This window comes from Oncorhynchus masou, chromosome 28 (genome assembly GCF_036934945.1).
Source record: "Oncorhynchus masou masou isolate Uvic2021 chromosome 28, UVic_Omas_1.1, whole genome shotgun sequence".
Classification (NCBI taxonomy): Eukaryota; Metazoa; Chordata; class Actinopteri; order Salmoniformes; family Salmonidae; genus Oncorhynchus; species Oncorhynchus masou.
Window position 1 is genome coordinate 8235755 of NC_088239.1, and position 69169 is coordinate 8304923.

Genomic DNA, 69169 nt, shown 5'->3' on the forward strand with positions numbered 1-69169 from the left:
GCTAACCCATGGTTAGCTCATTTCTACACAGATGGACACTTTATGCTAACCCATGGTGAGCTCATTTTACACAGAGGGACACTTTATACTAACCCATGGTTAGCTCATTTTACATAGAGGAATACTTTATGCTAACCCATGGTTAGCTCATTTCTACAAAGATGGACACTTTATGCTAACCCCTGGTGAGCTCATTTTACACAGAGGGGCACTTTATGCTAACCCATGGTTAGCTCATTTTACACAGAGGGACACTTTATACTAACCCATGGTTAGCTCATTTTACATAGCGGGACACTCTATGCTAACCCATGGTTAGCTAATTTTACAAAGAGGGGCACTTTATGCTAACCCATGGATAGCTCATTTTACACAGAGGGACACATTATACTAACCCATGGTTAGCTCATTTCTACACAGAGGGACACTTTATAATAACCCATGGTTAGCTCATTTTACACAGAGGAATACTTTATGCTAACCCATGGTTAGCTCATTTCTACACAGATGGACACTTTATGCTAACCCATGGTGAGCTCATTTTACACAGAGGGGCACTTTATGCTAACCCATGGTGAGCTCATTTTACACAGAGGGGCACTTTATGCTAACCCATGGTTAGCTCATTTTACATAGAGGAATACTTTATGCTAACCCATGGTTAGCTAATTTCTACACAGATGGACACTTTATGCTAACCCATGGTGAGCTCATTTTACACAGAGGGGCACTTTATGCTAACCCATGGTGAGCTCATTTTACACACAGGGGCACTTTATGCTAACCCATGGTTAGCTCATTTTACACAGCGGGATACTTTATACTAACCCATGGTTAGCTCATTTTACATAGAGGAATACTTTATGCTAACCCATGGTTAGCTCATTTCTACAGAGATGGACACTTTATGCTAACCCATGGTGAGCTCATTTTACACAGAGGGGCACTTTATGCTAACCCATGGTTAGCTCATTTTACACAGAGGGACACTTTATACTAACCCATGGTTAGCTCATTTTACTTAGAGGGACGCTTTATGCTAATCAATGGTTAGCTCATTTTACAAAGAGGGGCACTTTATGCTAACCCATGGATAGCTCATTTTACACAGAGGAATACTTTTTGCTAACCCATGGTTAGCTCATTTTACACAGAGGGGCACTTTATGCTAACCCATGGTTAGCTCATTTTACATAGAGGAATACTTTATGCTAACCCATGGTTAGCTCATTTCTACACAGATTGACACTTTATTCTAACCCATGGTGAGCTCATTTTACACAGAGGGGCACTTTATGCTAACCCATGGTGAGCTCATTTTACACACAGGGGCACTTTATGCTAATCCATGGTTAGCTCATTTTACACAGAGGGACACTTTATACTAACCCATGGTTAGCTCATTTTACAAAGAGGGGCACTTTATGCTAACCCATGGATTGCTCATTTTACACAGAGGGACACTTTATGCTTACCCATGGTTAGCTCATTTTATATAGAGGGGCACTTTATGCTAACCCATGGTGAGCTCATTTTACACAGAGGGACACTTTATACTAACCCATGGTTAGCTCATTTTACATAGAGGAATACTTTATGCTAACCCATGGTTAGCTCATTTCTACACAGATGGACACTTTATGCTCATTTTACACAGAGGGGCACATTATACTAACCCATGGTTAGCTCATTTCTACACAGAGGGACACTTTATGCTAACCCATGGTTAGCTCATTTTACAAAGAGGAATACTTTATGCTAACCCATGGTGAGCTCATTTCTACACAGATGAATACTTTATGCTAACCCATGGTTAGCTCATTTCTACACAGATGGACACTTTATGCTAACCCATGGTTATCTCATTTTACACAGAGGAATACTTTATGCTAACCCATGGTTAGCTCATTTCTACACAGATGGACACTTTATGCTAACCCATGGTGAGCTCATTTTACACAGAGGGACACTTTATACTAACCCATGGTTAGCTCATTTCACGTAGAGGAATACTTTATGCTAACCCATGGTTAGATCATTTCTACAAATATGGACACTTTATGCTAACCCATGGTGAGCTCATTTTACACAGAGGGGCACTTTATGCTAACCCATGGTTAGCTCATTTTACATAGAGGAATACTTTATGCTAACCCATGGTTAGCTCATTTCTACACAGATGTACACTTTATGCTAACCCCTGGTGAGCTCATTTTACACAGAGGGGCACTTTATGCTAACCCATGGTTAGCTCATTTCTACACAGATGGACAGTTTATGCTAACCCATGGTTAGCTCATTTTACACAGAGGAATACTTTATGCTAACCCATGGTTAGCTCATTTCTACACAGATGGACACTTTATGCTAACCCATGGTGAGCTCATTTTACACAGAGGGGCACTTTATGCTGACCCATGGTGAGCTCATTTTACACAGAGGGGCACTTTATGCTAACCCCTGGTGAGCTCATTTTACACAGAGGGGCACTTTATGCTAACCCATGGTTAGCTCATTTCTACACAGATGGACACTTTATGCTAACCCATGGTGAGCTCATTTCTACACAGATTGACACTTTATGCTAACCCATGGTTAGCTCATTTCTACACAGATGGACACTTTATGCTAACCCATGGTTAGCTCATTTCTACACAGATGGACAGTTTATGCTAACCCATGGTTAGCTCATTTTACACAGAGGAATACTTTATGCTAACCCATGGTTAGCTCATTTCTACACAGATGGACACTTTATGCTAACCCATGGTTATCTCATTTTACACAGAGGAATACTTTATGCTAACCCATGGTTAGCTCATTTCTACACAGATGGACACTTTATGCTAACCCATGGTGAGCTCATTTTACACAGAGGGACACTTTATACTAACCCATGGTTAGCTCATTTTACGTAGAGGAATACTTTATGCTAACCCATGGTTAGATCATTTCTACACAGATGGACACTTTATGCTAACCCATGGTGAGCTCATTTTACACAGAGGGGCACTTTATGCTAACACATGGTTAGTTCATTTTACATAGAGGAATACTTTATGCTAACCCATGGTTAGCTCATTTCTACACAGATGTACACTTTATGCTAACCCCTGGTGAGCTCATTTTACACAGAGGGGCACTTTATGCTAACCCATGGTTAGCTCATTTCTACACAGATGGACACTTTATGCTAACCCATGGTTAGCTCATTTCTACACAGATGGACAGTTTATGCTAACCCATGGTTAGCTCATTTTACACAGAGGAATACTTTATGCTAACCCATGGTTAGCTCATTTCTACACAGATGGACACTTTATGCTAACCCATGGTGAGCTCATTTTACACAGAGGGGCACTTTATGCAAACCCATGGTGAGCTCATTTTACACAGAGGGGCACTTTATGCTAACCCCTGGTGAGCTCATTTTACACAGAGGGGCACTTTATGCTAACCCATGGTGAGCTCATTTTACACAGAGGGGCACTTTATGCTAACCCATGGTTAGCTCATTTCTACACAGATGGACACTTTATGCTAACCCATGGTTAGCTCATTTCTACACAGATGGACAGTTTATGCTAACCCATGGTTAGCTCATTTTACACAGAGGAATACTTTATGCTAACCCATGGTTAGCTCATTTCTACACAGATGGACACTTTATGCTAACCCATGGTTATCTCATTTTACACAGAGGAATACTTTATGCTAACCCATGGTTAGCCCATTTCTACACAGATGGACACTTTATGCTAACCCATGGTGAGCTCATTTTACACTGAGGGACACTTTATACTAACCCATGGTTAGCTCATTTTACGTAGAGGAATACTTTATGCTAACCCATGGTTAGATCATTTCTACACAGATGGACACTTTATGCTAACCCATGGTGAGCTCATTTTACACAGAGGGGCACTTTATGCTAACACATGGTTAGTTCATTTTACATAGAGGAATACTTTATGCTAACCCATGGTTAGCTCATTTCTACACAGATGTACACTTTATGCTAACCCCTGGTGAGCTCATTTTACACAGAGGGGCACTTTATGCTAACCCATGGTTAGCTCATTTCTACACAGATGGACACTTTATGCTAACCCATGGTTAGCTCATTTCTACACAGATGGACAGTTTATGCTAACCCATGGTTAGCTCATTTTACACAGAGGAATACTTTATGCTAACCCATGGTTAGCTCATTTCTACACAGATGGACACTTTATGCTAACCCATGGTGAGCTCATTTTACACAGAGGGGCACTTTATGCAAACCCATGGTGAGCTCATTTTACACAGAGGGGCACTTTATGCTAACCCCTGGTGAGCTCATTTTACACAGAGGGGCACTTTATGCTAACCCATGGTGAGCTCATTTTACACAGAGGGGCACTTTATGCTAACCCATGGTTAGCTCATTTTACATTTAGGAATACTTTATGCTAACCCATGGTTAGCTCATTTCTACACAAAAGGGCACTTTATGCTAACCCATGGTGAGCTCATTTTACACACAGGGGCACTTTATGCTAACCCATGGTTAGCTCATTTTACACAGAGGTACACTTTTTACTAACCCATGGTTAGCTCATTTTACACAGAGGGACACGTTATGCTTACCCATGGTTAGCTCATTTCTACACAGATGGACACTTTATGCTAACCCATGGTGAGCTCATTTTACACTGAGGGACAATTTATGCTAACCCATGGTTAGCTCATTTTACATAGAGGGACACTTTATGCAAAGCCATGGTTAGCTCATTTTACACAGATGGACACTTTGTGCTAACCCATGGTTAGCTAATTTTCCACAGAGGGACACATTATAATAACCCATGGTTAGCTCATTTTACACAGAGGGACACTTTATTCTAACCCATGGTTAGCTCATTTTACATAGAGGGACGCTTTATGCTAACCAATGCTTAGCTCATTTTACAAAGAGGGGCACTTTATGCTAACCCATGGATAGCTCATTTTACACAGAGGAATACTTTATGCTAACCCATGGCTAGCTCATTTTACACAGAGGGACACATTATACTAACCCATGGTTAGCTCATTTCTACACAGAGGAATACTTTGTGTTTTGCAGTGGCTTCTTGTAATCTGTTTACTAGTAAGTTACCAAGATCTATTTATTTTGTTTGGAGCACCACTTTCTGCGTGTAGTATGTAGTAGGTTACTTCATGTAGCTGTCCTCCCAGTGGGGTAAAGATAGAAACCTTCATGTAGCTGTCCTCCCAGTGGGGTAAAGGTAGAAACCTTCATGTCGCTGTCCTCCCAGTGGGGTAAAGATAGAAACCTTCATGTAGCTGTCCTCCCAGTGGGGGAGAAGATAGGAACCTTAATGTAGCTGTCCTCATGGTAGGATGGAAGATAGGTACCTTCATGTAGCTGTCCTCCCAGTGCGGGAGAAGATAGGAACTTTCATGTAGCTGTCCTCACAGTGGGAGAGAAGATAGGAACCTTCATGTAGCTGTCCTCCCAGTGGGGTAAAGCTAGAAACCTTCATGTAGCTGTCCTCCCATTGGGGGAGAAGATAGAAACCTTCATGTAGCTGTCCTCCCAGTGGGGGAGAATATAGGAACCTTCATGTAGCTGTCCTCCCGGTGGGGTAAAGATAGAAACCTTCATGTAGCTGTCCTCCCGGTGGGGTAGAGATAGAAACATTCATGTAGCTGTCCTCCCGGTTGGGGAGAAGATAGAAACCTTCATGTAGTTGTCCTCCCAGTGTGGGAGAAGATAGAAACCTTCATGTAGCTGTCCTCCCGGTGGGGTAAAGATAGAAACATTCATGTAGCTGTCCTCCCGGTGGGGGAGAAGATAGAAACCTTCATGTAGCTGTCCTCCCAGTGGGGGAGAAGATAGAAACGTTCATGTAGCTGTCCTCCCAGTGGGGTAAAGCTAGAAAACTTCATGTAGCTGTCCTCCCAGTGGGGGAGAAGTTTGAAACGTTCATGTAGCTGTCCTCCCATTGGGGGAGAAGATTGGAACCTTCATGTAGCTGTCCTCCCAGTGGGAGAGAAGATAGGAACCTTCATGTAGCTGTCCTCCCAGTGGGAGAGAAGATAGGAACCTTCATGTAGCTGTCCTCATGGTGGGGTAGAAGATAGGAACCTTCATGTAGCTGTCCTCCCAGTGGGAGAGAAGATAGGAACCTTCATGTAGCTGTCCTCATGGTGGGGGAGAAGATAGGAACCTTCATTTAGCTGTCCTCCCAGTGGGAGAGAAGATAGGAACCTTCATGTAGCTGTCCTCATGGTGGGGGAGAAGATAGGAACCTTCATTTAGCTGTCCTCCCAGTGGGAGAGAAGATAGGAACCTTCATGTAGCTGTCCTCCCAGTGGGAGAGAAGATAGGAACCTTCATGTAGCTGTCCTCCCAGTGGGGGATAAGATAGGAACCTTCATTTAGCTGTCCTCCCAGTGGGAGAGAAGATAGGAACCTTCATGTAGCTGTCCTCATGGTGGGGGAGAAGATAGGAACCTTAATGTCGATGTCCTCCCAGTGGGAGAGAAGATAGGAACCTTCATGTAGCTGTCCTCATGGTGGGGGAGAAGATAGGAACCTTCATGTAGCTGTCCTCATGGTGGGGGAGAAGATAGGAAACTTCATGTAGCTGTCCTCCCAGTGGGAGAGAAGATAGGAAACTTCATGTAGCTGTCCTCCCAGTGGTAGAGAAGATAGGAACCTTCATTTAGCTGTCCTCAAGGTGGGGGAGACGATAGGAACCTTCATGTAGCTGTCTTCGAGGTGGGGGAGAAGATAGGAACCTTCATGTAGCTGTCTTCGAGGTGGGGGAGACGATAGGAACCTTCATGTAGCTGTCCTCAAGGTGGGGGAGACGATAGGAACCTTCATGTAGCTGTCCTCAAGGTGGGGGAGACGATAGGAACCTTCATGTAGCTGTCTTCGAGGTGGGGGAGAAGATAGGAACCTTCATGTAGCTGTCCTCATGGTGGGGGAGAAGATAGGAACCTTCATGTAGCTGTCCTCCCAGTGGGGGAGAAGATAGGAACCTTCATGTAGCTGTCTTCGAGGTGGGGGAGAAGATAGGAACCTTCATGTAGCTGTCCTCAAGGTGGGGGAGACGATAGGAACCTTCATGTAGCTGTCCTCCCAGTGGTAGAGAAGATAGAAACCTTCATGTAGCTGTCCTCAAGGTGGGGGAGACGATAGGAACCTTCATGTAGCTGTCTTCGAGGTGGGGGAGAAGATAGGAACCTTCATGTAGCTGTCTTCGAGGTGGGGGAGAAGATAGGAACCTTCATGTAGCTGTCCTCAAGGTGGGGGAGACGATAGGAACCTTCATGTAGCTGTCTTCGAGGTGGGGGAGACGATAGGAACCTTCATGTAGCTGTCTTCGAGGTGGGGGAGAAGATAGGAACCTTCATGTAGCTGTCTTCGAGGTGGGGGAGAAGATAGGAACCTTCATGTAGCTGTCTTCGAGGTGGGGGAGAAGATAGGAACCTTCATGTAGCTGTCTTCGAGGTGGGGGAGAAGATAGGAACCTTCATGTAGCTGTCTTCGAGGTGGGGGAGAAGATAGGAAACTTCATGTAGCTGTCCTCCCAGTGGGAGAGAAGATAGGAAACTTCATGTAGCTGTCCTCCCAGTGGTAGAGAAGATAGGAACCTTCATTTAGCTGTCCTCAAGGTGGGGGAGACGATAGGAACCTTCATGTAGCTGTCTTCGAGGTGGGGGAGAAGATAGGAACCTTCATGTAGCTGTCTTCGAGGTGGGGGAGACGATAGGAACCTTCATGTAGCTGTCTTCGAGGTGGGGGAGAAGATAGGAACCTTCATGTAGCTGTCTTCGAGGTGGGGGAGAAGATAGGAACCTTCATGTAGCTGTCCTCAAGGTGGGGGAGACGATAGGAACCTTCATGTAGCTGTCTTCGAGGTGGGGAGACGATAGGAACCTTCATGTAGCTGTCTTCGAGGTGGGGGAGAAGATAGGAACCTTCATGTAGCTGTCTTCGAGGTGGGGGAGAAGATAGGAACCTTCATGTAGCTGTCTTCGAGGTGGGGGAGAAGATAGGAACCTTCATGTAGCTGTCTTCGAGGTGGGGGAGAAGATAGGAACCTTCATGTAGCTGTCTTCGAGGTGGGGAGAAGATAGGAAACTTCATGTAGCTGTCCTCCCAGTGGGAGAGAAGATAGGAAACTTCATGTAGCTGTCCTCCCAGTGGTAGAGAAGATAGGAACCTTCATTTAGCTGTCCTCAAGGTGGGGGAGACGATAGGAACCTTCATGTAGCTGTCTTCGAGGTGGGGGAGAAGATAGGAACCTTCATGTAGCTGTCTTCGAGGTGGGGGAGACGATAGGAACCTTCATGTAGCTGTCTTCGAGGTGGGGGAGACGATAGGAACCTTCATGTAGCTGTCCTCAAGGTGGGGGAGAAGATAGGAACCTTCATGTAGCTGTCTTCGAGGTGGGGGAGACGATAGGAACCTTCATGTAGCTGTCTTCGAGGTGGGGGAGAAGATAGGAACCTTCATGTAGCTGTCTTCGAGGTGGGGGAGACGATAGGAACCTTCATGTAGCTGTCTTCGAGGTGGGGGAGACGATAGGAACCTTCATGTAGCTGTCTTCGAGGTGGGGGAGACGATAGGAACCTTCATGTAGCTGTCCTCATGGTGGGGAAGAAAAATATTTCTAGTTTTGGGAACAATAAGGAATCAGGCCCCATGTTTTTAGTCTAGATCATCCATTAGCCTACTGTACAACAACACAGCAAACATCATCTGAAGGCTCAGACAAAGAACACATTTGTTATGGTGTTGTTTGGTGTGTAAAGGCTCACTTTCCTCCTTCCGTCTGACTGACTCCATGTGGAGGTGTCTGTGGACCTGTTGTACCTGCTGCCCACTGCTGTGAAGCTACAGTACACACAGAGACACAGAGAGACAGAGGCACAGAGACACAGACACACAGACACACATAGACACAGAGACACAGAGAGAAAGAGACATAGAGAGTCACAGAGAGATGTAGACACACAGACGACTCAGAGACAACTCCTAGACGTTTCTGAAGACCTAAACTCATAGACACAGAGAGACACATAGAGACAGAGACACATAGAGACAGAGACACAGAGAGACATAGACACAGACAGACAGAGACACAGAGAGACACAGAGAGACACAGAGAGACACAGAGAGACACAGAGAGACAGAGAGAGACAGAGAGAGACAGAGAGAGACAGAGAGAGACAGAGAGACAGAGACACAGAGACTCATACATACTCATACATATAGAGACACAGAGAGACAGAGAGACACAGAGATGACTCAGAGACACAGATTGGCAGTGAGAGACAGAGACACAGATTGGCAGTGAGAGACAGAGACACAGATTGACAGTGAGAGACAGAGATACACAGAGAGGCAGAGACAGACAGACAGACAGACAGACAGACAGACAGACAGACAGACAGACAGACAGACAGACAGACAGACAGACAGACAGACAGAGAGAGAGAGACAGACAGACAGACAGACAGACAGACAGACAGACAGACAGACAGAGAGAGAGAGACAGACATACTCATACATATAGAGACACAGAGATGACTCAGAGACACAGAGAGACAGCGAGACAGAGACACAGAGACGACTCAGAGACCCAGAGACTCAGAGAGACAGAGACACAGATTGACAGGGAAAGACAGAGAGAAACAGAGACACAGAGAAACAGAGAGACACAGAGACGACTCAGAGACACAGAGACAGACAGACAGACACGCCCTGGTCGAAATATATTATGTTTGTCTTCATTTATTTGGTTATTCCAGGGTGTGACATGGGTTTTTTGTGATGCGTTTTGTCTTGGGGGTGTATAGCATAGTCTATGGCTGCCTGAGGCGGTTCTCAATCAGAGTCAGGTGATTATCGTTGTCTCTGATTGGGAACCATATTTAGGCAGCCATATTCTTTGAGTATTTCGTGGGTGATTGTTCCTGTCTCTGTGTTTGTTGTCACCAGATAGGCTGTATAAGTTTTCACGTTCCGTTTGTTGTTTTGTATGTTTAAGTTATTTCATGTCTCGTTCGTTTTCATTAAAGAACATGAGTAACCACCACGCTGCATTTTGGTCCGCTTCTCCTTCAACAGACGAACGCCGTTACACAGACAGAGAGACATAGACACAGCGAGACTGTTACGTTCCCCAGTTTATGTGTTGTAGTTTGTGTATTTGCATGTGTTTATTTCAGGAAATGGCTTCCTGAAATCCCTCAAGCAGCTGATTGGTCGACTCCATGGCAAATTGGAGAGCTGACCCCGCCCCCTCGTCAAGACACAGCTGTCTCCAGTTACACATTCATTCTGAAGCTATATAAAAGCCAGTGTTCTGTTCAGGAGGTTTATTGCTGGGAGGTCATTGCAGAGAGATTGAATGTGATAGAGAATCATTACTGAGAGAGGAGGTTGATGGCTGTGGATAATTTACTATGTTAGTTGTTGGTAGCAGTTGGTATGTTCTGTGAGTTTGTTGCTCAGATAGAGCTTATTTGATGTCCTTTGTTTCTTAGTTTGTTTGAGAAATTATTTCTTCTCCTTTTTCATTTGTTCCCAGGGGGAAGGGGAAGGCATATAGGGAGTGCTTAGGCAAGAGGCCCGCGGGCATACATATACCCGTAGTATATTCACTGTCTAGGCACACTAGGTAAGACCTGGGTGGACCACCCCTGTATTTTGGATAGGGCACCAGGTGGTGCTAAATTAGGTAAGTATTGGTTAGGCAGGTAAGATGGGAGAGGGTAGATTAGGTAAGTATTGGGTAGGCAGGTAAGGTATGAGAGGGTAGGTTAGGTAAGGTAGGAGAGGGTGGGTTAGGTAAGTAGTGGTTAGGCAGGTAAGATAGGAGAGGGTAGGTTAGGTAAGTATTTGTTAGGCAGGTAAGGTATGAGAGGGTAGGTTAGGTAAGGTAGGAGAGGGTGGGTTAGGTAAGTAGTGGTTAGGCAGGTAAGATAGGAGAGGGTAGGTTAGGTAAGTATTTGTTAGGCAGGTAAGATAGGAGAGGGTAGGTAGGTAAGTATTGGTTCGGCAGGTAAGATAGGAGAGGGTAGGTTAGGTAAGTATTGGGTAGGCAGGTAAGATAGGAGAGGGTGGGTTAGGTAAGTAGTGGTTAGGCAGGTAAGATAGGAGAGGGTAGGTTAGGTAAGTAGTGGTTAGGCAGGTAAGGTAGGAGAGGGTAGGTTAGGTAAGTAGTGGTTAGACAGGTAAGGTAGGAGAGGGTAGGTTAGGTAAGTATTGGGTAGGCAGGTAAGATAGGAGAGGGTAGGTTAGGTAAGTAGTGGTTAGGCAGGTAAGATAGGAGAGGGTAGGTTAGGTAAGGTAGGAGAGGGTGGGTTAGGTAAGTAGTGGTTAGGCAGGTAAGATCGGAGAGGGTAGGTTAGGTAAGTAGTGGTTAGGCAGGTAAGATAGGAGAGGGTAGGTTAGGTAAGTAGTGGTTAGGCAGGTAAGATCGGAGAGGGTAGGTTAGGTAAGTAGTGGTTAGGCAGGTAAGGTAGGAGAGGGTGGGTTAGGTAAGTAGTGGTTAGGCAGGTAAGATAGGAGAGGGTAGGTTAGGTAAGGTAGGAGAGGGTAGGTTAGGTAAGTAGTGGTTAGGCAGGTAAGATAGAAGAGGGTAGGTTAGGTAAGTAGTGGTTAGGCAGGTAAGGTGGAGAGGGTAGGTTAGGTAAGTAGTGGTTAGGCAGGTAAGATGGGAGAGGGTAGGTTAGGTAAGGTAGGAGAGGGTGGGTTAGGTAAGTATTGGTTAGGCAGGTAAGATAGAAGAGGGTAGGTTAGGTAAGTATTGGTTAGGCAGGTAAGGTGGAGAGGGTAGGGTAGGTAAGTAGTGGTTAGGCAGGTAAGATGGGAGAGGGTAGGTTAGGTAAGTATTGGTTAGGCAGGTAAGGTGGAGAGGGTAGGTTAGGTAAGTAGTGGGAAGGCAGGTAAGATAGGAGAGGGTAGGTTAGGTAAGTAGTGGGTAGGCAGGTAAGATAGGAGAGGGTAGGTTAGGTAAGTAGTGGGTAGGTAGGTAAGATAGAAGAGGGTAGGTTAGGTAAGTAGTGGGAAGGCAGGTAAGATAGGAGAGGGTAGGTTAGGTAAGTAGTGGGAAGGCAGGTAAGATGGGAGAGGGTAGGTTAGGTAAGTATTGGTTAGGCAGGTAAGATGGGAGAGGGTAGGTTAGGTAAGTAGTGGGTAGGTAGGTTAGGTAAGTATTGGTTAGGCAGGTAAGATAGAAGAGGGTAGGTTAGGTAAGTAGTGGGTAGGCAGGTAAGATAGGAGAGGGTAGGTTAGGTAAGTAGTGGGTAGGCAGGTAAGATAGGAGAGGGTAGGTTAGGTAAGTAGTGGTTAGACAGGTAAGATAGGAGAGGGTAGGTTAGGTAAGTAGTGGTTAGGCAGGTAAGGTGGAGAGGGTAGGTTAGGTAAGTATTGGTTAGGCAGGTAAGATAGGAGAGGGTAGGTTAGGTAAGTATTGGTTAGGCAGGTAAGATGGGAGAGGGTAGGTTAGGTAAGTATTGGTTAGGCAGGTAAGATGGGAGAGGGTAGGTTAGGTAAGTATTGGTTAGGCAGGTAAGATGGGAGAGGGTAGGTTAGGTAAGTAGTGGGTAGGTAGGTAAGATAGAAGAGGGTAGGTTAGGTAAGTAGTGGTTAGGCAGGTAAGGTAGGAGAGGGGGCTTTGAGATTGACTTTCTTTGCTTTGGTTCCGTCCAGACCCTTTTCCCCATATTACCGTGTAAATGAATAAAGTCCTTGTAAACGGTACCACATTCTGCCAGTTGTCATCCTTACTCATGCCTACAGTCCATACCTTTTTCACTTCACGGAGAGTTGAGGTGTAGCAGGGTGTTGCGTTCCCTCCTCATAGAGGCGTGCGTAACAAGACAGAGACAAAGATTGACAGGGAGAGACAGAGAGAACTCCTAGACGTTACTGTAGACAGAGCAGGGCTTGTTTGGGCGCTACCTTCTGTTCCATCAAAGTACAGATCTATTGGCAGAAGCCATGCTTCGGTACAAAACAGGGAGGTTGTAGTAGAATTCCCATTCTACCGTTAAATGAGCTCTACTGAGCAGCGTGGTTCTGAGCAGTGTGTTCCAGTACCTTTAGCAGCGTGGTTCTGAGCAGTGTGTTCCAGTACCTTTAGCAGCGTGGTTCTGAGCAGTGTGTTCCAGTACCTTTAGCAGCATGGTTCTGAGCAGTGTGTTCCAGTACCTTTAGCAGCGTGGTTCTGAGCAGTGTGTTCTAGTACCTTTAGCAGCGTGGTTCTGAGCAGTGTGTTCCAGTACCTTTAGCAGCGTGGTTCTGACCAGTGTGTTCCAGTACCTTTAGCAGCGTGGTTCTGAGCAGTGTGTTCCAGTACCTTTAGCAGCATGGTTCTGAGCAGTGTGTTCCAGTACCTTTAGCAGCGTGGTTCTGAGCAGTGTGTTCCAGTACCTTTAGCAGCATGGTTCTGAGCAGTGTGTTCCAGTACCTTTAGCAGCATGGTTCTGACCAGTGTGTTCCAGTACCTTTAGCAGCATGGTTCTGAGCAGTGTGTTCCAGTACCTTTAGTAGCGTGGTTCTGACCAGTGTGTTCCAGTACCTTTAGCAGCGTGGTTCTGAGCAGTGTGTTCCAGTACCTTTAGCAGCGTGGTTCTGAGCAGTGTGTTCCAGTACCTTTAGCAGCGTGGTTCTGAGCAGTATGTTCCAGTACCTTTAGCAGCGTGGTTCTGAGCAGTGTGTTCCGGGACCTTTAGCAGCGTTGTTCTGAGCAGTGTGTTCCAGTACCTTTAGCAGCGTGGTTCTGAGCAGTGTGTTCCAGTACCTTTAGCAGCATGGTTCTGAGCAGTGTGGTCCAGTACCTTTAGCAGCATGGTTCTGAGCAGTGTGTTCCAGTACCTTTAGCAGCGTGGTTCTGAGCAGTGTGTTCCAGTACCTTTAGCAGCGTGGTTCTGAGCAGTGTGTTCCAGTACCTTTAGCAGCATGGTTCTGAGCAGTGTGTTCCAGTACCTTTAGCAGCGTTGTTCTGAGCAGTGTGTTCCAGTACCTTTAGCAGCGTGGTTCTGAGCAGTGTGTTCCAGTACCTTTAGCAGCGTGGTTCTGAGCAGTGTGTTCCAGTACCTTTAGCAGCATGGTTCTGAGCAGTGTGTTCCAGTACCTTTAGCAGCGTTGTTCTGAGCAGTGTGTTCCAGTACCTTTAGCAGCGTGGTTCTGAGCAGTGTGTTCCAGTACCTTTAGCAGCATGGATCTGACCAGTGTGTTCCAGTACCTTTAGCAGCATGGTTCTGAGCAGTGTGTTCCAGTACCTTTAGTAGCGTGGTTCTGACCAGTGTGTTCCAGTACCTTTAGCAGCGTGGTTCTGACCAGTGTGTTCCAGTACCTTTAGCAGCGTGGTTCTGACCAGTGTGTTCCAGTACCTTTAGCAGCATGGTTCTGACCAGTGTGTTCCAGTACCTTTAGTAGCGTGGTTCTGACCAGTGTGTTCTAGTACCTTTAGCAGCATGGTTCTGACCAGTGTGTTCCAGTACCTTTAGCAGCATGGTTCTGACCAGTGTGTTCCAGTACCTTTAGCAGCATGGTTCTGAGCAGTGTGTTCCAGTACCTTTAGTAGCGTGGTTCTGAGCAGTGTGTTCCAGTACCTTTAGCAGCGTGGTTCTGAGCAGTGTTCCAGAACCTTTAGCAGTGTGGTTCTGAGCAGTGTGTTCCAGTACCTTTAGCAGCGTGGTTCTGACCAGTGTGTTCCAGTACCTTTAGTAGCGTGGTTCTGAGCAGTGTGTTCCAGTACCTTTAGCAGCGTGGTTCTGAGCAGTGTGTTCCAGTACCTTTAGCAGCGTGGTTCTGAGCAGTGTGTTCCAGTACCTTTAGCAGCATGGTTCTGACCAGTGTGTTCCAGTACCTTTAGTAGCGTGGTTCTGAGCAGTGTGTTCCAGTACCTTTAGCAGCGTGGTTCTGAGCAGTGTGTTCCAGTACCTTTGGCAGCGTGGTTCTGACCAGTGTGTTCCAGTACCTTTAGCAGCGTGGTTCTGAGCAGTGTGTTCCAGTACCTTTAGCAGCATGGTTCTGAGCAGTGTGTTCCAGTACCTTTAGCAGCATGGTTCTGACCAGTGTGTTCCAGTACCTTTAGTAGCGTGGTTCTGAGCAGTGTGTTCCAGTACCTTTGGCAGTGTGGTTCTGAGCAGTGTGTTCCAGTACCTTTGGCAGCATGGTTCTGACCAGTGTGTTCCAGTACCTTTAGTAGCGTGGTTCTGAGCAGTGTGTTCCAGTACCTTTAGCAGCGTGGTTCTGAGCAGTGTGTTCCAGTACCTTTAGAAGCGTGGTTCTGAGCAGTGTGTTCCAGTACCATTAGCAGCGTGGTTCTGAGCAGTGTGTTCCATTACCTTTAGCAGCGTGGTTCTGAGCAGTGTGTTCCAGTACCTTTAGCAGCGTGGTTCTGACCAGTGTGTTCCAGTACCTTTAGCAGCGTGGTTCTGAGCAGTGTGTTCCAGTACCTTTAGCAGCATGGTTCTGAGCAGTGTGTTCCAGTACCTTTAGCAGCATGGTTCTGAGCAGTGTGTTCCAGTACCTTTGGCAGCATGGTTCTGACCAGTGTGTTCCAGTACCTTTAGTAGCGTGGTTCTGGGCAGTGTGTTCCAGTACCTTTAGCAGCGTGGTTCTGAGCAGTGTGTTCCAGTACCTTTAGCAGCGTGGTTCTGAGCAGTGTGTTCCAGTACCTTTAGCAGCGTGGTTCTGAGCAGTGTGTTCCAGTACCTTTAGCAGCGTGGTTCTGAGCAGTGTGTTCCAGTACCTTTAGCAGCGTGGTTCTGAGCAGTGTGTTCCAGTACCTTTAGCAGCGTTGTTCTGAGCAGTGTGTTCCAGTACCTTTAGCAGCGTTGTTCTGAGCAGTGTGTTCCAGTACCTTTAGCAGCGTGGTTCTGAGCAGTGTGTTCCAGAACCTTTAGCAGCGTGGTTCTGACCAGTGTGTTCCAGTACCTTTAGCAACGTGGTTCTGACCAGTGTGTTCCAGTACCTTTAGCAACATGGTTCTGACCAGTGTGTTCCAGTACCTTTAGCAGCATGGTTCTGACCAGTGTGTTCCAGTACCTTTAGCAGCGTGTTTCTGAGCAGTGTGTTCCAGTACCTTTAGCAGCGTGGTTCTGAGCAGTGTGTTCCAGTACCTTTAGCAGCGTGGTTCTGAGCAGTGTGTTCCAGTACCTTTAGCAGCGTGGTTCTGAGCAGTGTGTTCCAGTACCTTTAGCAGCGTGGTTCTAACCAGTGTGTTCCAGTACCTTTAGCAGCGTGGTTCTGAGCAGTGTGTTCCAGAACCTTCAGCAGCGTGGTTCTGAGCAGTGTGTTCCAGAACCTTCAGCAGCGTGGTTCTGAGCAGTGAGTTCCAGAACCTTCAGCAGCGTGGTTCTGAGCAGTGTGTTCCAGAACCTTTAGCAGCGTGGTTCTGAGCAGTGTGTTCCAGAACCTTCAGCAGCGTGGTTTTGAGCAGTGTGTTCCAGAACCTTCAGCAGTGTGGTTCTGAGCAGTGTGTTCCAGAACCTTCAGCAGCGTGGTTCTGAGCAGTGTGTTCCAGAACCTTCAGCAGCGTGGTTCTGAGCAGTGTGTTCCAGAACCTTCAGCAGCGTAGTTCTGAGCAGTGTGTTCCAGAACCTTCAGCAGCGTGGTTCTGAGCAGTGTGTTCCAGAACCTTCAGCAGCGTGGTTCTGAGCAGTGTGTTCCAGAACCTTCAGCAGCGTGGTTCTGAGCAGTGTGTTCCAGAACCTTCAGCAGCGTGGTTCTGAGCAGTGTGTTCCAGAACCTTCAGCAGCGTGGTTCTGAGCAGTGTGTTCCAGAACCTTCAGCAGCGTGGTTCTGAGCAGTGTGTTCCAGAACCTTCAGCAGCGTGGTTCTGAGCAGTGTGTTCCAGAACCTTCAGCAGCGTGGTTCTGAGCATTGTGTTCCAGAACCTTCAGCAGCGTAGTTCTGAGCAGTGTGTTCCAGAACCTTCAGCAGCGTGGTTCTGAGCAGTGTGTTCCAGAACCTTCAGCAGCGTGGTTCTGAGCAGTGTGTTCCAGAACCTTCAGCAGCATGATTCTGAACAGTCGACTGTGTGCTAGTTTAAAATGATGTGCTTTAGCTGTCTACTTCTTCATGGGGTCCTGTGTGATAGAAAGATTACACATTTACCTGATTTGTTTCATATTAATAGTTAGCAATTAATACTTAACAAATAGGAAGATATTTCTGTCCTGTAAGTGTCTGTGTTTTTATGGTCTCCACTCTAGTTCCCTGCAGCTAATCTGGGCATATGCTCACTAGAGATGGCTTGAGCTGACAAATGAGTTAAAGACTGCATTACATAGACAAGATGTGGTGGGTGGAACCGAGATAGAGAGAGACAGGAGGAGTTTAGAACAATTCCTCATTGTCTGTAAATCATCCTGGCGTCTGGGAAACTAAGCCAGGGTGGGGTTAAGAAAACTACCCACATGCAGATAACGACAGGATCAACCCAGAGTGGCTTATGATGATTGTAGAAAAGGCCCATGGAGTTGGTGGAATAATCCTTTAATTCATTGCCATTTACTCAGCTGGGCCAGGGGTGCATTAATTAGGTCAGGTGGAAATGTCCGACCGATCTCAACTCCATAAAAGGAGGAAATGGCCATCGTCTGATCTCGCTGCTTTCTCTTCCTTAACTCCGTCTGATCCAGAAGTTCTGTGCGTCCATGAATCCACACTACTCAGTAAATATACCACTTTATGGTTAAAGGAATGGAATTCCTGCCTCAGTCTCATCCATTCCTCTGTCACCTGACACGTGACCACCTGTTCACCTTCACTGTCAGTCATCCTACCTGTCCAGCTACCCACACAGATTCCACTAATCTTTCAATGATCCTTGGACTGCATGGGGGGGGGGGTTTGAACCAACCATGACTGACTATTGTTAGTGTCAGCATTGCTGTTGTGTAAAGGTTATAGGTTACTCAGCCCAACACTCAAGGGGGGGTCAACCAGCCTCTTTATTGCGATAATGAATCAATATTAAATAAAGATGATTGGTTGAAGAAATGACCAAATCTCTCTCTGTACTGAACTTCCACGACACCTGAAAGACACGCTTCTCCAAACACATAGACAATGCAACAGGTGCTGCAGAACGTGACATCTACTTTCATTGAGTATTCACAGCATTTTCCCCCATCCAATATCCCAGAGCCCTAGACCAATCAAAGTGTGTTTAGAGCCATGTTACCTGCAGCAGTAGTTTACAGAGCTGTTGACTGGAAGTGCTGTTCAGGGCCTTGGACAGAGGGGTCAACTGGGGGTCAGGGTTCAGGGTGGTGACCTCTATGGTTCGTCTCTTGGCCTCAGTCAGGATGACACACGGAAACCGTAGCGCCGCAGTGTGGAGGGGAGGATCACTGTATGTCTGGTCCACACCCACTGACAACGTGGCTGGAGGTAGACACAGATAGACACATAGATTAACAAACGCATTGGATGAGTACACCTACGCACACACACACACACACACACACACACACACACACACACACACACACACACACACACACACACACACACACACACACACACACACACACACACACACTGGTGTAAAGTACTTAAGTAAAAATACTTTACATTCATTTTTTACTCAATACATTTTCCTTGACACCCAAAAGTACTCGTTTGTTTTTTTGAATGCTTAGCAGGACAGGAAAATAGTCAAATTCACACACTTCTCAAGAGAACATCCCGGGTCATCTCTACTGTTTCTGATCTGGTGGGCTCACTGAACTCACATGCTTTCCTGTGGCTTTCTGTAAATTATCTCTGAATGTTGGAGTGTGCCTGTGGCTTTCTGTAAATTATGTCTGAATGTTGGAGTGTGCCTGTGGCTTTCTGTAAATTATCTCTGAATGTTGGAGTGTGCCTGTGGCTTTCTGTAAATTATCTCTGAATGTTGGAGTGTGCAACCACGCGCACACGGACACACACACGAAGCAGGATAACAGGAGGGAAAGAGTGAATGATTCGTGGATGTTTACATTTAAATGAATGAATCAACATTGTGCAGTCCTGTAAAACCAAATCCTTAAATCCCTTAAAGCAGAATGCTTGAGACTTGTTCACACCCCAGGCACTTCTGTCTACAAAACACACACTGTCATCAATCACACACAGCTCAGCATTAATCTTTCACAGGGCTCATCAGATTTCCCTGCAGCCCCATTAGACAAAGAGAGGATTACGAGGAGGTGGAGAAGGAAGGAGGATGAAGAAAGGAGGAGGATGTAGACAGGACAAGGAAGAGGGATGAGGAGGAAGAAGAGAGGAGGAGAAGGAGGAGGGGGCAGGAAGAGAAGGAGGAGGGGACAGGAGAAGGAGGAGGGGGCAGGAGGAGAAGGAAGAGGGGGCAGGAAGAGAAGGAGGAGGGGACAGGAGGAGAAGGAGGAGGGGGCAGGAGGAGAAGGAGGAGGGGCAGGAAGAGAAGGAGGAGGGGGCAGGAGGAGAAGGAGGAGGGGGCAGGAGGAGAAGGAGGAGGGGGCAGGAGGAGAAGGCGGAAAGAGGAGGAAGAGGGAAAAGGAGAAAGAGGGAGGAGGATGAGCAGGAGGAGGGAGGGACGTACAAACTGCATGCTCCCTGAGTTCCTAGAACAATTTCAAGGCACACCTGTGAATGTTTTGCAGCAGACAGATGGGTAGGTTACAGAGACAGATGGGTAGGTTACAGAGACAGATGGGTAGGTTACAGAGACAGATGGGTAGGTTACAGAGGCAGATGGGTAGGTTACATAGACATATGGGTAGGTTACAGATGGGTAGGTTACAGAGGCAGATGGGTAGGTTACAGAGGCAGATGGGTAGGTTACAGTGACAGATGGGTAGGTTACAGAGACAGATGGGTAGGTTACAGATACAGATAGATGGGTAGGTTACAGATACAGACAGATGGGTAGGTTACAGAGACAGATGGGTAGGTTACAGTGACAGATGGGTAGGTTACAGATACAGACAGATGGGTAGGTTACAGATACAGACAGATGGGTAGGTTCCAGAGACAGATGGGTAGGTTACAGAGACAGATGGGTAGGTTACAGAGACAGATGGGTAGGTTCCAGATACAGATAGATGGGTAGGTTCCAGAGACAGATAGATGGGTAGGTTACAGAGACAGATAGATGGGTAGGTTACAGAGACAGATGGGTAGGTTCCAGAGACAGATGGGTAGGTTCCAGAGACAGATGGGTAGGTTCCAGAGACAGATGGGTAGGTTACAGAGACAGATGGGTAGGTTACAGAGGCAGATGGGTAGGTTACAGATACAGGTGGGTAGGTTACAGATACAGATGGGTAGATTACAGAGACAGATGGGTAGGTTACAGAGACAGATGGGTAGGTTACAGAGACAGATGGGTAGGTTACAGAGACAGATGGGTAGGTTACAGAGACAAATGGGTAGGTTACAGAGACAGATGGGCAGGTTACAGAGACAGATGGGTAGGTTACAGAGACAAATGGGTAGGTTACAGAGACAGATGGGTAGGTTACAGAGACAGATGGGTAGGTTACAGAGACAGATGGGTAGGTTACAGAGACAGATGGGTAGGTTACAGATACAGATGGGTAGGTTACAGAGACAGATGGGTAGGTTACAGAGACAGATGGGTAGGTTACAGAGACAGATGGGTAGGTTACAGAGACATCCTTCCTCACTACAGTAGCCAGCAACATCAACATCTGTCCAGCACACACACACACACACACACACACACACACACACACACACACACACACACACACACTAAAGTGTAAATCTACGTACAAGCTGAGGAGCATAAATAAGACATAGACAGGCCCTGGTGTGAATATCTTTAATGAGCTTAAATTCGGGATCTGAACACGCTTTTAATGATGTCTTCAGATGAGGACAGAACATGGAACAGCATTTCACTTTATATAAAAATAAATATTTTACATTTTTATTTTACCCCTTTTTCTCCCCAATTCTATGGTTTCCAAATGGTAGTTACAGTCTTGTCTCATCGCTGCAACTCCTGTACGGACTCAGGAGAGGCGAAGGTCGAGAGCCGCGCGTCCTCCAAAAACACAACCCAACCAAACCGCACTGCTTCTTGACACAACGCCCACTTAACCCGGAAGCCAGCCGCACCAACGTGTCAGAGGAAACACTGTGCACCTGGCCCACCACAGGAGTCACTAGTGCGCAATGGGACAAGGATATCCCTGCCAGCCATACCCTCCCCATATCCCAGATGATGCTGGGCCAATTGTGAGCCTCCACATGGGTCTCCCAGTCGCGGCCGACTGCGACAGAGCCTGGACTCGAACCCAGAATCTCTAGTGGCACAGCTAGCACTGTGATGCAGAGCTGAAAAGCTGCCTGACTTTTAAATGCCATACAATGGCTGCTCTTAATAATGATACAATCCTGTTGTTACCGATGACCACCTGTCCATGGAGACGTTATGTTGTCTATGGTTAGGTCTGTTGAGAGTCCTATAGGCATAAAATGACCCAAGTCTTTGGTATCACGGTTGAAGACAGAACTGGAACAGTCAGGACTTAGGGGATGACACACACAGGTATAGCTACACACAGGTATAGCTACACACAGACATAGCTACACACAGACATAGCTACACACAGGTATAGCTACACACAGACATAGCTACATACAGGCATAGCTACACACAGGCATAGCTAAACACAGACATAGCTACACACAGGCATAGCTACACACAGGCATAGCTACACACAGGCATAGCTACACACAGGCATAGCTACACACAGGCATAGCTACACACAGACATAGCTACACACAGACATAGCTACACACAGGCATAGCTACACACAGACATAGCTACACACAGGCATAGCTACACACAGACATAGCTACACACAGACATAGCTACACACAGACATAGCTACACACAGACATAGCTACACACAGACATAGCTACACACAGGTATAGCTACACACAGACATAGCTACACACAGACATAGCTACACACAGACATAGCTACACACAGACATAGCTACACACAGGTATAGCTACACACAGGCATAGCTACACACAGGCATAGCTACACACAGGCATAGCTACACACAGGCATAGCTACACACAGACATAGCTACACACAGACATAGCTACACACAGACATAGCTACACACAGGTATAGCTACACACAGGCATAGCTACATACAGGCATAGCTACATACAGGCATAGCTACATACAGGCATAGCTACATACAGGCATAGCTACACACAGGTATAGCTACACACAGGCATAGCTACACACAGGCATAGCTACACACAGGTATAGCTACACACAGGCATAGCTACATACAGGCATAGCTACACACAGGTATAGCTACACACAGGTATAGCTACACACAGACATAGCTACACACAGGCATAGCTACACACAGGTATAGCTACACACAGGCATAGCTACACACAGGCATAGCTACACACAGGCATAGCTACACACAGGTATAGCTACACACAGGTATAGCTACACACAGACATAGCTACACACAGGCATAGCTACACACAGGCATAGCTACACACAGGTATAGCTACACACAGGTATAGCTACACACAGACATAGCTACACACAGGCATAGCTACACACAGGTATAGCTACACACAGACATAGCTACACACAGGGTTAAAGTCCACCACTTCAAACAGGAAACAGGGTTAAAGTCCACCACTTCAAACAGGAAAAAGGGCTAAAGTCCACCACTTCAAACAGGAAACAGGGTTAAAGTCCACCACTTCAAACAGGAAACAGGGTTAAAGTCCACCACTTCAGACAGGAAACAGAAACTGGAATCAATAAAAAAATAACAAAATGAACGAACGAAACTAAACAGTCCTGTCTGGTGACATACACACGTAACACAAAGACAGAAAATAAACACCCACAAAACCCAGGTGGAAAAAGGCTACGTAAGTATGATTCTCAATCAGAGACAACTAACGACACCTGCCTCTGATTGAGAACAATACCAGGCCAAACACAGAAACCAAACATAGAAAAACAAACAGGAAACAGGGTTAAAGTCCACCACTTCAAACAGGAAACCGAAACAGGGTTAAAGTCCACCACTTCAGAGAGGAAACAGGGTTAAAGTCCACCACTTCAGAAAGGAAACAGGGTTAAAGTCCACCACTTTAGACAGGAAACAGGGTTAAAGTCCACCACTTCAGACAGGAAACAGAAACAGGGTTAAAGTCCACCACTTCAAACAGGAAACAGGGTTAAAGTCCACCACTTCAAACAGGAAACAGGGTTAAAGTCCACCACTTCAGACAGGAAACAGAAACAAAGTTAAAGTCCACCACTTCAAACAGGAAACAGGGTTAAAGTCCACCACTTCAAACAGGAAACAGAAACAGGGTTAAAGTCCACCACTTCAGACAGGAAACAGGGTTAAAGTACACCACTTCAGACAGGAAACAGGGTTAAAGTCCACCACTTCAAACAGGAAACAGAAACAGGGTTAAAGTCCACCACTTCAAACAGGAAACAGGGTTAAAGTCCACCACTTCAGACAGGAAACAGAAACAGGGTTAAAGTCCACCACTTCAGACAGGAAACAGAAACAGGGTTAAAGTCCACCACTTCAGACAGGAAACTGAAACAGGGTTAAAGTCCACCACTTCAGACAGGAAACAGGGTTAAAGTCCACCACCTCAGACAGGAAACAGAAACAGGGCTAAAGTCCACCACTTCAGACAGGAAACAGAGAGAGAGAGAGAGAGAAAACAAAAATATGGTAATGTTCTGTCACAATTAGAGAGAGATGGAAAACGAACCTGTAATTAACCTAAGTCAATATCTAACTAACACAACATACCGTGACAAAACATAAGTGAAAATGCCAGTCTATGACCTGGTCTGCAAAGGCTGGCTTTGGAAACACAGAGTATGACAAGAAAATCAACAACAGTGCCATCTAGCAGTGCTTAGCTATTACTGCATGGACATGACTTTAAATACCCAGTGAAGTCAAAAACCTGATTTGCCTATACCTTTCCACACTATGAGGATGGAATTATACTATGAAACTGTGAAAATTATGATATTGCCCTTTTAGTGTAAGAGTTGTGTTTTAGGTCGACACCACCAGGCGGTAAATGAGTTAATAGACCAATAAGAAAGAGAGTTCCAAACCTCTCTGCCAATAACAGCTCGTTCTCAGTTTTCCCCTCCCCACTCAGACGAATCCCAGACAGTCCGAGCTAAATTCTTGCTTGAGAAATTGCTCTTTGCTTAAGAAGCTATTATTTCATTTTTACCATTTTAATTGAAAACAATCACAGTAAGGTACCCAGAAATAATTTAATATTGAGATTTAAAACAGCTGCATGGGACCTTTTGTTCCAGTCATGATGGAGTACAGTTTTCCTACAATGTTTTTCAAGTTAATTAGCTGTAAATTCTATGGACTGTGATTGGTCAATATGCCCCTCTGGAGGTAGTGCACGACATTCACCCGTCAGACGCCCTGGAAAAACTCCAGGAAAAACTCCTGGCCCTGGGGAGGATGAAAACATTAAACCTTTACACAGACGAAGGAACAACGACTGTGATTGGACAGAAACTGACACTGGCTGAGCTGGCTGTCTGCAAGGTTGCATATTACACTTTGCATCTGTCATTAAAAATATACTCGTACATTATGAAACCAAACGTTATTTGTCAAATGTGCCAAAAACAACAGGTGTAAGTAGACCTTACAGTGAAATGCTTTCATACAGGCCCTTAACCAACTATACAGTTTTAAGAAAATCCCTAAAAAAATTAAGAGATAATAATAACAAATAATTAAAGAGCAACAGTAAATAACAATAGTGAGACTATATACAGGGGGTACTGGTATAGAGTCAATGTGCGGGGGCACCGGAGTCAAGGTAATTGAGGTAATTATGTACATGTAGGTAGAGCTATTAAAGTGGCTATGCATAGATAATAACAAAGAGCAGTAGCAGCATGGGGGGAGGGGGGGGGGTTCAATGCGAATAGCCTGGGTAGCCATTTAATTAGCTGTTCAGGAGGCTTATGGCTTAGGGGTAGAAGCTGTCTAGAAGCCTCTTGGACCTAGACTTGGCACTCCGGTACCGCTTGCCGTGCGGTAGAAGAGAGAAAAGTCTGACTTGGGTGGCTGGAGTCTTTGACAATTTTTAAGGCTTTCCTCTGTCACCGCCTGGTATAGAGGTCCTGGACGACAGGAAGCTTGACCCTGGTGATGTACTGGGCCGTTCGCACTAACCTCTGTAGTGCCTTGCGGTCGAAGGCCCGAGCAGTTGCCATACCAGGCAGTGATGCAACCAGTCAGGATGCTCTCGATGTTGCAGCTGTAGAACCTTTTGAGGATCTCAGGACCCATGCCAAATTGTTTTAGTCTCCTGAGGGGGAATAGGTTTTGTCGTGTCCTCCTCACAAATGTCTTGGTGTTCTTGGACCATGTTAGTTTGTTGGTGATGTGGACGCCAAGGAACTTGAACCTTCTCCACTACAGCCCCGTCGATGAGAATGGGGGCGTGCTCGGTTCTCCTTTTCCTGTAGTCCACAATCATCTCCTTTGATCACGTTGAGGGAGAGGTTGTTGTCCTGGCACGACACGGTCAGGTCTCTGACCTCCTCCCTATAGGCTGTCTCAGAGTTGTCAGTGTCGTGTCTTTACTATCATTAAATTAAAGACTTCGTTGTTATCAAAGATTCTCTGTAATTAGTATTATGCGATTAGACTGATTGATCATGTGACTGTAATTAACTAGGAAGTCGGGGCACCAAGGAAAATATTCAGATTATAATTTCCCAATATAACCTTTCAGATATTTTATATCTGATCAATTAGTCTTCGAATTAATGAATTATTTACTTTACCTCACGTTAGTCTCATTCCAAACGTCGTAAATTGTTGGTTATCTGCACAAACCCAGTCTTCACTATGAGTCATCCATACATCTATTGTCTTAAATCATTTATTTATTAACTAACCATACAATCACAGAAAGGCATAAACAAACAGTAGATATTTTCAAGGAAATGATAAGAGTTCCCCTAGTGGGATAAACCGGTATCGCGGCTTGGTGGACACAAAGGGAAGTGGGGGTCAACTGAGATGAGACACTACAAAGTTGATCATTATAACAATTGAAATGCTAATCCTTTGAACATGAACTCTCACTCATTCGGGAACAATTGCAATCAATATATATATTTACGCTCAGTGTGTTGTCTTGATCGCTGTTGAAAAGTTGTTTATTTTGTAGAATTGTCCGTCTCTCTCTCTCTCTCTCTCTCTCTCTCTCTCTCTCTCTCTCTCTCTCTCTCTCGCTCTCTCTCTCTCGCTCTCTCTCTCTCGCTCTCTCTCTCTCGCTCTCTCTCAGTTAGAGGGGATAGTTCAGAGCGACATTCATTCATGTTGCTGTAGAATGGATGTTACGGCAGTTGTCGTTCTTCGCGTTCAATGATACTGAATTCCTAGCAACAGACTAGTAATTAATATCAAAGACTTATTCTTATTCTGTCGGTATCGATAGTCTAAGAGTTTAACCACGTGGTATGGTTAAAAGATTCAGCAATGGTCTGCAACCTTCGTCCACTCATAACAGAGAAAACATGGTCTACTTGAGGAATTCTCAAGATTTTTTTTTTTTCCCGGAATTGCAGAAAAGGGGCTGTCCCAGGATGCCTGACCCTAACTGGGCTCATGGGCGGTCCTCTGATTTAGTTCAACTCAAAAGGGAATTGGAGTTTCCTTCATTAAACAGTCCAAAATCACATTACACAATTTCACAAACAGTATCATACTCACTCATTAATCTTATACAACAACTAGACGCAAACCTCATATCTGAGGCTTTTATATAAACAGCGTTATGGTAATGTGGCCGTCTCCCATGAGCTTCCCCAAGTTGTAACAAACGGACCAGCTCGTAGCTGGATTCTTCACCGATCTTTTATACCTTCTCCGGAAAACATTGTTCGGACCTCATGTTCTGTGAGGTGGAATAAATTCCTTTGTTCTCTATTAAACTTTACTCTATCTCTATACTGTGTGGCCATGAGGAGATAATCTCCTCCAGGAATTTACAACCTCTCTCTGATCACAGCAGTCTGGTTGTAGAAGCAGAGAGCGGGGGATGGTGCTCGCTGTACCCAAAGAGGGTGGTCAGGAAGTCCAGGATCCAGTTGCAGAGGGAGGTGTTTAGTCCCAGGGTCCTTAGCTTAGTGATGAGCTTTGAGGTGACTATGGTGTTGAATGCTGAGCTGTAGTCAATGAATATCATTCTCACATAGGTGTTCCTTTTGTCCAGTATGTCATCACTATTGTGTTGATTGATTTATTCCAGTCAATCATTTGGGATTGAAAAGGCCTGGGAAGTCTAACCGGCCGAAGTCTGAGTATAAACCACATTTGACCACGTTCAAATTTTCTCAGAACACAAATATATGGGCATATTAATGAAAACATGATGTTATGTTTTCTCTCGCCCAGATGTTATCAGCTTCTCTAGGTTTCCTGTAGCTGGGGTAGTTATCCGTAGGCTTCTCTAGGCTTCCTGTAGCTGGGGTTGTTATCCGTAGGCTTCTCTAGGCTTCCTGTAGCTGTGGTTGTTATCAGTAGGCTTCTCTAGGCTTCCTGTAGCTGGGGTTGTTATCAGTAGGCTTCTCTAGGCTTCCTGTAGCTGTGGTTGTTATCAGTAGGCTTCTCTAGGCTTCCTGTAGCTGTGGTTGTTATCAGTAGGCTTCTCTAGGCTTCCTGTAGCTGTGGTTGTTATCCGTAGGCTTCTCTAGGCTTCCTGTAGCTGTGGTTGTTATCAGTAGGCTTCTCTGGGCTTCCTGTAGCTGTGGTTGTTATCAGTAGGCTTCTCTGGGCTTCCTGTAGCTGTAGTTGTTATCAGTAGGCTTCTCTAGGCTTCCTGTAGCTGTGGTTGTTATCCGTAGGCTTCTCTGGGCTTCCTGTAGCTGTGGTTGTTATCATTAGGCTTCTCTAGGCTTCCTGCAGATGTGGTTGTTATCAGTAGGCTTCTCTAGGCTTCCTGTAGCTGTGGTTGTTATCCGTAGGCTTCTCTGGGCTTCCTGTAGCTGTAGTTGTTATCAGTAGGCTTCTCTAGGCTTCCTGTAGCTGTAGTTGTTATCAGTAGGCTTCTCTAGGCTTCCTGTAGCTGTGGTTGTTATCAGTAGGCTTCTCTAGGCTTCCTGTAGCTGTGGTTGTTATCAGTAGGCTTCTCTGGGCTTCCTGTAGCTGTGGTTGTTATCAGTAGGCTTCTCTGGGCTTCCTGTAGCTGTGGTTGTTATCAGTAGGCTTCTCTGGGCTTCCTGTAGCTGTGGTTGTTATCAGTAGGCTTCTCTAGGCTACCTGTAGCTGTGGTTGTTATCAGTAGGCTTCTCTGGGCTACCTGTAGCTGTGGTTGTTATCAGTAGGCTTCTCTGGGCTTCCTGTAGCTGTGGTTGTTATCAGTAGGCTTCTCTGGGCTTCCTGTAGCTGTGGTTGTTATCAGTAGGCTTCTCTGGGCTTCCTGTAGCTGTGGTTGTTATCAGTAGGCTTCTCTGGGCTTCCTGTAGCTGTGGTTGTTATCAGTAGGCTTCTCTGGGCTTCCTGTAGCTGTGGTTGTTATCAGTAGGCTTCTCTGGGCTTCCTGTAGCTGTGGTTGTTATCAGTAGGCTTCTCTGGGCTTCCTGTAGCTGTGGTTGTTATCAGTAGGCTTCTCTGGGCTTCCTGTAGCTGTGGTTGTTATCAGTAGGCTTCTCTGGGCTTCCTGTAGCTGTGGTTGTTATCAGTAGGCTTCTCTGGGCTTCCTGTAGCTGTGGTTGTTATCAGTAGGCTTCTCTAGGCTTCCTGTAGCTGTGGTTGTTATCAGTAGGCTTCTCTGGGCTTCCTGTAGCTGTGGTTGTTATCAGTAGGCTTCTCTGGGCTTCCTGTAGCTGTGGTTGTTATCAGTAGGCTTCTCTAGGCTTCCTGTAGCTGTGGTTGTTATCAGTAGGCTTCTCTGGGCTTCCTGTAGCTGTGGTTGTTATCAGTAGGCTTCTCTGGGCTTCCTGTAGCTGTGGTTGTTATCAGTAGGCTTCTCTGGGCTTCCTGTAGCTGTGGTTGTTATCAGTAGGCTTCTCTGGGCTTCCTGTAGCTGTGGTTGTTATCAGTAGGCTTCTCTGGGCTTCCTGTAGCTGTGGTTGTTATCAGTAGGCTTCTCTGGGCTTCCTGTAGCTGTGGTTGTTATCAGTAGGCTTCTCTAGGCTTCCTGTAGCTGTGGTTGTTATCAGTAGGCTTCTCTGGGCTTCCTGTAGCTGTGGTTGTTATCAGTAGGCTTCTCTGGGCTTCCTGTAGCTGTGGTTGTTATCAGTAGGCTTCTCTAGGCTTCCTGTAGCTGTGGTTGTTATCAGTAGGCTTCTCTGGGCTTCCTGTAGCTGTGGTTGTTATCAGTAGGCTTCTCTGGGCTTCCTGTAGCTGTGGTTGTTATCAGTAGGCTTCTCTGGGCTTCCTGTAGCTGTGGTTGTTATCAGTAGGCTTCTCTGGGCTTCCTGTAGCTGTGGTTGTTATCAGTAGGCTTCTCTAGGCTTCCTGTAGCTGTGGTTGTTATCATTAGGCTTCTCTGGGCTTCCTGTAGCTGTGGTTGTTATCAGTAGGCTTCTCTCGGCTTCCTGTAGCTGTGGTTGTTATCAGTAGGCTTCTCTGGGCTTTCTGTAGCTGTGGTTGTTATCAGTAGGCTTCTCTCGGCTTCCTGTAGCTGTGGTTGTTATCAGTAGGCTTCTCTAGGCTTCCTGTAGCTGTGGTTGTTATCAGTAGGCTTCTCTGGGCTTCCTGTAGCTGTGGTTGTTATCAGTAGGCTTCTCTGGGCTTCCTGTAGCTGTGGTTGTTATCAGTAGGCTTCTCTGGGCTTCCTGTAGCTGTGGTTGTTATCAGTATCAGACTGAAGCACAGACTAATTGTGCACGTTGACAAATCATTCCGGGTTTTTTGGTGGTGGCGGTGGCGGTGGGTATGAGCTTCCATATAAAACAGCTCGTCGAGGTAAATTCACTTAATTTGTTTTCAGTACCAGTTAGCTGTTACTACTTGCAATGATTTGCATAATACTGAATAAAATGAAGCCTGGTTTGTTGTAATGTTGTAAGTCCTACTGTATTTTATATTCATGTGAGATGGTTAACGTTCATTTATGATAGGACAACGTTACCTGATGAAGAAATGCTGTTGTAACAATTAACCCTGTGCTTTTGTCTAAAATGTAATGAAGCCTACAGACGACAAAATAAACCATTTAAATGTCTGCATATACATGCTTGTGAATTGTTACGTCATTCAAGAGTGTAATATGTTTTTTAAAAGAAACGTTTATGTCATTGTTGAATAGTTTGTGCTTATTGGCTAGCGGCCACTATGATATTTACGGTCAATTTGAGCTGTGGACCAAGAATGTCGAGTTGCCAGCCACAACGAACTCCAAGGCAAGGATGTAACGTGATTCGAAAAGTAGGACTGGCTTTTACCACCCCACTCCTCAGACTCTCCTATCTCATTATGGGAATAGGGCCGAAGAGAGCAGAGGGTGTGAGTATGACAGTAAATAGATTTTTACTTGCTTGACATTCCTGCTATTTGCACTGTCACTCTGACATTTGCTGTGATCAATGTAGTGAAAGATCCTGCTTGTCAAGGGACTTTTTCACATTCAATTATAGAGAAGGAAGGAGCTAGAGACATAGAGAGAGCGAGAGAAAGCGAGAGCGAGAGAGAGCGAGAGAGAGCGCGAGAGAGAGCGCGAGAGAGAGAGCGAGAGAGAGCAAGAGAGAGAGCGAGAGAGAGCAAGAGAGAGAGAGCAAGAGAGAGAGAGAGAAAGAGAGAGAAAGAGCGCGAGAGAGAGAGCAAGAGAGAGAGAGCAAGAGAGAGAGAGCGAAAGAGAGCGCGTGAGAGAGAGAGAAAGAAACTGCCATTTGCTTTTCATTTTCAGTTCTTGTGATCTCAAGCACACGAGTTGTAGTTCATGGTGTCCCTCAGAATGTCGAGTCCAGAAAGAAGTGCTGGCTTAATAAGAAACTTTGGAGCAGAGAAAAGCAATATGAACTTTTGACTGAATGTCTCTCCACTCTTCCAGTCAGCATTTGACAAACTCTGTCCATGAAATAATAACTTTTACTTCTCACTCGCTTTCCCCTTGTTATTTTTCTTGCTTGTTCTGATATTGTGTGTGTGCGTCGTGTGTGTGTGTTGCCTATGGGTCTCTGTTCACACGGCATGAGCCCGGCTGGACCCAGCTGTGACCCACTGGGCTCATCAGACACCGCCTCCTGACCCAAAGACCACTTGGAAATGAAGTTCTGGACACAGTGGTGGAAAAATTACTAAATTCTCATACTTGAGTAAAAGTATAGATACATTAATAGAAAATGACTCAAGTAAAAGTGAGTCATCCAGTAAAATACTACTTGAGTAAAAGTATAAAAGTACCTAAGTATCAAAAGTAAATGTATTGCTAAAATATACTTAAGTATCAAAAGTAAATGTATTGCTAAAATATACTTAAGTATCAAAAGTAAATGTATTGCTAAAATATACTTAAGTATCAAAAGTAAAGGTACAAATAATTTTAAAAAATCCTTATATTAAGCAAACCATCCAACAATTCTATTGTTTTTTTAAATGTATTTACGGATACTCAGACATCATTTACAAACAAAGCATTTGTGTTTAGTGAGTCCACCAGATCAGAGGTAGCAGGGATGACTAGAGATGTTCTCTGTTTAGTGAGTCCACCAGATCAGAGGTAGCAGGGATGTCCAGAGATGTTCTCTGTTTAGTGAGTCCACCAGATCAGAGGCAGCAGGGATGACCAGAGATGTTCTCTGTTTAGTGAGTCCACCAGATCAGAGGTAGCAGGGATGACCAGAGATGTTCTCTGTTTAGTGAGTCCACCAGATCAGAGGTAGCAGGGATGACCAGAGATGTTCTCTGTTTAGTGAGTCCACCAGATCAGAGGTAGCAGGGATGACCAGAGATGTTCTCTGTTTAGTGAGTCCACCAGATCAGAGGTAGCAGGGATGACCAGAGATGTTCTCTGTTTAGTGAGTCCGCCAGATCAGAGGTAGCAGGGATGACCAGAGATGTTCTCTGTTTAGTGAGTCCGCCAGATCAGAGGTAGCAGGGATGACCAGAGATGTTCTCTGTTTAGTGAGTCCGCCAGATCAGAGGTAGCAGGGATGACCAGAGATGTTCTCTGTTTAGTGAGTCCGCCAGATCAGAGGTAGCAGGGATGACCAGAGATGTTCTCTGTTTAGTGAGTCCGCCAGATCAGAGGTAGCAGGGATGACCAGAGATGTTCTCTGTTTAGTGAGTCCGCCAGATCAGAGGAAGCAGGGATGACCAGAGATGTTCTCTGTTTAGTGAGTCCGCCAGATCAGAGGTAGCAGGGATGACCAGAGATGTTCTCTGTTTAGTGAGTCCTCCAGATCAGAGGTAGCAGGGATGACCAGGGATGTTCTCTCTTTAGTGAGTCCACCAGATCAGAGGCAGTAGGGAGTCCACCAGATCAGAGGCAGCGAGGATGACCAGAGATGTTCTCTGTTTAGTGAGTCCGCCAGATCAGAGGAAGCAGGGATGACCAGAGATGTTCTCTGTTTAGTGAGTCCGCCAGATCAGAGGCAGCAGGGATGACCAGGGATGTTCTCTCTTTAGTGAGTCCACCAGATCAGGGGCAGTAGGGAGTCCACCAGATCAGAGGCAGCGAGGATGACCAGAGATGTTCTCTGTTTAGTGAGTCCTCCAGATCAGAGGCAGCAGGGATGACCAGAGATGTTCTCTAGGTAAGTGCCTGAATTTGACAATTTTCCTCTCCTATTAAGCATTTAAAACATAACGAGTACTCTTGTGTGTCAGGGTGTGGAGTAAAAAAAAATATATATATATAAATAGTAAAGAAAAGTATAGATGCCCCGCAAAACTACTTAAGTAGTACTTTAAATTATTTTTCATAATTACGTTACACCACTGTGTCACGACTTCTCCCGAAGTCGTTGCCTCTCCTTGTTCGGGCGGTGCTCGGCGTTCGACGTCACCGGTCTTCTAGCCATCTTTGATCCTTTTTTCATTTTCTATTGGTTTTGTCTTGTCTTCCCACACACCTGTTTTCAATCCTTTCATTACCTGTTGTTTATTTAACCCTCTGTTTCCCCTCATGTCTTTGTCAGAGATTGTTTTATTGTCAGTATAGTGTGATTGTTGTATAGGTGCGCGTCGGGTCCTCGTACCCATGTTTGGTTTGTTTGTACATTTATTGTTATGGAGCATACTCTTGGAACTTTATTAAAAAACTCCATTTTACACTCCATTTGACTCTCCTGCGCCTGACTTCCCTGCCACCTATTACACCTATTCACGACACACTGCAAATACATGTCTCCAGATATACAGTCTGAATGCACCAACAAAAAGGAGAAAAATGCCCAAGCAAGGCACACACACTAAACTTATTTCCATTATCTCTACTACATTTCACAATGAAAAAGCTGTAGTGTAGAAATGCAATCAGTGCTGTTCTGGCTGGGTTGCTTGATCTGATCGGGGTTGTCATCTGGTGGGGCAGGTGAGGCAGACAGATGACAGTGTTCTTGATGACTCCTTTCCCCGTGAAGGAGTTACGTAGAACGACGAGATCACCTGGAGGATGACAACAAGGGTCGATGTTATTCCCAATATGAAACCTATTCAGAGACGTGGAACCGCACTAACTTTGCCTCATCACACACGCTGCTGTTACTGTTGACCATCAGTCACTTTATTCCTAGTTATATGTACATATCTACCTCAATTACCTCGTACCCCTGCACACAACTCAGTACAAGTACCCAGTGTATATAGCCTAGTTATCATTACTCAGTACTGGTACCCAGTGTATATAGCCTAGTTATCATTACTCAGTACTGGTACCCTGTGTATATAGCCTAGTTATCATTACTCAGTACTGGTCCCCTGTGTATATAGTCTAGTTATCATTACTCAGTACTGGTACCCTGTGTATATAGTCTAGTGTGCATTACTCAGTACTGGTACCGTGTATATAGTCTAGTTATCATTACTCAGTACTGGTACCCTGTGTATATAGTCTAGTTATCATTACTCAGTACTGGTACCCTGTGTATATAGCCTAGTTATCATTACTCAGTACTGGTACCCTGTGTATATAGCCTAGTTATCATTACTCAGTACTGGTACCCTGTGTATATAGCCTAGTTATCATTACTCAGTACTGGTACCCTGTGTATATAGCCTAGTTATCATTACTCAGTACTGGTACCCTGTGTACATAGCCTAGTTATCATTACTCAGTACTGGTACCCTGTGTATATAGCCTAGTGTGCATTACTCAGTACTGGTACCGTGTATATAGTCTAGTTATCATTACTCAGTACTGGTACCCTGTGTACATAGTCTAGTTATCATTACTCAGTACTGGTACCCTGTGTATATAGCCAAGTATCATTACTTATTTATTTATTTATTTAACCTTTATTTAACCAGGAAGGGCTCATTGAGATTAAAATCTATTTTTCAAGAGCACCCTGGCCAAGATAGGCAGCACCAAGTCATTACAAATAAATTACAGACAGACAACATGAAAAGGTACAAGTAATCTAGTAAAAACCATTGAATTCACAAGAGTATAAAACAGCAAATTAAAAACATTGACAGGTCAGGGAATCAGCCTCAAAATCCTTCATCAGTGATTTAAAAATACCAATCGGGACACGTTCTTCCAGTTTAAAAGTATTTTGTAAGGCGTTCCAAGACGATGGCGCTGAGGACAAAAAAGCCCTTTTACCAAATTCAGTTCGGACATTTGGAACAGCAGGATAACGTCCAGCGAACAAATGTAAGTGGTTCAGCTATGAAATCACCTGTCAGATTTAAAAAGCAGGGATCCAAAAGATCAGGACATGCAGGCTTTCTCTCATCTAAGGATTTCAGGGCTTTATGTACCACCTGCACTGAGAATGGCAAAAAGCTACAAGTTTGACCAGTCCTCACTGGTTCATCCACACAGGGTTGTACAGAGACAGAGGACACTGAATCAAACAGCCTACCAGATGATACAAAGTGCTCATTGAAACAATTCAGCATTTCAGTTTTGTCATGTATAGCAACAGAGTCCTTCAAAACACATGACGGTAATTCATTAACATTACTGTTACCAGACATAGACTTAATAGCCTTCCAAAACGTTCTCGGGCCATTCAGGTTATCAGTGGTAACAGACATACAATATTCAGACTTGGCCTTCCTGAGAAGAAAAGAACACTTGTTTCCTAACTGCCTAAAAATAAGCCAATCAGCATCAGAACATGATGTCCTTGCTTTAGCCCAGGCTAGATTACGGTCGTGAATAATACAAGACAGCTCAGAAGAAAACCATGGACTATCCCGCCCTTTGACTGTGAACCTGCGGAATGGGGCATGTTTGTTTACTATTTGGGGAAAACCATCATGAAAGAATTTCCAAGCAGTTTCCACATGAGGGATAAGCTCAATCTAGCTCTAGTCAAATAAAACAAATCATGAGTACTGGTACCCTGTGTATATAGCCTAGTTATCATTACTCAGTACTGGTACCCAGTGTATATAGCCTAGTTATCATTACTCAGTACTGGTACCCAGTGTATATAGCGTAGTTATCATTACTCAGTACTGGTACCCAGTGTATATAGCCTAGTTATCATTACTCAGTACTGGTACCCAGTGTATATAGTCTAGTTATCATTACTCAGTACTGGTCCCCTGTGTATATAGCGTAGTTATCATTACTCAGTACTGGTACCCAGTGTATATAGTCTAGTTATCATTACTCAGTACTGGTACCCTGTGTATATAGCCTAGTTATCATTACTCAGTACTGGTACCCAGTGTATATAGTCTAGTTATCATTACTCAGTACCGGTACCCAGTGTATATAGCCTAGTTATCATTACTCAGTACTGGTACCCTGTGTATATAGCCTAGTTATCATTACTCAGTACTGGTACCCAGTGTATATAGTCTAGGTATCATTACTCAGTACTGGTACCCTCTGTATATAGCCTAGTTATCATTACTCAGTACTGGTACCCTGTGTATATAGCCTAGTTATCATTACTCAGTACTGGTACCCAGTGTATATAGTCTAGATATTATTAACTCAGTACTGGTACCCAGTGTATATAGTCTAGATATCATTAACTCAGTACTGGTACCCAGTTGTAACGGGTTTCTTCCAACTCCTCCTCTGACAAAGAGGTGGAACAAGGATCGGACCAAAATGCAGCGTGGTTCGTTCGATACATCTTTAATGATGAAGAAAACACTAACAATACAAAACAACAGACGTCAAAAACCGAAACAGCCCTGACTGGTGCAACAAACAAGGAGACAGGAACAATCACCCACAAACACACAGTGAAACCCAGGCTACCTAAATATGGTTCCCAATCAGAGACAACAATAATCACCTGACTCTGATTGAGAACCGCCTCAGGCAGCCATAGACTAATCTATACACCCCATACAACCCCAAGACGAAACACACTACAAATAAACCCATGTCACACTCTGGCCTGACCCAATAAATGAAGATAAACATAATAAATATAGACCAGGGCGTGACACCAGTGTATATAGCCTAGATATTATTAACTCAGTACTGGTACCCTCTGTATATAGCCTAGTTATCATTACTCAGTACTGGTACCCAGTGTATATAGCCTAGTTATCATTACTCAGTACTGGTACCCAGTGTATATAGCCTAGTTATCATTACTCAGTACTGGTACCCAGTGTATATAGCCTAGATATCATTACTCAGTACTGGTACCCTGTGTATATAGCCTAGTTATCATTACTCAGTACTGGTACCCAGTGTATATAGCCTAGTTATCATTACTCAGTACTGGTACCCAGTGTATATAGCCTAGATATTATTAACTCAGTACTGGTACCCTGTGTATATAGTCTAGTTATCATTACTCAGTACTGGTACCCTATGTATATAGCCTAGTTATCATTACTCAGTACCGGTACCCTGTGTATATAGCCTAGTTATCATTACTCAGTACTGCTAACCTGTGTATATAGCCTAGTTATCATTATTCAGTACTGGTACCCTGTGTATATAGCCTAGTTATCATTACTCAGTACTGGTGCCCTGTGCATATAGCCAGGTTATTACCTCGTACCCCTGCACATGGACTCTACTGGTACCCAGTGTTTATAGTGAGGTTATTACCTTGTACCCCTGCACATGGACTCTACTGGTACCCAGTGTTTATAGTGAGGTTATTACCTCGTACCCCTGAACATGGACTCTACTAGTATCCAGGGTATAGTCAAGTTTTTACCTCGTACCCCTGCACATGGACTCTACTGGTACCCAATGTTTATAGTGAGGTTATTACCTCGTACCCCTGCACATGGACTCTACTGGTACCCAGTGTTTATAGTGAGGTTATTACCTTGTACCCCTGCACATGGACTCTACTGGTACCCAGTGTTTATAGCCATGTTATTACCTCATACCCCTGCACATGGACTCTACTGGAACCCAGTGTTTATAGTGAGGTTATTACATCGTACCCCTGCACATGGACTCTACTGGTACCCAGTGTTTATAGCCAGGTTATTACCTCGTACCCCTGCAGATGGACTCTACTGGTACCCAGTGTATAGTCAAGTTATTACCTCGTACCCCTGCACATGGACTCTACTGGTACCCAGTGTTTATAGTGAGGTTATTACCTCGTACCACTGCACATGGACTCTACTGGTACCCAGTGTTTATAGTGAGGTTATTACCTTGTACCCCTGCACATGGCCTCTACTAGTCCCCTGTGTATATAGTGAGGTTATTACCTCATACCCCTGCACATGGACTCTACTGGTACCCAGTGTTTATAGTGAGGTTATTACCTCGTACCCCTGCACATGGACTCTACTGGTACCCAGTGTTTATAGCCATGTGATTACCTCGTACCCCTGCACATGGACTACTGGTACCCAGTGTTTATAGTCAAGTTATTACCTCATACCCCTGAACATGGACTCTACGAGTACCCAGTGTTTATAGTGAGGTTATTACCTCGTACCCCTGCACATGGACTCTACTGGTACCCAGTGTTTATAGTGAGGTTATTACCTCGTACCCCTGCACATGGACTCTACTGGTACCCAGTGTTTATGGTCAAGTTATTACCTCGCACCCCTGCACATGGACTCTACTGGTACCCAGTGTTTATAGTGAGGTTATTACCTCGTACCCCTGCAAATGGACTCTACTAGTACCCAGTGTATAGTCAAGTTATTACCTCGTACCCCTGCACATGGACTCTACTGTTACCCAGTGTTTATAGTGAGGTTATTACCTTGTACCCCTGAACATGGACTCTACTGGTACCCAGTGTTTATAGTGAGGTTATTACCTCGTACCCCTGAACATGAACTCTACTAGTATCCAGGGTATAGTCAAGTTTTTACCTCGTACCCCTGCACATGGACTCTACTGGTACCCAATGTTTATAGTGAGGTTATTACCTCGTACCCCTGCAGATGGACTCTACTGGTACCCAGTGTATAGTCAAGTTATTACCTCGTACCCCTGCACATGGACTCTACTGCTACCCAGTGTTTATAGTGAGGTTATTGCCTCGTACCCCTGCACATGGACTCTACTGGTACCCAATGTTCATAGTGAGGTTATTACCTCGTACCCCTGCACATGGACTCTACTGGTACCCAGTGTATAGTCAAGTTATTACCTCGTACCCCTTCACATGGACTCTACTGGTACCCAGTGTTTATAGTGAGGTTATTACCTCGTACACCTGCAGATGGACTCTACTGGTACCCAGTGTTTATAGTGAGGTTATTACCTCGTACCCCAGCACATGGACTCTACTGGTACCCAGTGTATAGTCAAGTTATTACCTCGTACCCCTGCACATGGACTCTACTGGTACCCAGTGTTTATAGTGAGGTTATTACCTTGTACCCCTGCACATGGCCTCTACTAGTCCCCTGTGTATATAGTGAGGTTATTACCTCGTACCCCTGCACATGGACTCTACTGGTACCCAGTGTTTATAGTGAGGTTATTACCTCGTACCCCTGCACATGGACTCTACTGGTACCCAGTGTTTATAGCCATGTGATTACCTCGTACCCCTGCACATGGACTACTGGTACCCAGTGTTTATAGTCAAGTTATTACCTCATACCCCTGAACATGGACTCTACGAGTACCCAGTGTTTATAGTGAGGTTATTACCTCGTACCCCTGCACATGGACTCTACTGGTACCCAGTGTTTATAGTGAGGTTATTACCTCGTACCCCTGCACATGGACTCTACTGGTACCCAGTGTTTATGGTCAAGTTATTACCTCGCACCCCTGCACATGGACTCTACTGGTACCCAGTGTTTATAGTGAGGTTATTACCTCGTACCCCTGCAAATGGACTCTACTAGTACCCAGTGTATAGTCAAGTTATTACCTCGTACCCCTGCACATGGACTCTACTGTTACCCAGTGTTTATAGTGAGGTTATTACCTTGTACCCCTGAACATGGACTCTACTGGTACCCAGTGTTTATAGTGAGGTTATTACCTCGTACCCCTGAACATGAACTCTACTAGTATCCAGGGTATAGTCAAGTTTTTACCTCGTACCCCTGCACATGGACTCTACTGGTACCCAATGTTTATAGTGAGGTTATTACCTCGTACCCCTGCAGATGGACTCTACTGGTACCCAGTGTATAGTCAAGTTATTACCTCGTACCCCTGCACATGGACTCTACTGCTACCCAGTGTTTATAGTGAGGTTATTGCCTCGTACCCCTGCACATGGACTCTACTGGTACCCAATGTTCATAGTGAGGTTATTACCTCGTACCCCTGCACATGGACTCTACTGGTACCCAGTGTATAGTCAAGTTATTACCTCGTACCCCTTCACATGGACTCTACTGGTACCCAGTGTTTATAGTGAGGTTATTACCTCGTACACCTGCAGATGGACTCTACTGGTACCCAGTGTTTATAGTGAGGTTATTACCTCGTACCCCAGCACATGGACTCTACTGGTACCCAGTGTATAGTCAAGTTATTACCTCGTACCCCTGCACATGGACTCTACTGGTACCCAATGTTTATAGTGAGGTTATTACCTCGTACCCCTGCAGATGGACTCTACTGGTACCCAGTGTATAGTCAAGTTATTACCTCGTACCCCTGCACATGGACTCTACTGCTACCCAGTGTTTATAGTGAGGTTATTGCCTCGTACCCCTGCACATGGACTCTACTGGTACCCAATGTTCATAGTGAGGTTATTACCTCGTACCCCTGCACATGGACTCTACTGGTACCCAGTGTATAGTCAAGTTATTACCTCGTACCCCTTCACATGGACTCTACTGGTACCCAGTGTTTATAGTGAGGTTATTACCTCGTACACCTGCAGATGGACTCTACTGGTACCCAGTGTTTATAGTGAGGTTATTACCTCGTACCCCAGCACATGGACTCTACTGGTACCCAGTGTATAGTCAAGTTATTACCTCGTACCCCTGCACATGGACTCTACTGGTACCCAGTGTTTATAGTGAGGTTATTACCTTGTACCCCTGAACATGGACTCTACTGGTACCCAGTGTTTATAGTGAGGTTATTACCTCGTACCCCTGAACATGAACTCTACTAGTATCCAGGGTATAGTCAAGTTTTTACCTCGTACCCCTGCACATGGACTCTACTGGTACCCAATGTTTATAGTGAGGTTATTACCTCGTACCCCTGCAGATGGACTCTACTGGTACCCAGTGTATAGTCAAGTTATTACCTCGTACCCCTGCACATGGACTCTACTGCTACCCAGTGTTTATAGTGAGGTTATTGCCTCGTACCCCTGCACATGGACTCTACTGGTACCCAATGTTCATAGTGAGGTTATTACCTCGTACCCCTGCACATGGACTCTACTGGTACCCAGTGTATAGTCAAGTTATTACCTCGTACCCCTTCACATGGACTCTACTGGTACCCAGTGTTTATAGTGAGGTTATTACCTCGTACACCTGCAGATGGACTCTACTGGTACCCAGTGTTTATAGTGAGGTTATTACCTCGTACCCCAGCACATGGACTCTACTGGTACCCAGTGTATAGTCAAGTTATTACCTCGTACCCCTGCACATGGACTCTACTGGTACCCAGTGTTTATAGTGAGGTTATTACCTTGTACCCCTGCACATGGCCTCTACTAGTCCCCTGTGTATATAGTGAGGTTATTACCTCGTACCCCTGCACATGGACTCTACTGGTACCCAGTGTTTATAGTGAGGTTATTACCTCGTACCCCTGCACATGGACTCTACTGGTACCCAGTGTTTATAGCCATGTGATTACCTCGTACCCCTGCACATGGACTACTGGTACCCAGTGTTTATAGTCAAGTTATTACCTCATACCCCTGAACATGGACTCTACGAGTACCCAGTGTTTATAGTGAGGTTATTACCTCGTACCCCTGCACATGGACTCTACTGGTACCCAGTGTTTATAGTGAGGTTATTACCTCGTACCCCTGCACATGGACTCTACTGGTACCCAGTGTTTATGGTCAAGTTATTACCTCGCACCCCTGCACATGGACTCTACTGGTACCCAGTGTTTATAGTGAGGTTATTACCTCGTACCCCTGCAAATGGACTCTACTAGTACCCAGTGTATAGTCAAGTTATTACCTCGTACCCCTGCACATGGACTCTACTGTTACCCAGTGTTTATAGTGAGGTTATTACCTTGTACCCCTGAACATGGACTCTACTGGTACCCAGTGTTTATAGTGAGGTTATTACCTCGTACCCCTGAACATGAACTCTACTAGTATCCAGGGTATAGTCAAGTTTTTACCTCGTACCCCTGCACATGGACTCTACTGGTACCCAATGTTTATAGTGAGGTTATTACCTCGTACCCCTGCAGATGGACTCTACTGGTACCCAGTGTATAGTCAAGTTATTACCTCGTACCCCTGCACATGGACTCTACTGCTACCCAGTGTTTATAGTGAGGTTATTGCCTCGTACCCCTGCACATGGACTCTACTGGTACCCAATGTTCATAGTGAGGTTATTACCTCGTACCCCTGCACATGGACTCTACTGGTACCCAGTGTATAGTCAAGTTATTACCTCGTACCCCTTCACATGGACTCTACTGGTACCCAGTGTTTATAGTGAGGTTATTACCTCGTACACCTGCAGATGGACTCTACTGGTACCCAGTGTTTATAGTGAGGTTATTACCTCGTACCCCAGCACATGGACTCTACTGGTACCCAGTGTATAGTCAAGTTATTACCTCGTACCCCTGCACATGGACTCTACTGGTACCCAATGTTTATAGTGAGGTTATTACCTCGTACCCCTGCAGATGGACTCTACTGGTACCCAGTGTATAGTCAAGTTATTACCTCGTACCCCTGCACATGGACTCTACTGCTACCCAGTGTTTATAGTGAGGTTATTGCCTCGTACCCCTGCACATGGACTCTACTGGTACCCAATGTTCATAGTGAGGTTATTACCTCGTACCCCTGCACATGGACTCTACTGGTACCCAGTGTATAGTCAAGTTATTACCTCGTACCCCTTCACATGGACTCTACTGGTACCCAGTGTTTATAGTGAGGTTATTACCTCGTACACCTGCAGATGGACTCTACTGGTACCCAGTGTTTATAGTGAGGTTATTACCTCGTACCCCAGCACATGGACTCTACTGGTACCCAGTGTATAGTCAAGTTATTACCTCGTACCCCTGCACATGGACTCTACTGGTACCCAGTGTTTATAGTGAGGTTATTACCTCATACCCCTGCACATGGACTCTACTGGTAGCCAGTGCTTATAGTGAGGTTATTACCTACTACCACTGCACATGGACTCTACTGGTACCCAGTGTTTATAGCCATGTTATTACCTCATACCCCTGCACATGGACTCTACTGTTACCCAGTGTTTATAGTGAGGTTATTACCTCGTACCCCTGCAGATGGACTCTACTGGTACCCAGTGTATAGTCAAGTTATTACCTCGTACCCCTGAACATGGACTCTACTGCTACCCAGTGTTTATAGTGAGGTTATTACCTCGTACCCCTGCACATGGACTCTACTGGTACCCAGTGTTTATAGTGAGGTTATTACCTCGTACCCCTGCACATGGACTCTACTAGTCCCCTGTGTATATAGTGAGGTTATTACCTCATACCCCTGCACATGGACTCTACTGGTACCCAGTGCTTATAGTGAGGTTATTACCTAGTACCACTGCACATGGACTCTACTGGTACCCAGTGTTTATAGCCATGTTATTACCTCATACCCCTGCACATGGACTCTACAGTATCCAGGGTATAGTCAAGTTTTTACCTCGTACCCCTGCACATGGACTCTACTGGTACCCAATGTTTATAGTGAGGTTATTACCTCGTACCCCTGCACATGGACTCTACTGGTACCCCGTGTTTATAGTGAGGTTATTACCTTGTACCCCTGCACATGGACTCTACTGGTACCCAGTGTTTATAGCCATGTTATTACCTCATACCCCTGCACATGGACTCTACTGGTACCCAGTGTTTATAGTGAGGTTATTACCTTGTACCCCTGCACATGGACTCTACTGGTACCCAGTGTTTATAGCCATGTTATTACCTCATACCCCTGCACATGGACTCTACTGGTACCCAGTGTTTATAGTGAGGTTATTACCTCGTACCCCTGCACATGGACTCTACTGGTACCCAGTGTTTATAGTGAGGTTATTACCTCGTACCCCTGCACATGGACTCTACTAGTCCCCTGTGTATATAGTGAGGTTATTACCTCGTACCCCTGCACATGGACTCTACTGGTACCCAGTGTTTATAGTGAGGTTATTACCTCGTACCCCTGCACATGGACTCTACTGGTACCCAGTGTTTATAGCGAGGTTATTACCTCGTACCCCTGCACATGGACTACTGCTACCCAGTGTTTATAGCCATGTGATTACCTCGTACCCCTGCACATGGACTACTGGTACCCAGTGTTTATAGTCAAGTTATTACCTCATACCCCTGAACATGGACTCTACTAGTACCCAGTGTTTATAGTGAGGTTATTACCTCGTACCCCTGCACATGGACTCTACTGGTACCCAGTGTTTATAGTGAGGTTATTACCTCGTACCCCTGCACATGGACTCTACTGGTACCCAGTGTTTATAGTCAAGTTATTACCTCGTACCCCTGCACATGGACTCTACTGGTACCCAGTGTTTATAGTGAGGTTATTACCTCGTACCCCTGCAAATGGACTCTACTAGTACCCAGTGTATAGTCAAGTTATTACCTCGTACCCCTGCACATGGACTCTACTGTTACCCAGTGTTTATAGTGAGGTTATTACCTCGTACCCCTGAACATGGACTCTACTGGTACCCAGTGTTTATAGTGAGGTTATTACCTCGTACCCCTGAACATGGACTCTACTAGTATCCAGGGTATAGTCAAGTTTTTACCTCGTACCCCTGCACATGGACTCTACTGGTACCCAATGTTTATAGTGAGGTTATTACCTCGTACCCCTGCAGATGGACTCTACTGGTACCCAGTGTATAGTCAAGTTATTACCTCGTACCCCTGCACATGGACTCTACTGCTACCCAGTGTTTATAGTGAGGTTATTACCTCGTACCCCTGCACATGGACTCTACTGGTACCCAATGTTTATAGTGAGGTTATTACCTCGTACCCCTGCAAATGGACTCTACTGGTACCCAGTGTATAGTCAAGTTATTACCTCGTACCCCTTCACATGGACTCTACTGGTACCCAGTGTTTATAGTGAGGTTATTACCTCGTACACCTGCAGATGGACTCTACTGGTACCCAGTGTTTATAGTGAGGTTATTACCTCGTACCCCAGCACATGGACTCTACTGGTACCCAGTGTATAGTCAAGTTATTACCTCGTACCCCTGCACATGGACTCTACTGGTACCCAGTGTTTATAGTGAGGTTATTACCTCATACCCCTGCACATGGACTCTACTGGTACCCAGTGCTTATAGTGAGGTTATTACCTAGTACCACTGCACATGGACTCTACTGGTACCCAGTGTTTATAGTGAGGTTATTACCTCGTACCCCTGCACATGGACTCTACTGGTACCCAGTGTTTATAGTGAAGTTATTACCTCGTACCCCTGCACACGGACACTACTGGTACCCAGTGTATAGTCAAGTTATTACCTCGTACCCCTGCACATGGACTCTACTGGTACCCAGTGTTTATAGTGAGGTTATTACCTCATACCCCTGCACATGGACTCTACTGGTACCCAGTGCTTATAGTGAGGTTATTACCTAGTACCACTGCACATGGACTCTACTGGTACCCAGTGTTTATAGTGAGGTCATTACCTCGTACCCCTGCACATGGACTCAACTGGTACCCAGTGTTTATAGTGAGGTTATTACCTCGTACCCCTGCACATGGACTCTACTAGTACCCAGTGTTTATAGCGAGGTTATTACCTCGTACCCCTGCACATGGACTCTACTGGTTCCCAGTGTTTATAGCCAAGTTATTACCTCGTACCCCTGAACATGGACTCTACTAGTACCCAGTGTATAGTCAAGTTATTGTTACTCATTGTGTATTTATTATTACTTTTATTATTACGTGTTTAACTTTTCTAATTCTCTATTTTCTTTCTCTCTGCGTTGTTGGGAAGGACCAATAAGTAAACATTTCACTGTTAGCATGGGACAAATACAGTTTTAATAACTATTTTAATAACTAGTTATTTTAATAACTCATTTAGTTAATTCAGAAAGGAGACAGACATTCCAATTTTCCTTATGACCCTAACCCTGCTAGGGGCTGGAAGGGTGCAGGGCACTGAGGCCAGTGATGAAATCAGTTGAGGCTGCTGAGGGGAAGACAGGGGAACAGAGGAAATGGAAACCATGTGTTTGTTGTATTTGATACCATTCAAACTATTCCGCACCAGCCATTACCACAAGCCCTGTCCTCCCCAATTAAGGTGAGGGATAGAAAAGACAGGGTGAGGGATGGGAGAAATGGGAAAGAGATGAGAGAGAGATGGGAGAGACAGGGTGAGGGATGGGAGAGACACATGGTGTGGGATGGGAGAGACAGGGTGAGGGATGGGAGAGAGATGGGAGAGACAGGTTGAGGGATAGGAGAGACAGTGTGAGGGATAGGAGAGACAAGGTGAGGGATGGGAGAAATGGGAAAGAGATGAGAGAGAGATGGGAGAGACAGGGTGAGGGATGGGAGAGACAGGGTGAGGGATGGGAGAGACAGGGTGAGGGATGGGAGAGAGGTGGGAGAGACAGGGTGAGGGATAGGAGAGACAGGGTGAGGGATAGGAGAGACAGGGTGAGGGATGGGAGAGAGATGGGAGAGACAGGGTGAGGGATGGGAGAGAGATGGGAGAGACAGGGTGAGGGATAGGAGAGACAGGGTGAGGGATAGGAGAGACAGGGTGAGGGATGAGAGAGAGATGGGAGAGACAGGGTGAGGGATAGGAGAGACAGGGTGAGGGATAGGAGAGACAGGGTGAGGGATGAGAGAGACAGGGTGAGGGATGGGAGAGACAGGGTGAGGGATGGGAGAGAGATGGGAGAGACAGGGTGAGGGATAGGAGAGACAAGGTGAGGGATGGGAGAAATGGGAAAGAGATGAGAGAGAGATGGGAGAGACAGGGTGAGGGATGGGAGAGACAGGGTGAGGGATGGGAGAGACAGGGTGAGGGATGGGAGAGAGATGGGAGAGACAGGGTGAGGGATAGGAGAGACAGGGTGAGGGATAGGAGAGACAGGGTGAGGGATGAGAGAGATGGGAGAGACAGGGTGAGGGATAGGAGAGACAGGGTGAGGGATAGGAGAGACAAGGTGAGGGATAGGAGAGACAGGGTGAGGGATGAGGGAGACAGGGGGTGAGAGACCAAAGCTTGGGCTCATCAATCAATCCAATTTATTTTATAAAGCTCTTTTTACATCAGCAGTTGACACAAAGTTCTATACAGAAACCCAGCCTAAAACCCCAAAGAGCAAGCAAAGCAGAAGCACGGTGGCTAGGAAACAAATCCCTAGAAAGACAGGATCCTAGGAATAAACCTAGTGAGAAACCAGGCTCTGGGGGGTGGCCAGTCCTCTTCTGGCTGTGCCTGGTGGGGATTGAGAGTCCTTGGCCATTAAGACAACACCATACTCTTCTGTGTTAGGTTGTACTGGGGAAATGCAAGGTATATCCTAGTGTGAGAGGTGCTGTTTCTCCAGACTGTCCCTGGCTATGCCAGACTAGGTTTGCTGTGCTCTGTTTTCTCATGCTGAACTAAGCTACACTGAGCACTACTTTGCTTAGCTGAGCAAAACAGTACTCTGCTGTTGGCTATGGCTAGAACCAGTTGGAACCAGCTGGGAGGACATCTCATCAACATCTTACCATGTTGTTGTCTACATATTATTAATAAATCAATAACCAACTGCATTTATTCATGTTTAGTAGGATATTGTGGTTTGATTTAATTAATTCCACAGGTACTTTATCCCTCATGATTTCCAGAGGGCTGATAATTCAATACATCTAATTAATTCCACAGGTACTTTATCCCTCATAATTTCCAGAGGGCTGATAATTCAATACATCTAATTAATTCCACAGGTACTTTATCCCTCATCATTTCCAGAGGGCTGATAATTCAATACATCTAATTAATTCCACAGGTAATTTATCCCTCATCATTTCCAGAGGGCTGATAATTCAATACATCTAATTAATTCTGCAGGTATGTTTTTACTTTGACTCATTTCTGGAGGCCGCAGACTCCATCTGGCCCAAACTGCACAGAGAGGAGAGAGCTTTGGGGAGAACACACACCTCCATCAGTCCGCTGAGATCCTGGGTGCAGAGAGACTGGGGTTCCATGCTAGGGCAGTGTGAGCTCCAGCCGGGATGAGTCGTGAGGTTGACCATGCCCAGCAGAGTTCTTTCCAGGCTGGGGAAGCAATAATAAGCAAGTGTGGGCACCTGCACACACCAGCAGGCACTGGGGCAACCGCACCGCCAGCTGGCTTCCAAAGAGCCCTGCCAACACCAAGCATAACCTGGAGGGTAGGAGAGAGAAGAGACGCAGGGAGGGAGGGAGGAAGAGGAAGAGGGAGGAGTAGGAGGAAGATAGAGGAGTAGAAGAGAAAGCAGAGAAAATAAGAGGGAGGGAGAGAGAGTGTGTGAGAATGACGAAGGTGGACAGGAGCAATTATGACCATCTATAATCAGGTTAACATCAAGGAAAAAGTCCAGCATTATTTCCATCTATAATCAGGTTAACATCAAGGAAAAAGTCCAGAAATATGACCATCTACAATCAGGTTAACATCAAGGAAAAAGTCCAGCATTATTACTATCTATAATCAGGTTAACATCAAGGGAAAAGTCCAGCATTATTACTATCTACAATCAGGTTAACATCAAGGAAAAAGTCCAGAAATATGACCATCTACAATCAGGTTAACATCAAGGAAAAAGTCCAGCATTATTACTATCTATTATCTATAATCAGGTTAACATCAAGGTAAAAGTCCAGCATTATTACCATCTACAATCAGGTTATCATCAAGGAAAAAGTCTACAACCATTGGAAGCAGCTGGCTAGTGGCGAAAAGTCAGTGGTGTTGCTGCAATGTACCTAGGCACTTCTGACTGAGGGAGGAGAGAACTGTACATGATTTGAACTGCACTGTGTTATATTAGCAGTACAGCTCACCACACCAGGATGAGCTGGTTCTGTACAGAACAGTTAAAGCATGAGTCATGAACAACCCAGTTTGATGAGTTATATACAAAAACACAGTGTGATGAGTCATATACACTATAGACAACAACCCAGTTTGATGAGTCATATACACTATAGACAACAACCCAGTTTGATGAGTCATATACACTATAGACAACAACTCAGTTTGATGAGTCATATACACTATAGACAACAACTCAGTTTGATGAGTCATATACACTATAGACAACAACTCAGTTTGATGAGATGCTTTACTATTTCCTGTTTATCTTAGTCATACTTGTGGCTCTATGTTGAACGTGTATTTTGGTGTGTGTGTGTGTGTGTGTGTGGGTGTACGTGTAACTGCCTACAGACAGTTTTCACAAGCAATAAGGAACATGGTTTGCATACAAATGACTTCATCCTCTCCCAGATAACCAGCAGAGGCACAGCGCTACAGGGTCTGGCAATGGCAGACGGTCCCCGTTAGAGAGACAGCCAGTATGTGTTCGTGTTGTTGGTGTGTGTGTGCATGAGGCAGTGCAGTGAAGTGTTGAGGAACCCTGTCAGTTCTTTCTGTAGTCTCTTGCTGAGCCGGGCCCTGTTTCTGTCTCTCCCTGACTCACAGCGTGTGCCTGCAACTCCGTACCAAGCCACAGGTCCAGCGGTGAGTTGGTCTCCTGTCTGGAACGAACAAGAGTCACACACACACACTTAATGATGCCCTCTGTCAATCACAGGTTGAACTGTGTTTCTCGTTACCTCATTTAAGACAAGGTGACACAGGCTCTGTCAACTATAAGACATTACCACTAATTGCACAGGCTCTGTCAACTATAAGACATTACCACTAATTTCACAAGCTCTAATAACTATAAGACACCACTAGTAATTTCATTCAGGTGGTATTTTCTCATAGTTTCATGGTGATAGGTGATGGGTTATTGCAAACAGATGCTGCCAAGAAACTCAAGTAATTCAAATGCACCAATGAGACAGGACACACACACACACAAACACAGACGTGCACACACACACGTGCATCATTACCCTTGTATGACTGACACAGGGAGTGAGAATGGTGAGGGAGCCACTTCAGAGCTGGTTTTCTGTGACCTGATTAGGTAAAACAATAAAATGACTTAAACAACCTCTTTGCTCTGTCGAAAATATAAAATACAAATGAAAACAAATGAACTCAGGTAACAACAACAACAAAAAACAGCCAAAAGAAAGAGATGAGACAGGGAAGAAGAGTTCTACTGTGGCAATTGCATCAAAGAGACACAGACACATCAACACAAGGAATGAAGCTATCAATTAGAACACATTGAGTGATTTGTGGTGGTGAACGTACCTCTCAACTTTATGACTGTGTTTGTAAACAAATCCCGGAGCAGGAAGTTGATTTACAGTGAGGGTTTAGCTGTGTGACTGTTTATCAACACAATGTGTTTACCAATGTGAATGTTTAGGTCCTGTGGCTGTACTGTACCTCTAAACTATACAGCTTAATGCATTTATTGAATTAAATGTGTTGTGAACGAACCCCAGGGCAGTGTGATAGTGTTAAAACGTTACTAAACGAGTTGTCACGTGAACGTACCCCTCAGCTGTGCAACGTAATGAGTTAAGCTGTGTGTGAGTGAATTAGTTTTATTGTGAACGTCCGCTCAGAGCAGTGGGATAGTGTTGTGCTATGAAATTAGTTGTGTTGTGAACGTAACCCTGAGCAGAGTGCTGAGGGGGGGGGGTCTTCTCAGCCAGACGTGACTCAGGGAGGGGTTTGCATACACACACAGTGAACATGCACACACACACCACACACATTCATAAGAATGATGATCTGTGAGGTCTGTCACCGTCATGTTGCCGTTTACATTGTCACTACGTGTTACACCAAGGCGCTTCTAAACTGGGTTCATTGCTGTTTCTGTGATACATTATCAAAAGGCCTATCACTAGTAATCATTATGGGCTCTATTTCCCACTAGCGTTAAGATGCTATCACTAGTAATCATTATGGGCTCTATTTCCCGCTAGCGTTAAGATGCTATCACTAGTAATCATTATGGGCTCTATTTCCCGATAGCGTTAAGATGCTATCACTAGTAATCATTATGGGCTCTATTTCCCGCTAGCGTTAAGATGCTATCACTAGTAATCATTATGGGCTCTATTTCCCACTAGCGTTAAGATGCTATCACTAGTAATCATTATGGGCTCTATTTCCGGCTAGCGTTAAGATGCTATCACTAGTAATCATTATGGGCTCTATTTCCGGCTAGCGTTAAGATGCCGCTCGTGTCAAACGCACATTGGTTAGCAATTTCGTCATGTAAAAACTGGTGCACTGGCATTTTCCAGCCCTAACGCCAGCTAGCTCGCTTGCACAGATAAGCGGTGTGGAAATATTTGAGGTGTGCTAATATCAGGCAGCGCTGATAGGGATATTTAAGTGCAACCAAAAGCAGATATTAGCAGTAACGCAAACGGTTATGAATATTGACAGCGGAAACCCAAAACTAGCCAGCCGTGACGCACACTGCCCATATGCGCATGGAACAAGAGCCTAGCCTAATGTGTTTTAGGTGCCAGTATACCTCGTATTTAGAAACACAAATAACAAAAAATGTTTTTCCCATTTACTTATATTTGATTAAAAACCAAGCATAGCCTCACCTCCAATGCAATCACAAAGGACTTAAGACTGTCGATAAAGGGATTTGGGTTCCGAGACCGCTTGGAAATCAATCTTAAATCACCAAAGCATTATTAAAATATCACTTCTGACAGGAGTAAAACAATGAGCTGACATTCCCTTTTCATCTATGTATTCTAAATCAATCAAAGTGTATTTGTCACGTGCATCGAATACAACAGTGAAATTCTTACCCACAGGATCCAACCAAGAGTGAAATGCAAACTTACAGGCTCCAACCAACAGTGAAATGCTAACTTACAGGCTCCAACCAACAGTGAAATGCTAACTTACAGGATCCAACCAACAGTGAAATGCTAACTTACAGGCTCGAACCAACAGTGAAATGCTAACTTACAGGCTCCAACCAACAGTGAAATGCTAACTTACAGGCTCCAACCAACAGTGAAATGCTAACTTACAGGATCCAACCAACAGTGAAATGCTAACTTACAGGCTCCAACCAACAGTGAAATGCTAACTTACAGGCTCGAACCAATAGTGAAATGCTTACCCACAGGCTCCAATCAACAGTGAAATGCTAACTTACAGGCTCGAACCAATAGTGAAATGCTAACTTACAGGCTCGAACCAATAGTGAAATGCTTACCCACAGGCTCCAAACCAACAGTGAAATGCTAACTTACAGGCTCGAACCAATAGTGAAATGCTAACTTACAGGCTCGAACCAATAGTGAAATGCTTACCCACAGGCTCCAACCAACAGTGAAATGCAAACTTACAGGCTCGAACCAATAGTGAAATGCTAACTTACAGGCTCGAACCAACAGTGAAATGCTAACTTACAGGCTCGAACCAACAGTGAAATGCTAACTTACAGGCTCGAACCAACAGTGAAATGCTAAATTACAGACTCCAACCAACAGTGAAATGCTAACTTACAGGCTCCAACCAACAGTGAAATGCTTACCTACAGGCTCCAACCAACAGTGAAATGCTAACTTACAGGCTCCAACCAACAGTGAAATGCTTACCTACAGGCTCCAACCAACAGTGAAATGCTTACTTACAGGCTCGAACCAACAGTGAAATGCTTACCTACAGGCTCCAACCAACAGTGAAATGCTAACTTACAGGCTCCAACCAACAGTGAAATGCTAACTTACAGGCTCCAACCAACAGTGAAATGCTTACTTACAGGCTCGAACCAACAGTGAAATGCTAACTTACAGGCTCCAACCAACAGTGAAATGCTTACTTACAGGCTCCAACCAACAGTGAAATGCTAACTTACATGCTCCAACCAACAGTGCAAAAAAGGTATTTGGTAGGTAAGTAAATAAATACAACAGTAAAAAGACTGAAAAATAACAGTAGAGAGGCTATATACAGTAGAGAGGCTATATACAGTAGAGAAGCTATATACAGTAGAGAGGCTATATACAGTAGAGAGGCTATATACAGTAGAGAGGCTATATACAGTAGAGAGGCTATATACAGTAGAGGCTATATACAGTAGAGAGGCTATATACAGTAGAGAAGCTATATACAGTAGAGAGGCTATATACAGTAGAGAGGCTATATACAGTAGAGAGGTTATATACAGTAGAGAGGCTATATACAGTAGTGAGGCTATATACAGTAGTGAGGCTATATACAGTAGAGAGGCTATATACAGTAGTGAGGCTATATACAGTAGAGAGGCTATATACAGTAGAGAGGCTATATACAGTAGAGAATCTATATACAGTAGAGAGGCTATATACAGTAGAGAGGCTATAACAGTAGAGAGGCTATATACAGTAGAGAAGCTATATACAGTAGAGAGGCTATATACAGTAGAGAGGCTATAACAGTAGAGAGGCTATATACAGTAGAGAGGCTATATACAGTAGAGAGGCTATATACAGTAGAGAGGCTATATACAGTAGAGAGGCTATATACAGTAGAGAGGTTATAACAGTAGAGAGGCTATATACAGTAGAGAGGCTATATACAGTAGAGAGGCTATATACAGTAGAGAGGCTATAACAGTAGAGAGGCTATATACAGTAGAGAGGCTATATACAGTAGAGAGGCTATATACAGTAGAGGCTATATACAGTAGAGAGGCTATATACAGTAGAGAGGCTATATACAGTAGAGAGGTTATAACAGTAGAGAGGCTATATACAGTAGAGAGGCTATATACAGTAGAGAGGCTATATACAGTAGAGAGGCTATAACAGTAGAGAGGCTATATACAGTAGAGAGGCTATATACAGTAGAGAGGCTATATACAGTAGAGGCTATATACAGTAGAGAGGCTATATACAGTAGAGAGGCTATATACAGTAGAGGCTATATACAGTAGAGAGGCTATAACAGTAGAGAGGCTATATACAGTAGAGAGGCTATATACAGTAGAGAGGCTATAACAGTAGAGAGGCTATATACAGTAGAGAGGCTATATACAGTAGAGAGGCTATATACAGTAGAGAGGCTATATACAGTAGAGGCTATATACAGTAGAGAGGCTATAACAGTAGAGAGGCTATATACAGTAGAGAGGCTATATACAGTAGAGGCTATATACAGTAGAGAGGCTATAACAGTAGAGAGGCTATATACAGTAGAGAGGCTATATACAGTAGAGGCTATATACAGTAGAGAGGCTATAACAGTAGAGAGGCTATATACAGTAGAGAGGCTATAACAGTAGAGAAGCTATATACAGTAGAGAGGCTATAACAGTAGAGAAGCTATATACAGTAGAGAAGCTATATACAGTAGAGAGGCAATAACAGTAGATATGCTATATACAGTAGAGAGGCTATAACAGTAGTGAGGCTATATACAGTAGAGAGGCAATAACAGTAGAGATGCTATATACAGTAGAGAGGCTATAACAGTAGTGAGGCTATATACAGTAGAGAGGCTATAACAGTAGAGAAGCTATATACAGTAGAGAGGCTATAACAGTAGAGAAGCTATATACAGTAGAGAAGCTATATACAGTAGAGAGGCAATAACAGTAGAGATGCTATATACAGTAGAGAGGCTATATACAGTAGAGAGGCTATAACAGTAGAGAAGCTATATACAGTAGAGAAGCTATATACAGTAGAGAGGCAATAACAGTAGAGATGCTATATACAGTAGAGAGGCTATAACAGTAGAGAGGCTATATACAGTTATGAGGCTATATACAATAGAGAGGCCATAACAGTAGAGAGGCTATATACAGTAGTGAGGCTATATACAGGAGAGAGGCTATAACAGTAGAGAGGCTATATACAGTAGAGAGGCTATAACAGTAGAGAGGCTATATACAGTAGAGGCTATATACAGTAGAGAGGCTATATACAGTAGTGAGGCTATATACAGTAGAGAGGCTCTATACAGTAGAGAGGCTATAACAGTAGAGAGGCTATAACAGTAGAGAGTCTATATACAGTAGCGAGGCTATATACAGTAGAGAGGCTATATACAGTAGAGAGGCTATAAAATTAGAGAGGCTATAACAGTAGAGAGGCTCAAATACAGTAGAGAGGCTATAACAGTAGAGAGGCTATAACAGTAGAGAGGCTATAACAGTAGAGAGGCTATATACAGTAGAGGCTATATACAGTAGAGAGGCTATAACCCCACCTCTTCAAGGAATACCTAGGATAGGATAAGTAATCCTTCCCACCCCCCCCTCCCTTAATGATTTAGATGCACTATTGTAAAGTGGCTGTTCCACTGGATGTCAGAAGGTGAATTCACCAATTTGTAAGTCGCTCTGGATAAGAGCGTCTGCTAAATGACTTAAATGTAAATGTAAATAACAGTAGAGAGGCTATATACAGTAGAGAGGCAATAACAGTAGAGATGCTATATACAGTAGAGAGGCTCTATACAGTAGTGAGGCTATAACAGTAGAGAGGCTATATACAGTAGAGAGGCCATAACAGTAGAGATGCTATATACAGTAGAGACGCTATAACAGTAGAGAGGCTATATACAGTAGTGAGGCTATATACAGTTGAGAGGCTCTATACAGTAGAGAGGCTATAACAGTAGAGAGGCTATAACAGTAGAGAGGCTATATACAGTAGCGAGGCTATATACAGTAGAGAGGCTATATACAGTCGAGAGGCTCTATACAGTAGTGAGGCTATAACAGTAGAGAGGCTATATACAGTAGAGAGGCCATAACAGTAGAGATGCTATATACAGTAGAGAGGCTATAACAGTAGAGAGGCTATATACAGTAGTGAGTCTATATACAGTAGAGAGGCTCTATACAGTAGAGAGACTATAACAGTAGAGAGGCTATATACAGTAGCGAGGCTATATACAGTAGAGAGGCTATAACAGTAGAGAGGCTATAAAATTAGAGAGGCTATAACAGTAGAGAGGCTCTATACAGTAGAGAGGCTATAACAGTAGAGAGGCTATAACAGTAGAGAGGCTATAACAGTAGAGAGGCTATATACAGTAGAGAGGCTATAACAGTAGAGAGGCTATATACAGTAGAGAGGCTATAACAGTAGAGAGGCTATATAGAGTAGAGAGGCTATAACAGTAGAGAGGCTATATACAGTAGCGAGGCTACATACAGTAGCGAGGCTTCATACAGTAGATAGGCTATAACAGTAGCGAGGCTATAACAGTAGCGAGGCTATAACAGTAGCGAGGCTATATACAGTAGCGAGGCTATAACAGTAAAGAGGCTATAACAGTAGCGAGGCTATAACAGTAGCGAGGCTATAACAGTGGCGAGGCTGTAACAGGAGTGAGGCTATATACAGTAGTGAGGCTATAAACAGTAGCGAGGCTATAACAGTAGTGAGGCTATATACAGTAGAGAGGCTATAACAGTAGCGAGGCTATATACAGTAGAGAGGCTATAACAGTAGAGAGGCTATATACAGTAGAGAGGCTATATACAGTAGAGAGGCTATATACAGTCGAGAGGCTCTATACAGTAATGAGGCTATAACAGTAGAGAGGCTATATACAGTAGAGAGGCTATAACAGTAGTGAGGCTATATACAGTAGCGAGGCTATATACAGTAGCGAGCCTATATCGAGTAGAGAGGCTATAACAGTAGAGAGGCTATATACAGTAGAGAGACTATATACAGTAGCGAGGCTATATACAGTGGCGAGGCTATAACAGTAGCGAGGCTATAACAGTAGCGAGGCTATATACAGTAGCGAGGCTATATACAGTAGCGAGGCTATAACAGTAGCGAGGCTGTATACAGTAGCGAGGCTGTATACAGTAGCGAGGCTATAACAGTAGCGAGGCTATAACAGTAGCGAGGCTGTATACAGTAGCGAGGCTATAACAGTAGAGAGGCTATATACAGTAGAGAGGCTATATACAGTAGCGAGGCTATAACAGTAGCGAGGCTGTATACAGTAGCGAGGCTATAACAGTAGCGAGGCTATAACAGTAGAGAGGCTATACACAGTAGAGAGGCTATATACAGTAGCGAGGCTATATACAGTAGAGAGGCTATAACAGTAGCGAGGCTATATACAGGCACCGGTTACTCGGGCTGATTGAGGTAGTACATTTGCAAGTTTACATACACTTAGATTGGAGTCATTTAAAATTGTTTTTCAACCACTCCACAAATGTCTTGATAACAAACTATAGTTTTGTCAAGTCGTTTAGGACATCTAGTTTGTGCAAGACACAAGGAATTTTTCCAATAATTGTTTACGGACAGATTATTTCACCTATAATTCACTGTATCACAAGTTTACATACACTAAATTGACTGTGCCTTTAAACAGCTTGGGAAATTCCAGAAAATGATGTCATAGCTTTAGAAGCTTCTGATAGGCTAATTGACATCATTTGAGTCAATTCGAGGTGTACCTGTGGATGTATTTCAAGGCCTACCTTCAAACTTTGCTTGACATCATGGGAAAATCACTAGAAATCAGCAAAGACCTCAAAAAAAATGTGTAGCCATCCACAAGTCTGCTTCTTCCTTGGGAGCAATTTCCAAACGGCTGAAGGTACCACATTCATCTGTACAAACAATAGTACGCAAGTATAAACACCATGGGACCACGCAGCCGTCATACCGCTCAGAAAGGAGACATGTTCTGTCTCTTAGAGATGAACGTACTTTGGTGTGAAAAGTGCAAATCAATCCCAGAACAACAGCAAAGGACCTTATGATGATGCTGCAGGAAACAGGTACAAAAGTATCTATATCCACAGTATATCGACATAACCTGAAAGGCTACTCAGCAAGGAAGAAGCCACTGCTCCAAACCCGCCATAAAAAAAAGCCAGACTACGGTTTGCAACTGCACATGGGGACAAAGCTCATACTTTTCGGAGTTTGGAGTCAGGGGTTGGAATCATGGGTAGGAGTCAGGGGTAGGTATAGAGTTAGGGTTAGGAGTCAGGGTTAAGAGTCAGGGGTAGGTTTAGTGATAGGAGTCAGGGTTAGGAGTTAGCTTTAGGAGTCAGGGGAAGGTTTAAAATCAGGGGTAGGAGTCAGGGGTTGTGTTTAGAGTTAGGAGTCTGGGGTAGGTGTCAGTGGTAGGAGTCAGAGGTTGGGTTTAGAGTCAGGGTTTGAGTTAGGTTTAGAGTTAGGGTTAGGAGTTAGGTTTAGAGTTAGGGTTAGAAGTTAGGTTTAGAGTTAGGGTTAGGAGTTAGGTTTAGTTAGGAAAGTGGTGTTGGGGGTAAAACATACGACATCATAAAATCCATGTACACAAACAACAAGTGTGCGGTTAAAATTGGCAAAAAACACACAAATTTCTTCACACAGGGTCGTGGGGTTAGACAGGGATGCAGCTTAAGCCCCACCCTCTTCAACATATATATCAATGAACTGGCGCGGGCACTAGAAAAGTCTGCAGCACCCGGCCTCACCCTACTAGAATCTGAAGTCAAATGTCTGCTGTTTGCTGATGATCTGGTGCTTCTGTCACCAACCAAGGAGGGCCTACAGCAGCACCTAGATCTTATGCACAGATTCTGTCAGACCTGGGCCCTGACAGTAAATCTCAGTAAGACCAAAATAATGGTGTTCCAAAAAAGGTCCAGTCACCAGGACCACAAATACAAATTCCACCTAGACACTGTTGCCCTAGAGCACACAAAAAACTATACATACCTTGGCCTAAACATCAGCGCCACAGGTAACTTCCACAAAGCTGTGAACGATCTGAGAGACAAGGCAAGAAGGGCATTCTATGCCATCAAAAGGAACATAAATTTCAAAATACCAATTAGGATTTGGCTAAAAATACTTGAATCAGTCATAGAGCCCATTGCCCTTTATGGTTGTGAGGTCCGGGGTCCGCTCACCGACCAAGACTTCACAAAATGGGACAAACACCAAATTGAGACTCTGCACGCAGAATTCTGCAAAAATATCCTCAGTGTACAACGTAGAACACCAAATAATGCATGCAGAGCAGAATTAGGCCGATACCCACTAATTATCAAAATCCAGAAAAGAGCTGTTAAATTCTATAACCACCTAAAAGGAAGCGATTCCCAAACCTTCCACAACAAAGCCATCACCTACAGAGAGATGAACCTGGAGAAGAGTCCCCTAAGCAAGCTGGTCCTGGGGCTCTGTTCACAAACACACCCTACAGAGCCCCATGACAGCAGCACAATTAGACCCAACCAAATCATGAGAAAACAAAAAGATAATTACTTGACACATTGGAAAGAATTAACAAAAAACAGAGCAAACTAGAATGCTATTTGGCCCTACACAGAGAGTACACAGCGGCAGAATACCTGACCACTGTGACTGACCCAAAATTAAGGAAAGCTTTGACTATGTACAGACTCAGCGAGCATAGCCTTGCTACTGAGAAAGGCCGCCGTAGGCAGACATGGCTCTCAAGAGAAGACAGGCTATGTGCTCACTGCCCACAAAATGAGGTGGAAACTGAGCTGCACTTCCTAACCTCCTGCCCAATGTATGACCATATTAGAGAGACATATTTCCCTCAGATTACACAGATCCACAAAGAATTCGAAAACAAATCCAATTTTGAAAAACTCCCATATCTACTGGGTGAAATTCCACAGTGTGCCATCAGAGCAGCAAGATTTGTGACCTGTTGCCACGAGAAAAGGGCAACCAGTGAAGAACACGCACCATTGTAAATACAACCCATATCTATGCTTATTTATTTTATCTTGTGTCCTTTACCATTTGCACATTGTAAAAACACTGTATATATATATATATATATATATATATATATATATATATATATAATACAACATTTGTAATGTCTTTATTGTTTTGAAACTTCTGTATGTGTGATGTCTACTGTTAATTTTTATTGTTTATTTCACTTTATATATTAAATACCTTACTTGCTTTAACACATGTTTCCTATGCCAATAAAGCCCCTTGAATTGAATTGAATTGAATTTAGAGTTAGGGTTAGGAGTTAGGGTTAGGAGTTAGGGTTAGGAGTTAGGGTTAGGAGTTAGGGTTAGGAGTTAGGGGTAGGAGTTGAGTTAGGTTTAGAGTTAGGTTTAGAGTTAGGTTTAGAGTTAGGTTTAGAGTTAGGTTTAGAGTTAGGTTTAGAGTTAGGTTCAGGAGTTAGGTTTAGAGGTAGGGTTAGGAGTTAGGGTTAGGAGTTAGGGTTAGGAGTTAGGGTTAGGAGTTAGGGGTAGAGTTAGGGGTAGAGTTAGGGGTAGAGTTAGGTTTAGAGTTAGGGGTAGGAGTAGGAGTTAGGTTTAGGAGTTAGGGTTAGGAGTTGGGAGCTATGGCTTTGTGATTAAGGTTACAAAATACAAAACCGTTTGTGTGGGTGTGTGTGTGTGTGTGTGTGTGTGTGTGTGTGTGTGTGTGTGTGTGTGTGTGTGTGTGTGTGTGTGTGTGTGTGTGTGTGTGTGTGTGTGTGTGTGTGTGTGTGTGTGTGTGTGTGTGTGTGTGTGTGTGTGTGTGTGTGCGTGCGTACGTGCGTGCGTGCGTGCGTGTGCGCGTGCGTGCGTGCGTGCGTGCGTGCGCGTGCGTGTGTTGCGTGCATGTGTGCGTGCTTGCGTGCGCGTGTGCGTGTGTGTTTGTGTGTGCGTGTGTGGAGTTACGCAGGCACAGATAAGGCGCCGGGATACTGTGTTCTGATGGTAAGTGAGGTGAAGCAGACTTACCATGTGTTTCCAAACCGAAATCTGCACGACGACTACTCCTTACTAAACAGCTGTTGTGTGTAAGAGAGAAAGAGATAAATAAAAGGGTGAATTTGTCTGAGTGTGTGTCTGTATGTTTAAAACTGCCGGCTGAATTTGACATTGAGTCTCTCTCTGAGTGTTTAGGTGTTCTGCTCTCCGACAGTGTGTGATGTTGATGGACATGTTACCTCTGTCACTTTTGTTAAACTCTGAGTCTCTGGCTGAGTGCTCTTTGTGATGGTTATGGCAGACAGCTGTCTGTCTATACTGATAGCATATCAATATGTATATCCCCTCTCCTCTGTGTATCAGGGTGTTGTGTGTGTGTGTGTGTATATATGGACGTATGTGTTGTATAGGAAAGTCCTGTATATTTGACTGATCTGCAGACAGGCAGACGAGCAGACAGGCAGACAGGCAGACAAGCAGACAGGCAGACAGACAGACGAGCAGACAGACGAGCAGACAGACGAGCAGACAGGCAGACGAGCAGACAGGCAAACGAGCAGACAGGCAAACGTGCAGACAGGCAGACGAGCAGATAGGCAGACAGACAGACAGACGAGCAGACAGGCAGACAGACAGACGAGCAGACAGACAGACAGACAGACAAACAGACAGGCAGACAGACAGACGAGCAGACAGGCAGACGAGCAGACAGACAGACGAGCAGACAGGCGGACAGATGAGCAGACAGGCAGACAGACAGAAGAGCAGAGAGGCTGACGAGCAGACAGACAGACGAGCAGACAGGCAGACGAGCAGACAGGCAGGCAGACAGGCAGACGAGCAGACAGACAGACGAGCAGACAGGCAGACAGACAGAGGAGCAGACAGGCAGACGAGCAGACAGGCAGACAGACAGACAGACCAGAAGAGACAGAGAATAAATGATTGATGTATGCAGCACCAACCCCTTTGACTCCACGAGACCAACCCCAGAGGATCCTGTTTTAATGTGGAATGAATATGGTTGATTTTTAAGGTCCGGGGGAAGTGCAGTGAACAGTGTCACTTTTTAGGATGCCATCTATTTATGGTTGTTTGTCATTTTGTGTTGTTTTTACCATCGAGGACCACTGTGGAAATAAGCGTTTTAATTAACACTTTCAAGTGATATCCTCTGGGTCCACATTGTACATTTTGTTGAATATGTCTGCTACCAAAAATAAGTTAAATTCAAAAAAGTACAGTTGAAGTCGGGGTTTACATAGACCTTAGCCAATAGATACAATTCCTGACATTTAATCTGAGTTAGGATCACCACTTTATTTTAAGAATGTGAAATGTCAGGATAATAGTAGAGAGAATGATTTATTTCAGGTTTTATTTCTTTCATCACATTCCCAGTGGGTCAGAAGTTTACATACACTCAATTAGTATTTGGTAGCATTTCCTGTAAATTGGTTAACTTGGATCAAACTTTTTGGGTAGCCTTCCAGAAGCTTCCCACAATAAGTTGGGTGAATTTTGGCCCATTCCTCCTGACAGAGCTGGTGTAACTGAGTCAGGTTTGTCGGCCTCCTTGCTCGCACACGCTTTTTCAGTTCTGCCTACAATTTATCTATGGGATTGTGGTCAGGGCTTTGTGGTGGCCACTCCAATACCTTGACTTTGTTGACCTTAAGCCATTTTGCCACAACTTCGCCACAGTCAGGAAGTATGGTTGGGGTCATTGTCCATTTGGAAGACCCATTTGCGACCAAGCTTTAACTTCCTGACTGATGTCTTGAGATGCTGCTTCAATATATCCACATAATTTGCCATCCTCATGATGCCATCTATTTTTTGAAGACCACCAATCCCTCATGCAGCAAAGCACCCCCACAACATGATGCTGCCACCCCTGTGCTTCATTGTTGGGATGGTGTTCTTCAGCTTGCAAGCCTCCCCCTTTATCCTCCAAACATAACGATGGTCATTATGGCCAAACAGTTCTATTTTTGTTCTATTCTCTACTCCTGTCACATCGATAGAAATACAGTGAAACATTCTCTATATTTCTATCGATGTGACAGGAGTAGAGATTAATGGCCTCAGCAAATTTCATCAAACTGCACGACATTGTCAAGACGGCATATTCATGTTCAATTGTCTGGATTTCTGTTGGTTCAAACCCCAATGTTTAATGAAAAGCTTTTTTTTTAAACAATATCACAGAACATGCAAATGAGCCTCGAACACAATATTGCTTGGCAGTGGCGCAATAGGATGCAGAAATTGCTTAGAAAATTAAAAAAACAATTCCACTCAGACATTTTCCCCCTGAGGTACTAAAATGAAAGGTTAAATTTTGATTCCACTTTATGAGCTTGCTATCTTTAGCGTATCGTAGACTTTGTGTGTACAGATTAAAGTGCCAGGTTGAACCTGTCCCATTGTAATGACTGTTGGTGGAAGAAGGTGAGGACCAAGATGCAGCGTGGTAAGTGTTCCTCATTATTTTAATAAACTGAACACTAAATACAACAAGGAACAAAAGAAACAACCAAAACATCTCCGTCAGGTGCAACACACACTAAACAGAAAATAACTACCCGCAAAACTCATGTGGGCAAGAGTATGGTTCTCAATCAGAGACAACAATCGACAGCTGCCTCTGATTGGGAACCATACCAGGCCAAACACAGAAATACAAAACCTAGAACAAAAACATAGAATGCCCACCCCAACTCACGCCCTGACCAAACTAAAACAGAGACATAAAAAGGAACTAAGGTCAGGACGTGACACCCATGTTGAGGCTGTCATCGTTAATGAACCTTTCAGCAGGAACAGCAGAATATATTGGCTGCGGAGTTCATCTTTAGATCAACCTACATCTCTTTCACAACCCGATCAACTCTTTATTGACAATTTAGACGTTATTTAGCCACGTAAACCATTTAGAAGAAATGTTGTTTTACAATAATGACCATTTGAAGTGGGTGAGAAAACAAAACATTTCCATGACAGACTGACCAGGTGTATCCAGCTGAAAGTGATGATCCATTATTACATCCCCTTCAATGAGTGTAGATGAAGGGGAGGAGAAGGATTGAAGCCATGAGACATGAATTGTGTATTTGTGCCATTCAGAGGGTAAATTGGCAAGACAAAATATGCAGATACCTCTGAACGCAGCATGGTATTAGGTGCCATGTGCAACGGTTTGTGTCAAGAACAGCAACGCTGCTGGGTTTTTCATGCTCAACAGTTTCCCGTGTGTATCAAGAATGGTTCGCCACCCAAAGGACATCCAGCCAACTTGACACAACATGGGCAGCATCCCTGTGGAACGCTTTCGACACCATGTATAGTCCGTGCCTGATGAATTGAGGCTGTTCTGAGGGAAGGTGTTCCTAATGTTTTGTATACTGAGTGTATATCTGGAACCATATCTACAGAATACATGCACACTAACGCGTGCGCACACACACACAGACACACACACACACACACACACCCTCCCCAGCTGGGTCCTGAAGATCGAAGGCGCTGATCTGACAGAGGAATTTGGGGTGAAGGAGGAAGTGAACCCCACCACAGACTGACGACATAGGCTTGGCCATGTTCTGAACCCCCAGAGTTGTCAAAGATTAACAACAGGCTTACCGCATGACCTCACATAAAGAGTTGAAAGGTCATAAACATTAGTACTGTTATGACATTGTGTCCTGCCAGTATCAGCATTACAGCCAGAACTACAGTATTACCGACATCAGACAGTGCTCTAAAGGGTTGACGTTACCTTGACTACATTGAGAGGGCAGGTGTAGGTCTCTGTCTTGACAGGGAGGAGGGGATGGGACAGGAGCTGCAATAAGATCTTCTGGCTCTCTGTCTGAAGCAGTGGACTGGCCTGCTCAAACGTCCAGCTGACGATACAACCACCAATAAGTCAATGTGTTAATTAATACATTAGAGTTATGAGCAGTATTTATCTACAGAGAGGTGACTTGCCAAACTATAATGAATAGAGTTAGCAATGGATTTCATACAAGTATGAGCATTTCTTGACGACAGGCAGGTGTTGGCGCTATGGAAGGTCATCTATGACTTGGTCTGTCAGCTCCAATAACTCAAACCAGTTCTTCTCTCCCTGGAGACAGGAATAGAAACAAGTCCTTAAACCTGTACTCATGTGCAACAGTAAAACAAGTACCATGATATCTACAAGCAACAACAATTAGACGTATAAATATGATTCTTCTTCTTACAAAAGGAATCTTCAGAGTCAAGACTAATTCTACTTAAATGAATCCAGATACATTAAGAATTAGTTCTAGACTAGGGATTATTAAGGTAAGTAAGGACTAACCAGTTCATCTTTGTGAAGACTGATTAGATTAACAATGTGCACTAAAAAACATGGATGGGACACTTCTACATAAGCATTGTGTGGAATTGGAGCAAGTCACCTCAGTCCCCTAAACCAGACAATGGACAGAGGTAAAAGAACTTCGGTGACTTTGAAAAAAATCATTTTGAAGCAAATTGTGTCAAACCACCCAATTATGGAGAAAAAACAGCATGATTCACCAGCAGAAAACAACAGAAAGAGCGTCCGGACTACCATCTGTAATGAAAGAACGCCTGGACCACCACCTGTAATGAAAGAAAGCCTGGACCACCATCTGTAATGAAAGAAAGCCTGGACCACTATCTGTAATGAAAGAACGCCTGGACCACCATCTGTAATGAAAGAAAGCCTGGACCACCATCTGTAATGAAAGAAAGCCTGGACCACTATCTGTAATGAAAGAACGCCTGGACCACCATCTGTAATGAAAGAACGCCTGGACCACCATCTGTAATGAAAGAAAGCCTGGACCACCACCTGTAATGAAAGAAAGCCTGGACCACCATCTGTAATGAAAGAAAGCCTGGACCACCATCTGTAATGAAAGAAAGCCTGGACCACCACCTGTAATGAAAGAAAGCCTGGACCACCATCTGTAATGAAAGAACGCCTGGACCTCCATCTGTAATGAAAGAACGCCTGGACCAACACCTGTAATGAAAGAAAGCCTGGACCACCATCTGTAATCTGTAAACGGAAGGAAGCTAAAACAACTTCAGGTATGATACTGTTGTTAGGCCACTTTTACAAATCAAATTCATTTTGCAATGTTTTTTTGTTTTGTTTGACACCACACAGTGAGGCCCGGTAGTAGGTGCCAGGCGCACCGGTTTGTGTCAAGAACAGCAACGCTGCTGGGATTTCCACGCTCAACAGTTTGAAGGAGGAGGACAGAAACATGAACCAGCAGCAGTACCAACGGTCTTCATGCTGAGTTGAGTCCCGATATTACCATTTGTTCATTTAAAACCTTTTTGAGACCAGTCCATGGCTATTGTTTGCTTCAATTACTTGAGACATCTTTGTTGTGAGAAGTGTTGCATACAAGACCGGTGCTTGCCTACGGAGCTGTGAGGGGAACGGCACCGCAGTACCTCCAGGCTCTGATCAGGCCCTACACCCAAACAAGGGCACTGCGTTCATCCACCTCTGGCCTACTCGCCTCCCTACCACTGAGGAAGTACAGTTCCCGCTCAGCCCAGTCAAAACTGTTCGCTGCTCTGGCCCCCCAATGGTGGAACAAACTCCCTCACGACGCCAGGACAGCGGAGTCAATCACCACCTTCCGGAGACACCTGAAACCCCACCTCTTTAAGGAATACCTAGGATAGGATAAAGTAATCCTTCTCACCCCCCCCCTTAATGATTTAGATGCACTATTGTAAAGTGGCTGTTCCACTGGATGTCAGAAGGTGAATTCACCAATTTGTAAGTCGCTCTGGATAAGAGCGTCTGCTAAATGACTTAAATGTAAATGTAAATGTAAGGTGTCTATACAGGCTTGTTCATTTCTGTCATTGTCTGCCTCAACTGTGGGAACATTTGGGTCATCCTCATCTTCAATGCGAGTATCTGGGCAGTCATGCTGTTTGAGGTCATTGTGATTATCTGGGCAGCCATGTTGTTTGAGGTCATTGTGAAGCACTGGGCAGCCATGCTCTTTGAGGTCATTGTGAAGCGCTGCTGTTGCAATGCAGCATCTTCTTGGTTGAAAGCGCCATGTGTTTCTGAGACACTGAACACCATCCATACACCAAACATGCGCTCTACTACACCTCTGATGCGGATATGAGCTTTGTCGTATCGTTGTTGCTCAGGTCCTATTGCATGAAGAGAGGGTAAACAAGGAGTTGGTCTGTGCATGCCCACTGTCACCAGGTTTGACTCCACTATGTTGTCCTTCTTCGAGCTGGGCATACAAAGAGGAGTTTTGGAAAATCATTGAGTCATGAGTTACACCTTTCTAACGTGCGACAATGTTGGAGATCTGCAAATAACCCGTTTTTTTACGATTCCTGCACACCTCAGCATCTGCTGTAGATGTGAATATTACATCCGTCTATACAGCCACTGACTCCAGGGAAGTATCTATATTCATGGAAGTGTACCTTGTAGTTGGTTTTGGCAGGAAGCATCAGGGAACTTGATGTCTTCCAGTTCACATATACCACTGCAGACATAGTCGACTATTCTGCATGCAGTCAGTTCACTAATAACAACATTATTCCCTTGTTTCACCATGGAAGGTTCCAGATTCAAACAACCCTCAAGGTGATCAGCACTTGGGATGGGCCTAGGGCTGTGGCGGTCATGAAACTTCGATTGTCAACTGCCGATCTCACCGTAATTGACCGTTAATGAATTAACAAACACATTTAACATCTCTTCTGGATTGCACACAGCCTACAAGCCACTAACGCAGACCTTTTGGAACATTTACATGTTTAAAAGTCTAATAAAGCCATGTAATATAGCCTACAACATCACAATAAAGCCATTATTTATTTTAGACAGGTCTAAAGGATCATGATATGAAGAAAATGTAGTAGAATAGCATTCTCTGAGTTGTCCGTAAGTTAGGCTCTGATCTGGCTATGCCATATGGCTGTGCCTACAGCCTACATTATGGCTACATGAGTTAATTTAGCAGACAATATTTGCTTAGAATTCTGTGGCATTATTTCATATTATTTTATGGTATGAAGAATAAAATGAACCTAGCTGAATAAAATAGAAAGGATATTTTCTCCAAATGATTTGAAGGAGTGCTCACATGCAGCTATTCTGTGTTGAGTGGTTAACAAAAACACAGGTACTCCTGTATGCTTCATTTGGAGGTATCCATGTAACTTCAGTTATGATACAAATGTCAGGCAGTATGTTTAGATTTTTAATACATTCTAAGGATGCATGATGCGACTCTGATGATGATTTGAAAAAAGTCACATGAAATGCATGAGCTCTGATTTGTATTTTGGCAGGCTGCACACTCTTCATCAATCTCTCATTCACAAGTTGACAAGCACATGATAATGCCTCGAATTTCCCGTCTGGATCCCCTTATTGTGGCCGTAATGCCCCCTAAAAATAAAGCCAGGACTTTTGCGGCCAGTGGGCGTTATGCCCTTGGGGTGAAAATCATATTTTATCATTCCCTTCGACGCATCTCTACTCACATGGCTCTCCGTCACGTGATCGGATCTTTCTCGCAGGCTACAAGTGAAGACAGACATATCGGGGACGCAATCGGTCGAGTCCTTATCAAATTACGAGATGCATATTGAAGATATTGAAAGAACTCTCCACATTAACTTTTAGTCAGATAACAAGATGCGTGAGGCCTAATGAACAGCAAAAGCACTAGCCTATGTCAGTCTACTATCCCCCATGGTACAAAAGTTGACATATTCTATTTTATTCCCACAACTGTCTGGGACAGTTGTGGGGTGCGATAGATCCCAAATTAATACAACAACTAGCATCAAAAAACTGTTTTAAGCAATGTGCCTGACGCAACAGATGAGAACATTTAGCTGAAAATGTTGATATACTATTAGCCTATTTTAAGCACAGCAACGCACACACGGCAGTAGGCTACAAGCACAAATGTTCAAATGTTCAGCTCAACCCTATTCATCGGCCAGAGTGTCCGGTGTGCGGTCTGAACGCTCCGAGAATGACACATTTTGAATTTACGAATGGACAATCTGACAGAACAGTTGCAGTCACCAACCCTCTGGATAACTTAATAGCCTAACCAGCTCTGCTAGGGCGAGTAATATTCAGTGAGCTATTCTCTCATTTGTGTCTGGAAGCAGCTAGCAAGTTAGCTTGGGTGCTTGACTTCTGTTGTTAGTACAGACTGCTCGGATCAACCCTTAAAGAGATGGGTGGGGCTGAAGCTTAAGAGGGTGTGAACGATGCTGAATGGTGGTAAACAAAGTAGGGCTCTCCAATAGTAGCACCAGAAGACTCAAATGCCATTTTCTCAAAAGTTAGTTAGCAAGTTTATCAACTTTCAAAGCAAAATTACTTTCCCATTGTTCCTCAAATGTAGTGTATGATGTACCATTTTGTAGCTCTGAGTCTCTACTTTTATCCAATGTAAGTTTTCAAATTTTTCTGCTGGTCGGT

At 44.6% G+C, this 69169-nt stretch overlaps 1 long non-coding RNA gene across 3 annotated transcripts; it reads right to left on the reverse strand.

Annotated features, from left to right (window-relative positions):
- Window positions 1-33291: 33291 nt before the first annotated feature.
- LOC135518503 (uncharacterized) lies at window positions 33292-60738 on the reverse strand. 3 transcript variants are annotated; one of them, XR_010452159.1, is made up of 5 exons: window positions 60673-60738; window positions 49934-49999; window positions 49533-49567; window positions 47986-48212; window positions 33292-33661 (listed from the first exon to the last, which is right to left on the reverse strand). It is a non-coding gene; the product is annotated as an uncharacterized LOC135518503 (long non-coding RNA). The 3 variants fall into 3 exon arrangements; XR_010452158.1 differs by having other exon boundaries at window positions 49510-49567; XR_010452160.1 differs by lacking the exons at window positions 49533-49567; window positions 49934-49999 and having other exon boundaries at window positions 60673-60733.
- Window positions 60739-69169: the final 8431 nt, after the last annotated feature.